At 38.2% G+C, this 72,089-nt stretch overlaps 3 protein-coding genes across 3 annotated transcripts; 2 read left to right on the top strand and 1 right to left on the bottom strand.

Annotated features, from left to right (window-relative positions):
- Nucleotides 1-34,907: 34,907 nt before the first annotated feature.
- Nucleotides 34,908-38,228, top strand: LOC104219592 (GDSL esterase/lipase At3g48460-like). Its single transcript, XM_009770288.2, has 3 exons — nt 34,908-35,491; nt 35,923-36,503; nt 37,459-38,228. The coding sequence occupies exons 1-3, from the start codon at nt 34,990-34,992 to the stop codon at nt 37,963-37,965; spliced, it is 1,590 nt and encodes a 529-aa protein (XP_009768590.2). The 5' UTR covers nt 34,908-34,989; the 3' UTR covers nt 37,966-38,228.
- Nucleotides 38,229-39,258: 1,030 nt separating this feature from the next.
- Nucleotides 39,259-41,525, bottom strand: LOC104219593 (E3 ubiquitin-protein ligase AIRP2-like). The gene is made up of 5 exons (XM_009770291.2): nt 41,298-41,525; nt 40,502-40,664; nt 40,107-40,173; nt 39,765-39,996; nt 39,259-39,649 (listed from the first exon to the last, which is right to left on the bottom strand). The coding sequence occupies exons 1-5, from the start codon at nt 41,384-41,386 to the stop codon at nt 39,439-39,441; spliced, it is 762 nt and encodes a 253-aa protein (XP_009768593.1). The 5' UTR covers nt 41,387-41,525; the 3' UTR covers nt 39,259-39,438.
- Nucleotides 41,526-45,393: 3,868 nt separating this feature from the next.
- Nucleotides 45,394-46,517, top strand: LOC138883203 (uncharacterized). Its single transcript, XM_070163871.1, has 3 exons — nt 45,394-45,450; nt 45,525-46,016; nt 46,131-46,517. The coding sequence occupies exons 1-3, from the start codon at nt 45,394-45,396 to the stop codon at nt 46,515-46,517; spliced, it is 936 nt and encodes a 311-aa protein (XP_070019972.1).
- Nucleotides 46,518-72,089: the final 25,572 nt, after the last annotated feature.

The following is a 72,089-nucleotide window of genomic DNA, read 5'->3' as shown; positions in this document are numbered from 1 at the left end:
GGATACGTAGGCAACCCACATAGGGTCCGGTCTTCCTACTAAGTCTTAGGTTCTTGGTTCGCGGGGTCTTAGCCAAATCTTGCTTTTAGTTGGGTCTTTTGTTTTTGTATTTCCTATTTTGTATTGGAAAAAGATGTGTTATAAATCAAAAATCCAAAATAAAAGGATATTTTGCATTTTTATATTTCCGTTAGAATTTTCTTTAGGAATACTACTCCTAAAAATTGAAAAAAAATCGTTTGATGTGGTTTTTCCTTTAAGCAATTAATATCTAGAACTTAAAATAAAAATTATTTTTATATTTTCTTTAGTGTATTAGGACTAAAAATTAAAAAAAAAAAAAGAAGAAATTTTCATTTAGTACCCATTTAAAAGTTTCCTTTAAGATATTAATTCCAAAAATCCAAAAAGATTTTCTTTTGAGGTTCTTCTTTGGGAAATTACTGAAAAATGGATTAAAAAAAATTCTTTTTATTTTTACTAGAACTTTGGGACATTGTACATAGAAGAAAAGAAAAAAATACTTTATCTTTTGTTTATCATTAAAATTTCTCCTTTAAGTAATTAAAAATTGAAATCCAAAAATAATTTTTATCTTTTTCATTTCTCGTTATGAAGTTTTTCTTCAGGGATATCAAATGAAAAAAAAAGAGTCAAAAAATATCTTTCTCGCTTCTAGGATTTTTCCTTAGAATAGGTTATAGAACATTAATTCTAGAAAATTCAAAAAGGTTTTGCTTCTTTTATTTCTTTTTTTTCATCGGATTAGTCATTAAGGTAAAAAAAGGGGAGAACGTTGGTTCGTTTACTTTATTTCTTATCCTCCAGAACTACGCAAAGATCTGATTTATGCGGCGTCACGATACGTAGGCAACCTACATAGGGTTCGATCGAATCATTTTTTATTATTAAAAGAAAAAAAGAAAAAAAAAAGAAGAAAAAAAGAGGTGAAATTGTGGGATGTGAGATATGAGAGAAAGAAAGAGTGATGATTAAAAAAAAATGAAGAAAAATGGGCAAGCCAGCAAGTGCTAGAAAAGCAAAGAAAAGAGAGGCTGAAATGAACAAATTGGGATGATGCCAACTGACCTTTGTACCCTCGAAGTCATTTCAGAACCGATAATTGTGGCTAGGTGCATTGCACATAAAGTGAGATTATCTTATGTTAAATGCCCTAACGCAAACGTGATGGCTTCATTTTGTTATATTCATAGCATAAAGGTGGTTGGTTTGTGGTTTTAAAGTGGTAACTCTTCTCTACAACATAAAGTCAAAAGGCAATAGCAGACAACAACAGAACTGATTTGGTTGATACCGGCGCTCGAAAGCAGTTGGTTGAACAGGACAATGGGTTGGTTGAAGAGATAAATATGTTAAAACAACACATGGCTGACATGCATCAGGCTTGGTGTCGACGCCCCCTTTTATAGTGCAGAAAATAAGTGAGAAAAGGTAAGGAAATAACATTGAAATCAATCTCCCTTTAGTTAAGGGATTCTGATTTAAACGGGTAAAAGCCAATTAAGGAAAGAAGTTTTGATTAAAACCTTTTCAAAGTAGCACAAAAGGGGTAAATACAGAGAAGTTATTAAAGGAAAAAATTCAATAGTACACGGCTTGGAAAAATAAGGAAAGGGAATCAATCAACAATCAGTAGAATCAGAAATTGAGTTTTGGTATGAATGAACCCAACCAGAAAAGGTGAAGAAAGGTTTAATCAAAGAAAATCAGTAACAATCAATCAAACCCCATTAGAGGATTTCAGAATCAATCAATTAGTAGTTGGAAAAACCCCTTTTGAAGAAAGAATTCCTCATATATAAAGCACACAAACATGTCAAACAAGAAAGAACTGTCATGCTAATTAGAAAGAATCTAGTATAGAAAAGTTCAGAGTTATAAACAAAGAGGCTCAAATTCAGTACATAGACTCAAACTTAGTTTGAGAGAATCCAGGGTTCCATAATAGAACCCTAGTCCGAGCACGAGATTAAATTTGCCAAAAACCCTAAATCCTAGGGTTTTCGACTCGAATCAGATGTAGAGACGAGAAGACAAATAACTGAAACAGGCTCAGAGGTCTTTTTCAGAGACTCATGAGAAAACAAACAGGTAAAATAGCAGGTTCGAAACAAACATAGTGAAAAAGCTGATTTGAAGCATAAAGAACATGTTTTAAGAAAAGCTTGGAACTTAAACAAGTTCAGAAGACAAAGAGGTAGTGTAAACTTAAGGAAACAGTAGATGAAACATGTTTAGAAAGAACAAAGTCCAAGAAGAAGGCAAATAAGAACTAAGAGCTTAGTAGAAAATACAGTAAAGGAACACAGGGGTAAATGAACACATAAGATAAACGTGTGAAAGCATGATATAGAAACCAGTAGAAGAAAGAACAGAGCACAATAGAAGAACATGCAAAATAAGGCAAACATAAAGATACGGGAGAAGAACATGCTAGGTAGAAAAGAGAACATACAAACATAACATAGACAGATTCACACAAAAAAAAGAGTCAGAAAACATTTTAATTTTTTCAGAAACCCTAAATCGAAGAGAAACAAATTTTGAAAGAAACGATTGGGAAAACGTTTCAAAACTCCAGTAGAACATAGATGTAGCATAGATATAAGAAAACAAACAGGGAAAGAACCTCGAATAGCTTAGGGTTTCGGAGAAACCCTAGAAATGAGAAAGGCTTGGAAGAAAGTCCGATCTAACTCAGATGAGGTCAGAAACAGGCTCAGAAGAACAAGAGCCACCGGAGCAAGGTCGGAGATGGCCGGAATCTTCGAATCGGTGAAGGTCTAAGTGAAGACCTTCGAGGTCTGGCCTCGATCCTTCGAGCATCAGGCATGCAAGAGCCGGAGGAGGTGAGTATAGGTCGTCCATGGCCTGAGAGGCCATGGATTCCGGTGAGTCGGAGGTTGAAGATGGGATGAGAGAGGCTAGAGTTTCAGGAACCTTCAAGAGAGTTTGAGAGATAGAGAGATGAGGAGTCTCGAAAGAATGAGACGGGGGAAGGGGGTAGGTGAGGGTTTAATTATGGAAAGGGGGATCTGGGTCGTTGATTTTATTTGATCAATGGCTCAGATTAATTCGGTACTAGGCCGGGTTAATTTAAGGATTGGGCTGGGGCGGATTTGGTTGGGTCTTGGGTTAATTGGGTTGGGGTTAAATTGAGGCTAAAATTGAAATCCGAATGGGCTATAATTGCAATGAAATGAGGATAAATGTTAAATAGCCAATTTTCCCTTTTTATTTTATATAAAATAGTTAAAACGATTTTAAAAGCAAATTAAAAGTACTGTCCCAATTAATAATATATCAATATCAATTTAAAAATATTGGAACCAATTTTACAATTATAAAATGCTATTAATCTTAAAGTAGGCTATAATTGCAATTATATGCAATTTAGCTTTTAAAATACCAAATAAATTTGTAAAAATATACAAAAACTATATTTTGGTATAAATATGGGAATAAAATAAATTATTCACCAAAACTGATGATTTTGGGAATAATTATGGATTTTGCACTACTAAAATAGACAATAAATTGATTTCAAAAATCTTAAAAATTAGGGAAAAAATACCAAAACTCTTGGGGAATGCTTATATGTGCATTTACATGTTATTTTGAAAGTATTTTGTATAAAAATACATAGGGAAAAATTGGGTATCAATAGCTGCCCTTCTTTACCCTGGAAGGATGAAATAGTTGTCGGGTAAGATAAGATGGCCAATTTTGACCGGAAGTGGCGATTTGAAAAGAGTTTTGACCGAGCTTAGGTTCCTGCACTGCCTACATATCCCTGGTCTCACAGGAATCAGGCCATATGTAGTTCAGGATCCATTGACGGAATATGCCGATGGAGATTTTCGAAAGGAACGGACGCGATGTTTATGTTGCGAAAGGTGGTTGAAATCTAATAGACTGTGGGAACCGGAGCGGGATCTCTCCTGCTGAGACGCTGTTGATAGTCGGTGCACCTGCAAGTGAGCAATACAAACATATATCGTGCATAAACTTAAACGTGATGCAAGTTCCCGTTGGACCATGAATGTTATCTTCGGACGGGTAGGATGATGTCCTCGGACCATGATGTCCTGGGCCATGAAGCGTATGATAAAGGATTCGCAGGCTATGAAATGACGTTCTCGGGCTATGAGAATGATGCCTCTGAACTATGATGTCTTTGAATAATGATATGCAAAAGATAAAATGGGGTCCTCAGGCCATGGCATGGCGTTCTCGAGCTATGCAAATGGTGCCTCCGAACAATGATGCCTTTGGACACTTTGGCAATCTTTCAGCCCATGAAATGCAGAAGGTGACGTTCTTTCAGCCCATGAAATGTAGGATTCGGTGATATTTCAGCCGATGCAAGACGTAAATAAAAGGTGGCGATATTTCGGCCATGCGAGAAAGATAAGGTGGCGATCTTTCAGCCGATGCAGGATGGAGACAGAGCTTAGTCTCGGAAGGCAGAAAGGTAGCCTTATGCAAAATGCAGAAAAATACAGGATGGAGACAATGCTTAGTCTCGGAAGGCAGAAAGGTAGCCTTATGCAAAATGCAAATGGAGACAGAGCTTAGTCTCGAAAGGAGGAAAGGTAGACTTATGCGATGCATATGGAGGTAGAGCTTAACCTCGGAAGGCAGAAAGGTAGCCTTATGCAATGCAGAGAAATGCAGATGGAGGTAGAGCTTAACCTCGGAAGGCAGAAAGGTAGCCTTATGCAATGCAGAGAAATGCAGGATGGAGACAATGCTTAGTCTCGGAAGGCAGAAAGGTAGCCTTATGCGATGCAGATGGAGGTAGAGCTTAACCTCGGAAGGCAGAAAGGTAGCCTTATGCGATGCAGATGGAGGTAGAGCTTAACCTCGGAAGGCAGAAAGGTAGCCTTATGCAATGCAGAGAAATGCAGATGGAGGTAGAGCTTAAGCTCGGAAGGCAGAAAGGTAGCCTTATGCAGTGCAAGAATGTAAAAGGACGATTAGTAGTAAGATCTCTTAGCTGATTACGACAATATGACTGCTGGGAAATTGTATACGGATAGCAATTGCGGATAAATGATGATTCTGAGAAGTTGTATTCTTGAGAGTGCATAAATATACCTAATGATATTGCGAATTGAGTGTCTGCATCCAAAGAAAAATCGTGAGTTCTGTAAGGGGAAAGGTTAGTTCGTCTTCCCCGGGCTCTTGATGTTGTGTGTTATTGGGGTAGTGTCGCTAAACAACAGCAATTCGGATAATAGTTATGCATGCTTTAGTAAATATAGCGTAAGTATATGATCGAAAATAGCTTTCTTTAGATGAACCAACGACTGCGACGTGGTTCAAGACATTGCAACCTCTTTTTCTCCGGAATTTTGAGGGTCCTCCTCAAAATTCTGCCCCAGTTTGCTGAGCGGACATTTCTGACGGCTGTGCTGAATGACTAAAAAAACATCTTTGGAGTTTTGAGGGTCCTCCTCAAAATTCTGCCCGAGTTTACTGGGCTGGCGATGCATGAACTAAAATTAACTTCGGAATTTTGAGGGTCCTCCTCAAAATTCTGCCCCAGTTCCAATAGCGGGGAGAAATGGAATTTTTATTAAATTATGACCGAACCCATAGGGCTGCCTACGTATCCCCTCTTAAACGGGAATCAGGTCAGGCGTAGTTCAAATTACATCATTAAGGGAATCATAAGTGGTTACACATAATATCGTTTCACTACATCTGAATTGATTGGCTTCGGCCAGACTTCTCCATCCATCTCTGCAAGAATAAGGGCTCATCCAGTTAGAACCCGGTGAACCATGTACGGACCCTGCCAATTGGGAGAGAACTTCCCCTTGGCTTCATCTTAATGTGAGAATATTTTCTTCAACACCAGCTGCCCCGGTGTAAACTTCCTTGGCTTAACCCTTTTGTTGAAGGCTCTGGACATTCTATTTTGATACAACTGACCGTGGCAAACCGCATTCATCCTTTTCCCATCTATAAGGGCTAACTGCTCGTAGCGACCTTTTACCCATTCTGCATCATCCAACTCTACTTCTTGTATGATCCTTAAGGAGGGAATTTCTATCTCGGCGGGGATGACCGCCTCTGTACCATAAACCAGCATGTAGGGAGTTGCTCCGGTCGATGTGCGGACTGTAGTGCGGTATCCCACTAAGGCGAATGATAACTTCTCATGCCATTGTTTGTGCCTTTCGACCATTTTCCTTAGTATCTTCTTGATATTCTTGTTGGCTGCTTCCACAGCTCCATTCATCTGAGGCTTGTAGGCTGTAGAGTTCTTGTGTTTGATCTTGAAAGTTTCACACATTGCTTTCATCAAGTCGCTATTGAGATTGGCACCATTATCGGTGATGATTGATTCCGGAACTCCGAATCGACAAACAATGTGGTCGCGGACGAAACCCGCCACAACCTTCTTAGTGACCGCCTTGTATGATGCTGCTTCAACCCATTTGGTAAAATAATTGATCGCCACTAAGATGAACCTGTGCCCATTTGATGCGGCAGGCTCGATAGGTCCGATAACATCCATTCCCCAAGCGGCGAATGGCCATGGTGAGCTTGTTGCAGTAAGCTCGTTTGGAGGTGCCTTTATCATATCTGCATGTATCTGATAGCGATGGCATTTGTGAACATACTGGATACAGTCTGTTTCCATAGTCATCCAAAATTACCCTGCTCAGAGTATCTCCTTTGCTAAGACAAAACCATTTATGTGCGGCCCGTAGGTCCATGCATGCACTTCGTCCAATAGCCTGGATGCTTCTTTTACTTCGACACACCTTAGTAAACCCAAATCGGGAGTCCTTCTATACAGGATTCCTCCACTGTGAAAAAAGTTGTTGGATAGCCTACGAAGTGTGCGCTTCTGAGTAGCGTTGGCAAGTCCTGGATATTCCCCTGTTGTCAAGTACTCCTTAATGTCATGGAACCATGGTTTTCCATCTGCTTCCTCCTCAACGTGGGCACAATAAACTGGTTGATCATGAATCTTTACTGGGATGTGATCAATGAAATTTGTATCTGGACGTTGGATCATGGACGACAAAGTAGCCAATGCATCAGCAAACTCGTTCTGGACTCTGGGGACGCGCTGAAATTCTGTCTTTGTGAACCTTTTCCTCAACTCCTGTGACGACCTCTTCTGGTATATCATCCACTTCTGAGTTCGTATCCGTTTGTTGCGTCGTCTCATTAAAAGTCACAATCGTTTGTTCATCGTCAAGGCAAGTAATAGTAATGATGTGTAAAATAAAGTGAATGATAGAAAAATAATAAGAGCGAGATATATAATAAACTGAAATGCTTCGATTAAATTCGTAATTGTTTTGAGTATCAGAGCTCTTTTCATAATTAAAGGCAATGCAGAAATAAAATCAGCTAGTAAAAAGTAAAGTGTGATGCATGGTGCTTTTGTTTAGCCTTGCTACCCCGAATCTTTCCGGGCCCTGGTGGTTCTGATTGACCAATTGCTGAGGCGCTCTCCTCAGTTCACAACTTGTATAGAAGGGCCTTCCTCCCCTTCCTCCTCAAAAATAACACAGCAGTCCATATCATCATCCTCCAGGAACAGATTCTTCATGGATGCCAATGCTTCATCTTCCCCCAACCCATATATAATATCTGCCGGCTAGAAAGTCTGCTCTAGGTGAGGTATCGGATGCTCCAGTGGGTAGTAGGGACCATGCCATGGTGGCGACCAGTGATTGAACTCCTCCCAAGTGTACTCATACCCCAAACCAAATGTAGTGCCATGTTTCTTCAGCTTGATGGGTTTGGCGATTCCCTGGAGGTTTTTGCCGAGTCCCTTTCCAAGTTTGTATCCACACCAATTCAGGATACTTTCAATCTTGTTATCCCACCATTTATCTTTGTCTACAGTGTTGACTCTTTCAATGTGGTGGTATGTTTCTCTGCCTATTCTCCTTCTGCCTCCAATCATCGGGATGGTCTGGTGACTATATATGGGGTTGCTACCATCGCCATGAATGATCACCTCTTGGTGATTCCATTCGAACTTCATTGTCTGACGTAGGGTTGATGCTACAGCTTCAGCGGCATGGATCCATGGTCGTCCCAACAACAAATTGTAGGATGATGGGACATCTATCACTTGAAAGTCAACGTCGAACCAGGTTGGCCCCATTTGCAAGCATAGGCTGATCTCTCCGATAGTAGACCTTTGGGACCCATCGAAGGCTTTGACATTGATGGCCCCATCTTTGATCTCGTGCAGGCTCTTTCCCAATGTTCTGAGAGTTACCAACGGACAGATGTTGAGGCTGGAGCCTCCATCGATCAAGACTCTACTGACGAAGTAATCCTCGCATTGCACGGTGATGTGTAGGGCCATGTTGTGACTCAGTCCTTCCGGCAGCAGTTCATCTTTGTGGAAGGTGATTTTGTGGCTTTCCAGTATTTGTCCTACCATATTTGCCATTTCTCCCCCCAGTTATGTTGTTGGGCACATAAGCTTCGCTCAATATCTTCATCAAGGCATTTTTGTGTGCGTCAGAGCTCTGTAGAAGAGCTAGGATGGAGATCTGTGTTGGTGTTTTGTTCAACTGCTCAACGACCAAATACTCCTTAGCTTGTATTTTCCTCCAAAGATCATCGAGACCAGTTTAAGTAGTCCTTCCCGAGACTTGCTTACTGGACTCAGCTAGGTGCCCTGGAGTGTAAACCCTGCCTGTTCTGGTCATACCCTGCGCAGCAATTGCTTCTCCCGTCTTGGTCTTTCCTTTCCTCCTTGCTTCAGCTGTGTAATCCCATGGTATGGCATTTGAGTGGAACGGTATTATGTCTGACATTGCTACAGGAATGGGTACCCTCGGTGGTAACACAACAACTTCAAAGAGTACAGGTGCCTTTGGAGCCCCAAACTCAACCTCAATTGACCCGGCCACCTTCGCAGAAGAAGGTGCTTCAATTCGAGAGGTATAGACATGTTGACTTCATTGCCCCTGGAGGGTTGGTTCTGTACAACAATTGGGTTAAGTGTAACTGCCGGTTTCTTTGGCTCATCATCCTTAGCAACCAATCCTATCGATCCCTTGGGGTCCCATTCATCTTCGATCTCGATCATGTGAATGTCCCCACCTCTGTGATCAGGCAGAGGGTTGTTGCAGACATTGGGAGTAGGCTCCTTTGCTACGATAACCTTATTGTCGATCAGAGTTTGAATCTTGTCCTTCAACGAGCGGCACTCTTCAATGGTATGTCCCTTCATGCCGGAGTGGTATGCACAGGTCTTATTAGGGTTGACCCAATGGGAAGGATTTTCTGGAGTTATGGCAGGGATAGGGGAGACGTAACCAGCAGCTTTAAGTTTCTCATACAGCTGGTCAATTGGCTCAGCGATGGCTGTATATTGTCATGGAGGTCTGCGGTCAAAATTTGGTCTGGGTCTAGGGAAATTTTGGCGAGTGGGAGGTGATTGGTAGTGAAGGGGTTGGGCATTATAAGCTTGGTAAACAGGTGCAGGTTGAGAGCATCTGGGTGAAGTGGGTTGATATGCGGGATGTGGAGATGATTGGTAAACGGGTGGTGGATTTTGGTAAGAGGGTGCGGGTGCTTGGTAATTCGGGATAGGCTGATATGTAAGTGGAGGTGACGAGTAATTGTGGTATTTTAGTGGTGATTTGGCTCCCTGTGCGACCATCACGGCATTGACATCCTTCTTGGACGTGCCACCAGACTGTAAAGCCTTGTTGGTGGCCTGTAATGCTTCAAGATTAGTAACCATACCATTCTTAATGCCTTCCTCAATTCTTTCTCCCAGCTTGATGATATCGGAGAATTTCTGGCCCTCGATCAACATCAACCTCTCATAATATTGTGCGTCCTGAGCCCGGACGAAGAATCTGTTCATTTGTTCCTTTTCTAGGGACGGCCCGACCTTAGCAGCCTCTGATCTCCAACGAGTAGCATACTCGCGGAATGTCTCGGTAGGCTTCGTCTTTAGATTCTGGATGTAGAATACTTTCGGTGCATTCTCTGTATTGAATCGGAACCTATCCATGAAATCTGATGCCATACCTACCCAGCTTGTCCATTTTTGGGGGTCCTGACTGATGTACCAAGATAAAGCATCCCCCTTGAGGCTTCTCATGAAGAGTTTCATACGGATTTTCTCATTCCTTCCGACTCCGACCAGCTTATCACAATATGTCCTCAAATGGACTCTGGGATCTCCCGTGCCATCGAACATTTCGAACTTGAGAGGTTTGTATCCCTCCAGAAGTTCAACATCTGGCTGAATGCAGAGGTCCTTATAATTCAGGCCCCCTATGCCTTTGTTTCCTTCCATTCCCTGGACTCGGCTGGTCAATTTCTTGAGTTCTGCTGCCAAGTTTCTGATAAGAGAGTCCTTGTCATCAGACTCAGGTGCACTTGAGATTGGTTGATTGTAGTGGGGTATGGTATCTACATAGATGGGAGTGTAGTGGGGTATGGTATCTACATAGATGGGAGTGTTGTGTGGGTGGTCGTTTGTGGTGTTCAGTGGTTCAGGAATGGGTAGTGGAGTGTGGCATGTGTTGCAATGTTGAGTATGAGTGGGTTGCATCTGTGGTTGTGGGGTGTTCTGTGGAGGTGCAGGATTTTGAGCATTTGAAAAGTTGACATCAGGAGCGGTGAGAGTGAATGATAAATTTGCCAAGTTTCGAACTTGATCCAGTTCTTCTTGGAACTTCAACAGTTTCTGCTCAAGTTGGGCAGCAGTTTCCTTAGCAACCGGGGTACCCTAAGGAATCTCAATTCTTTCAATTTCCTTTCTGGCGCTTGAATCTACCATTCTACCTTTGTTTTTGTTCCGGATAGGACTCGGAGGAGGAGGAGGGCCCTTGGATATCGTACTGTATGATGATGGTGCCAGAATGCACGAATTAACCTTTGGGGAGGGGAATAAAAATAAAGAAAAACAAAAAAGGTAACAAGTTAGTGCGGGTTATGAGAAGAAAATGTTGCAATATTTAAACACATTGTGCAAGAATATAAATCGCGTCCTAATTTGGGTGCCTCGTTGTGCCCGAGGTAGGCCTAGCGACAAATTATTTTGGGAACTTATAATGCTAAATGTCTCATTTTATTGATAAAAATAAGACGAGTTCACAACGATGCTAAATAACAGAAAATAAAATGTCACTAGTGGTCATTGGCCTTATTACATCATTAAAAGCAAAATAAAAAGACTCCTAACTACTTGGTCCCAGAAGGACCTTCCCCAGATTTGGCATCTTTATCCCCCTCGAACAGCTTCACCAGCTCGCGCAGTCCTAGCAGCAGATAAGCTTGGGCCAAATGTCCGCCTGCATTCCCTTCAGCGTTCCGACAATCTTCAATCCTCTTGAGGAACTTTCCTTCTAGCTCTACTATACCCCGCTCCAAATACCCTAGTCGTTTGTTGGCGCTGACAACCATATCCTTCCATTCCTCGATCAACTTTTGATGGGCTTCTTGTATTTCCCGATGCTCACTTTCACACTCTCGAATTCTCTTGCACAGTTGATTATACTTAACCCGTGCTTCAGCTTTCTCGTCGATGATTCTGTGTCCGTGAATGAACCCGGGCTGACCCATACCATTGTGATTATCTTCCAACCAACCCGAATAGTGCGGCACGCAACCAGCGTGATACCTGTCTGGCTCAATAGATTCTTTTCCCAAAACGAGCTTGCAATGCCACATGTGTTGAGCTTGGCATTTGTGAGGGCTATCATCGTCCTCGAAATCAGCCCTAAGTGACTCATTTTGTCGACCCTTGGTATGATTTGCTTCCTTCCAGCCTGTCTCATGGCTCGAAGGGGAACGTAGGGATAAGTTCCTCTTAGACCAATGAGTATGATAAATGGTGCATCTCGGGATCGAACAATGAATTCTTCCGTAAGGAACCATTCGACCATCCACTATACCTGGTCTTCTTTTAGATTCTCAAATAGCTCCACCCATCTTCCAACGTCTTCTGGCTGAGCGAACATGTTAGGCATATAATTCATACGCCTTGGCTGGTGGAAGGCAATGTGATCATCCCAGTCTCTGCGTAAGATCTCATGTCGGTATTCTCCTTTCTGGAGGTGCTCCATGAGCCAGAGCTGAAGTAATAAATTGCATCCCTCAAAATGACTGGCTTTTTGCTGACAGTTTTCCAGAGCCCGGTATATCTCAGCAACAATCATGGGCACTATATTGAAAGGCTGTCCGCCAATTCCTTCCATCAGAGTCTTGGTTACCATGGCTAGTCTAGTGTGGATCCTAGCCTTCTTCATAGGGAACACTATCATCCCCAGGAAACAAAACATGAATACGAAGACCCTTTTGTGAATATGCCCCAGTGAGGTGAGGGAAAATTCATCTGAGTAGGTGTGGTATGACTTGATATGGCCGTACCTCTCGTACAGATAGTCGAATGGGATGTAGGAGTCTTTCAAATAGGTCAAGTCTGGGTTCTTCTTCAGTCCTATCATCTTAAGGAAACCCCTACCCTTGTGATTCTCTGGCATAAGCAAACCCAGAGTCTCCCAAGGAATACCAACTAAGCCTCTTATTTCTTCAAGCAAAGGAGTCATTTCAAGGTCCCCGAAGCGGAACACGGACCTGTCACTATCCCAGAACAGAGTTGCAGCCTCTATGATTTTGATGTCAGGCTGGATTTTTAGAAGAGAAGGCAGATTCCCTAAGTATTTGCGGACGAGTGTCTGATTACTGGAGTGGAGATCTTCTCACCAATTCAGCAACCTTGGATGAATGTTGATTACCATGCCAAATCTGGGGACTTCATGCCTCATTTTCTACAAAACAAAGTGTTAGACCCCTACCCCGCCAGACTTGACTATTTAAATCGATAATTAGCATAAAAAGCATTTAGTTCTCCAAATAAATGCACAGAACATGTAGGTGTCCGTTTGGGTTTCAGGGAAACCCGATGGATTTTGGACAAGGCTATCTTAATGAGTAATTATGTGGACAACATAACTGACTCGACTAGGTTTGACCATGATGCATGCACAATTAGACAGAGTAAGGTTTCTATTGGGGTATTAAACAGGTACCTTTGAGCGGACAACTTAAGAGGGAAAGGCATGGAACCGTCGACTGCACCGCTGATCGACTGGTTTTACCACAAATACGCCTTTGTCGAATTTAAAGGGTGATAATATTGGAAGAGCCAACCACTCATTATAAGCGTTGCTATGGTATTTGTTTGGCACGCGTGGAATATGATGTTGAAGATGCAGTTTACAAGAATGAAACAAATTGACATGTATTTTCACGTTCATAAGATAAATGATTACAATAATTGCAGTAATTACAACAGTATTGAAATAAAGCAGTAAAGGAAAGCAGTTAAAGGAAAGAAAAGACATGAAGAGCCAAGTCAGTTTCGTAGTGAAAGAATAAAAGACAGTAAATAAAGCAATTAATGAGATAGTAAAGTCACAAGCAACATGCAGTGGTAAAAGCCTAAAGAAGATCCCCAGCAGAGTCGCCATATTGTCGACGCCCCCTTTTATAGTGCAGAAAATAAGTGAGAAAAGGTAAGGAAATAACATTGAAATCAATCTCCCTTTAGTTAAGGGATTCTGATTTAAACGGGTAAAAGCCAATTAAGGAAAGAAGTTTTGATTAAAACCTTTTCAAAGTAGCACAAAAGGGGTAAATACAGAGAAGTTATTAAAGGAAAAAATTCAATAGTACACGGCTTGGAAAAATAAGGAAAGGGAATCAATCAACAGTCAGTAGAATCAGAAATTGAGTTTTGGTATGAATGAACCCAACCAGAAAAGGTGAAGAAAGGTTTAATCAAAGAAAATCAGTAACAATCAATCAAACCCCATTAGAGGATTTCAGAATCAATCAATTAGTAGTTGGAAAAACCCCTTTTGAAGAAAGAATTCCTCATATATAAAGCACACAAACATGTCAAACAAGAAAGAACTGTCATGCTAATTAGAAAGAATCTAGTATAGAAAAGTTCAGAGTTATAAACAAAGAGGCTCAAATTCAGTACATAGACTCAAACTTAGTTTGAGAGAATCCAGGGTTCCATAATAGAACCCTAGTCCGAGCACGATATTAAATTTGCCAAAAACCCTAAATCCTAGGGTTTTCGACTCGAATCAGATGTAGAGACGAGAAGACAAATAACTGAAACAGGCTCAGAGGTCTTTTTCAGAGACTCATGAGAAAACAAACAGGTAAAATAGCAGGTTCGAAACAAACATAATGAAAAGCTGATTTGAAGCATAAAGAACATGTTTTAAGAAAAGCTTGGAACTTAAACAAGTTCAGAAGACAAAGAGGTAGTGTAAACTTAAGGAAACAGTAGATGAAACATGTTTAGAAAGAACAAAGTCCAGAAGAAGGCAAATAAGAACTAAGAGCTTAGTAGAAAATACAGTAAAGGAACACAGGGGTAAATGAACACATAAGATAAACGTGTGAAAGCATGATATAGAAACCAGTAGAAGAAAGAACAGAGCGCAATAGAAGAACATGCAAAATAAAGCAAACATAAAGATACGGGAGAAGAACATGCTAGGTAGAAAAGAGAACATACAAACATAACATAGACAGATTCACAAAAAAAAAGAGTCGGAAAATATTTTAAGATTTTTTCAGAAACCCTAAATCGAAGAGAAACAAATTTTGAAAGAAAAGATTGGGGAAAACGTTTCAAAACTCCAGTAGAACATAAATGTAGCATAGATATAAGAAAACAAACAGGAAAAGAACCTCGAATAGCTTAGGGTTTCGGAGAAACCCTAGAAATGAGAAAGGCTTGGAAGAAAGTCCGATCTAAGTCGGATGAGGTCAGAAACAGGCTCAGAAGAACAAGAGCCACCGGAGCAAGGTCGGAGATGGCCAGAATCTTCGAATCGGTGAAGGTCTGAGTGAAGACCTTCGAGGTATGGCCTCGATCCTTCGAGCATCAGGCATGCAAGAGCCGGAAGAGGTGAGTATAGGTCGTCCATGGCCTGAGAGGCCATGGATTCCAGTGAGTCGGAGGTTGAAGATGGGATGAGAGAGTCTAGAGTTTCAAGAACCTTTGAGAGAGTTTGAGAGATAGAGAGATGAGGAGTCTCGAAAGAATGAGACGGGGGGAAGGGGGTAGGTGAGGGTTTAATTATGGAAAGGGGGATCTGGGCCGTTTGATTTTATTTGATCAATGGCTCAGATTAATTCGGAACTGGGCCGGGTTAATTTAAGGATTGGGCTGGGTCGGATTTGGTTGGGTCTTGGGTTAATTGGGTTGGGGTTAAATTGAGGCTAAAATTGAAATTCGAATGGGCTATAATTGCAATGAAATGAGGCTAAATGTTAAATAGCCAGTTTTCTCTTTTTATTTTATATAAAATAGTTAAAACGATTTTAAAAGCAAATTAAAAGTACTGACCCAATTAATAATATATAAATATCAATTTAAAAATATTGGATCCAATTTTACAATTATAAAATGCTATTAATCTTAAAGTAGGCTATAATTGCAATTATATGCAATTTAGCTTCTAAAATACCAAATAAATTTGTAAAAATATACAAAAATTATCTTAACTATATTGTGGTAGAAATATGGGAATAAAATAAATTATTCACCAAAACTGATGATTTTGGGAATAATTATGGATTTTGCACTGCTAAAATAGACAATAAATTGATTTCAAAAATCTTCAAAATTAGGGAAAAAATACCAAAACTCTTGGGGCATGCTTATATGTGCATGTACATGATATTTTGAAAGTATTTTGTATAAAAATACATAGGGAAAAATTGGGATCAACTCTTGGATGACTGGGAAGGCGCCACCCCCGCCACCACCTAGCTTCCTAGATGCTGCCCTTACCCAAACTCCGGACACAATGCTAGATGATCCTCCATACTCTCCAGATCCACCCGCTTATCTCCAAGCTCATGATGCCCAATATTACCCCTCAGAGGTTGCCCACAGGGTCCCTACTCATACAAACAGGGCCCCAGGGATGAGCCTCATGTTGAAAATGAAAGGTTCACAGGAAGAAAAGGGAAAGATGGGGCACCTAGGAGGTTGAAAGGCATAGAACAGTCCTTAAAGAACAAGCAAGGAATGGGAGACCAAGGAAGCATGGCTTATAAAGAACTGTTTGTGTCCCCTAACGTTCGCCTGCCCGCGGGGTTTAAAGTGCCAAAATTTAATTTGTATGATGGGTGTGGGGATCTGGTAGCCCACATAAAGGTTTATTGCAGTGAAATGAGAGGTGTTGGAGAGAAAGATGACTTGATGATGGCGTATTTCAGTGAGAGCCTGACTGGGGCAGCTTTGGACTGGCATGCTCGTCAAGATGTTGGTAAGTGGCCTACATTGGGTGACATGGCTCAAGATTTTGTTCAAAACTTTCAATACAAATCAGGCGTTACCCCAGACCGCTCCTCCATATCTAGAATGGGAAAGAAGCCGGAGGAAAGCTTTAGAGAGTTTGGGCTCGGATGGAGGGAGCAGGCTGTTTGAGTCAATACCCCGGTTGGTGAAGAAGAAATGGTTGAGCTTTTCCTACAAGCCCAGGGGCCCACCTACTTCAGTCATTTGATCCCGGCCCTGGGGAAGCCTTTCAATGATGTGTTAAAAATTGGGGAGCTAGTAGAAGAGGGAATCAAGTCAGGCAAAATCATGAGTTATTCGAAAAACATTCACAACATCCCAATAAGCTTGGGTGGAAGAAAGATAAATAAAAAAGATGATTCAATGGGCTTTCCCGATCAACACTTCCAGCCTCGACATCGTCCCCGGGGATATCCTTATGCACCAGATGAGCCTCCCCAATGCCACTTCTCTCCACAGAACTCCCAAAGTCGTACATCACTCTCCCAGTACCCAGCTCTACAAAATGCCTATCTACCCCTACGAGTCTACCGAAACCCACTGGATCAGGTTTCCGGCCCAATCAAGCATTTAAGAACGAGAGGTTGCGGAAGAAGAAATTCTTCACTCCATTAGGAGAGTCATATGCAAGTCTGTTCCAGAGGCTACGGAAATTGGACATGTTGAAGTCGATCCAGATAAAAATGTCAAACCCTCTTCCAAAGAAGTTTGGTTTTTCTCAAAGGTGCGCATATTGCTCAAACGCCTCAGGGCATGACATAGAGAAGTGTTGGAATATGACGAATGTGATTCAGAAGCTTATTGATGCAGGCAACATTGTCGTGCAAAATCCAGACGCAGCAGACACTAGCCAAAGTCCGTCACCTGTGCATAATGAGACGCATATGGTGGGTATGATTTATTTTGAAAAGGAATGTGAGAATTTTTCTGGGATCCTAGGAAGTCCACGTGCTACGAAGCTTTCAGTGCTATCAGAGGTTGATCCTAAGAACGAGCAGGCAAAGGGAACCCAAAGTCAATCTATTAAGAACAATGTGATGGAGACTTGTGAAGGTCCTAGTATTGTTGATGCAGAAGTCAGTGGCTAAGATGTTGAGTTTGATGATTGGAAAGATGCTCTTTTCTTGGTTATCCAGGGAGGAGTTTTGGTGGTTTATTTTGTTGTCATTTCTGCTATCTAGGTTATTTCAGGGTTGTAATCCGGATATTGTCTTGTGACTCAAACCCTTCTATCCTTTTATTTTGCTTAGTTTGTTTGGTCATAATAGCTCGTTTAGTGTTGTCTAGCTTGTTCTAGGTTTGTAACCCCAGTTTAGTTTGTTTGTTTTGTTGTCCAAACCCTTTCACCATCTGTCTAATGCAATTTTCTGTTTTCTGTGATTTCTAGTCATTTTCGTTTAGTTCTCTTTTCTTTTTATAGTTCTTTTCCTGTTGACTCTAGTGACATGACATGCACGCGTAATTCTCAGCCTAGTTTTAAAAGTCAGTTTAATCACGAAGCAATGAAACAATGTTGAAGATTTAAGGACATTTGAGGGAAATAAGTAAAGGCATTTTGAGATTACTTCAAGCCCGAATTGTGTGAAAATAGGGCAGATAGAACATAAAGAAACACTATTGAAACGCATCCTGCCGGATCAGGTTGAAGCTAAAGGCAAGTTTGCCCCAAATTGGCAAGGGCCGTTCGGGGTAACAAGAGTGTTGTCCAATGGTGTTTTGTATTTAACATATGTAGAAGGCAAATGTGTGGATATGGTTATCAATTCTGATGCAGTTAAAAGATATTATGTATGATTTCTTTGGTTTGTTTAATTGTGTTGTTTATGTTTGGCATGCTTTGAAGATTGGAATGACGAAGACATTTTATTCTTCTATCTAAACACTTTATCCTTTGTTACCCCTTCGAGCCTTATTAATTTTCTTTCATATCCCTCTTTTGGAATCAGAAGTAGAGTTTAGAAATACAGATACAAAATTAAAAAAAAAAGAGAAAAGAGGAAAAGAGAAGAGAAAAAGAGAAAGAAAAATGGGAAAAGAGTAAAGAAAATAAAAAAAAAAGAAAAAAAAGAGAAAAAGAAAAAAGAGAGAGAAAAGTACAAAAACGAAGCAATTCCTATGTCATGAACTACGTTCGACCTGATTCCTTTTAAGGATACGTAGGCAACCTCACAGTTCGGTCCCATCAAAATAAAAATCCAAGAGTTCCCAAGCAAGAAACTGGGGCGGAAGTTGTGGTTGTTGTGAGAAATCTGATTCTGAAAGTTGTAATTTTGAACCCATGTGAATTGTTTTGAGCCTTTGATATCCTTTCTTTTTAACCCTATTCAAAAGCCCATGTTACGGTCCAAAGAAAGACCTTACGGTCAGTCTTCGAGAGATGTCAAGTCAAGCAAGGAGAGGTAATTTGTATCAGGGGCAACACTCTGGTCCAAGCGAAAAAATAATGAAAACGAGAGAGTCTTATTGGTGAAAACCCTCATGGGCACCGTAAGGCGATGAGAGTTGAGAGAAATAAAAAATGAGAGAGTCTTATTGGTTAAAACCCTAGCGGCCACCGTAAGGCGACGGTAAGTTGAGAGAAAGAACAAAATGAGAGAGGCTTGATGGTGAAAACCCTTCGGGCACTACAACTCGAATAAAGATTGTGAATCAGATTGGATAATTGGAGCATTGAAGCCCAGTTTCACGGTTTAGGGGTATAACAGGAGTTGAACATCAGACTTGCTCAACAGAATAGGCCACATGTACATGTCATGGTCATTAGAGTTGGTATCCGCATCTGATAGGTTTCTACTTTGTAGTTTTCTTATTAGGGATCATCTATTTCCTTTGTCCTTTACTCTGTTCCTTTTGTCTTGTTTACTTCCTCTTCTTGAGTCTGTTCGGTCAAAATAGGTGAGAAATGACTTCAAAATTTGCCACCAGCTTTCCAATTTCATAAAATGGGATCTGGCCAGCACATTAAAGTGGCATAAGTTAGGAAAGAACGACGTGCGCACTGAGTTGGTAACAATCAACATGCTTTGGGATTCATGTGAAATACAAAGGTTTGGTATATATCAATTCATGAACAATGCAACAGATAAAGGGTGTAGGGTGAACGGATCAAAGGTATTTTCTGTGATAAGATTGACAAAGAAAGTGGTTAACCAGGGACAAGCAAGGTCTTCCAAGCAAAAATTAAAGTTATCATGGCAAGTGAAGGAGCAATAGACCTCAAGGCCAAGGCCAGTGGTTTAAGTCAAGAAAGAACAGCATACGCACTAAGTGAGTGGCAATTGACGTGCTTTGGGATTCATGTGAGACACAAATGTTTGGTAAACGTCAGTTCATGAGCAATGCAACAGATAGAGGGTATTGGGTCTGAACGGGGAAGAGGTATTTTTTGTGATAAGGGTGACGGAGAAAGCGGTCAGTCAATAAACAAGCAAGGTCTTCAAGTGGAAATCAAAGCTATCATGGGAATTGAAGGAGAAATCGCTCTCAAAGTCAAGGCCACAAACCAACCACCATATTTTTAAACTGACAAGATTTTTCTTTGATTTGAAACAGGAGCAGAAAATTTTGATTGTTTCGGAGGAACCCTCTGTAAGGGGGAAAAGCAAGCAACAGACAGGTGACTTGTGATTTTCAGGACCCCCTGGATAATGGGATTTAATTTGAAATTCTCAGGACCCTCCTGGAAAATGGGACCTAGTTTAAAATTCAAAACAATCACGAGTAACAAAACCTAGCATAAATGTACCCCAAGGAATATAAGTTTGTTTCAAAGTTTGCATGTTTAAGATAGGATTCAATTAAGAGTTTTCAGGACCCTCATGAATAATGGGACCTAGCTTTAAAATTTCCATTGGATAACAAACTCAGCGTAAGTTCTGGTATAGGGTAATATAATTTAGCCGTAAAATAGTCACTCTTAAGATAAAACTGGATTTTGGATTTTCAGGACCCTCCTGGATGATGGGATGTAGCTTTAATACTTTCTTAGATAAACAAGATGTAGCGAAAGTAACACCTTCAGAAAGATATAACTTAGATTTAAAATTGTCGTTTAACTAAGAGTTGTCAGGACCCTCCTAGATAATGGGGTGTAGTTTTAAAATCGGCTTAGACAACAAGATGTAGCGAAAGTAATACCTTTAGGAGATATAATTTAGATTTAATACTGTCGTTTAACTAGGAGCTGTCAGGACCCTCCTGGATAATAGGACCTAGCTTTCAAATTCTTAGTAATATTTTATAATATGATTCAGTTTAACACTCACATATGTGCCCAGCTACCAAACTGGGGCAGAAGTTTTCTTTATTTTTGTCTATTTTGTTGAAATCAGGCGCCCACCTGGAGAGCAAGGGAATACATTTCAAGTTCAGCAATCAGGCGCCCACCTGGAGAATAAGGGAATACATTTCAAGTTCAGCAATCAGGCGTCCACCTGGAGAACAAGGGAATACATTTCAAGCTCAGCAATCAGGCGCCCACTTGGAGAACAAGGGAATATATTTCAAATTCAGCAATCAGGCGCCCACCCGGAGAACAAAGGAATACATTTCAAGTTCAGCAATCAGGCGCCCACCTGGAGAACAAGGGAATACATTTTAAAGTTCAGCAACTAGGCGCCCACCTGGAGAACAAGGGAATACATTTCAAGTTCAGCAATCAGGCGCACCTGGAAAACAAGGGAGTATAGTTCAAGTTTCAGCTTTCAAGTTCTTACTGATATTTGGTAACACGTCAAACCGAGGCAGAAAATTTTCTTTGTTTTGTCTACTTTATTGAAATCAGGGGCCCACCTGGAGAACAAGGGAATACATTTCAAGTTCAGCAATCAGGCGCCCAACTGGAGAACAAGGGAATACAATTCAAGTTCAGCAATCAGGAGCCCGCCTGGAGAACAAGGGAATACATTTCAAGTCAGCAGTCAGGAGCCCGCATGAAGAACAAGGGAATACATTTCAAGTCAGCAGTCAGGAGCCCGCCTGGAGAGTAGGGAATACATTTCAAGTTAGCAGTCAAGAGCCCGCCTGGAGAACAAGGGAATACATTTCAAGTCAGCAGTCAGGAGCCCACCTGGAGAGTAGGGAATACATTTCAAGTTAGCAGTCAGGAGCCCGCCTGGAGAACAAGGGAATACATTTCAAGTCAGGAGCCCGCCTGGAGAGCAAGGAATACATTTCAAGTTAGTAGTCAGGAGCCCGCCTGGAGAGCATGGGAATACATTTCAAGTTCAGCAGTCAGGAGCCCGCCTGGAGAGCAGGGAATACATTTCAAGTTAGCAGTCAGGAGCCCGCCTAGAGAGCATGGGAATACATTTCAAGTTCAGCAATCAGGATCCCACCTGGAGAGCAGGAAATATATTTCAAGTTAGCAGTCAGGAGCCCGCCTGGAGAGCATGGGAATACATTTCAAGTTCAGCAATCAGGAGCCCGCCTGGAGAGCAGGGAATACATTCAAGTTCAGTAGTCAGGCATCCACCTGGAGAAATAAAAAACATCTCAAAGTGTAGTTGGCAGTCAGGCATCCACATGGAGAAAGGAAAAACATCTCAGATTACAATTCAAGTCGGCAACAAGGGGATTCCACCGGGAGAATACAAGTCAACAAGGCAACAAGAACCACAAAAACAAGTTTGAAGATATAGATAGAATTTTGTAATGCATAGACCATAGTCTAGCTTTTTTTTTATCCGGGTGTAGTGAGGGATTCAGTAAGCAGTAGCAGCAGCAGTAGCAACAGTAAAATCACAGCTTCATGGTAGTCCTAGCTACCAAACTTTTCGAACTACACTGACCTGATTCTTTTATAGCCAAGGATATGTAGGCAACCTCGGAAGCAGGGTGCGGTCAAATCTTTTCAAAAAATGCTTCCCAACGGAGTGCTCAAACGGGCAAAAATCGCTCGTATCCGCTCACTTTATCTTTGCACGAAAACTCTTCGTGTTTCCGAGCAAAGAGGGGCAACTGTGAGCACGTAATTTTTGCCCTATATGAATTACTCCCACAAATTTAAAACAAAATAATTTTCCATTATTTGCAATTTTGTGGATTTTTGTGGCATTTTCTGTCAATTGTTTGCATTTTGTCTCTGCATTTTTACTTAATTAAATAAAAAATACCAAAATATCATGCATTGCATTTAGGATCTGTTTTTACATTTTTATAATTAACCAGTAATTATTTTTCTTATAGAAATTCAAAAATCACAAAAATAGCTCATTTTTACATTTTTTGTCTTTTAATTTTTAGCTTATTGATTTTTCTCTTTTAATTTAGAATTAAGTATTGTTTATAATTTTTATAATTAGTTAATTTCACACTTTTGGATAATTTAGGATTTTTAATTTGTAGGATTTTAATTAAAAGAAAAGGAAAAATTAGAAAATAAAAGAAAGAATTGAAAAAAAAGGGTTTGTCTTGTAAAATTGGGCCAATTCCTAAAGGCCCAAATTAATTTTAAACCCCAACCCAATTCCAATACCACTACTCAAATACTCATTCCCATTTACCCTACCCCTACATATAAAACATAATTAGAAAGCCTAAAGGGGGAGGAAGAAAAATCGATCAGACCCTAGGACCTCTTGAACAAAAAACGGCGCTCTCTCTCTTATTCTTTCAAGGATAACGCCTGAAGACTTTCTCCCAAAAAATGGAGTAATGGCTGGCTTTTTCATCTCCTCTCTCTTCTAAAGAGCCAGAAATAAACCCGCCCCTCTTGAACAAGAACCCAGCACACAAGATGAAATTTTCTTGAAACTTTAGGTTTAAGACTATACAAAGGCATCAATTGAAACCAACTTCATCTTCAGATCACTGTTTCATCTATTTTCTTTCAAAAAATTAAATTTGATTTCCGATTTGTTGTTGATTGCTGAAGTTTTGGCTGAGTTTCGTTCAAATTTGCTCATGGGCTTAGGAAATTGCTGTTTTAGCTGCTGTTGAGTATCCCGTTGAACATTTCGGGCTTTAGCTTTCTATTTCAACTTCATTTGGATAATTTTGAGCTGTATTTTTACTGTCGAGGTATGATTTTCAGTCTAAAACAATATAACTATTTCTAGCATTAACGTTGTGAAATCTGTATCCATGTGTTTACTTCAACACTTGTTGAGTGATTTTATGTGTTATTAGCTTGGGAATCTGTATCCATTTCAGCTTGGGATAGCAAGGCATCTCAGTTGCATTTTTACCACAGGGCTTTCTGTACTTTCCCGATGTAACTGGTTTTCACAGTAGTTTTTTTTTGTAAAACATGGCATAACTGATTACTAATACTATTCATTAATTCGTTGGTTTGGTTTCTTAAAAATGTGAATTTGATACTTTACTCTGGCAAGTGAAATAACCGTTGGTGTATTGGGACAAATCATTTTTAATACCCTTAAATTGAGTTGGTGGATGCATCAAAAGTAGACCATGACTGCAAGTTTTTTACTTCTCACTGCTGAAAGTTAGATGTCATTGCAAATTGCATTAAAATTCTACTGATTAAATGAGTAAGAGGTGAATACTAGTCAGAATCAAGGATTCATTTCTGTACAAGTAAGCCAAAAAAAGCCAACAGTATAGTCCTCCTCTTAACTTAGATGGACTATGAATTCTAGTAAAGTTTCTGCCTCATTTGTATATTCCTTTTACACCAAAAGTGAAGTAACATGAGATAAAATCTAACTTGATCCTGTGCACTGATTTTTGTTTCTCTTCAACGCATCTTGAAATAGTTAAACGGTTGACTTAACTTCTTGTTTTGTTGACCTTAAGGTTCTCCTGTAATTAGTAGTTAACTTAATCTCTTTCTCTTGTGCTTCTGGAGATATTTTCATGCATCTTTGCTGCTAAGTTTTGGACATGAAACACTACTTGTGCAATTTGTATTAGAACTTGTGCTGACATATCCCCATCACGTAATAAAGTTTAATGGTCATCAAAGCACTATAAATCTCTAATCAAATGTGCTTACTGTAAAAGAAATTTTTATTCGTTCTACTTTTCATCCATTGAAATATTTCACAGTTTCGTGTAAACTTCTTAGTATTGATTTAAAGTATTTTAATCCTTCATGTTAAATACAAAATTATGTTGTACTCGTAGGATCAATGGCCCTCACTTAATTAATTTTAATCCTTTAGAAATCGAGGTGTGCCATTTAGTTGAATTTCCATGGCCCTCGCAAAGTTGAAAGTGCGCAGTTGCTTTAAGCACGCCATTTTAAAATTACTTTCCTAAACTCAGGTGTGCATTTATGTGACCCAAATTCAAATCTCAACAACGTTAGATAAAATGTGTCGTGGATTGTGGGTGCATTTATGTGACATGGTTCAAGACATGTTTTAAATAATGTTGAATCTTCCTAAAAATATGTAAATAAAAGCGGTTATAAAGTTAAAATTGCACCATAGGCTAAAACATGTTTTAAAATCAGATAAATAGGCCAATTATAACAGTTGAGCGACTGTGCTAGAACCACGGAATCCAGGAATGTCTAACACCTTCTCCCGGATTAACAGAATCCTTACCCGAATTTCTGTGTTCGCGGACTGTAAAACAGAGTCAATCTTTTCCTCGACTCAGGATTTTAAACCGGTGACTTGGGACACCATAAATTATCCCAAGTGGCGACTCTGAATTCAATAATTAATCCCGTTTCGATTGTCACTTAAATTGGAAAAAACTCCATTATATACTACCCTTCCCCGAGGGTGTAGGTAAATAGGAGGTGTGACAGCTCTGGCGACTCTGCTAGGTAAACCGAGCTTGTTACATATGTAGTTAATATGAGGACCAGTGAGGGACTTGGTGAAAATATCTGCAAGCTGATCATTCGACTTCACAAACTTTGTAGCAATATCTCCCGAGAGTATCTTTTCTCTGACAAAGTGACAGTCAATCTCAATGTGTTTAGTTCTCTCATAGAATACTGGATTTGATGCAATATAAAGAGCAGCTTGATTATCACACACAAGTCCTATCTGACTAATCTCACCAAATTTCAACTCCTTGAGAAACTGTTTGATCCAAATTAGCTCACATGTCTCCATAGTTATTGCTCGATATTCTGCTTCGGCACTAGACTAAGAAACCATATTCTGTTTCTTGATCTTCCAAGACACAAAATTTCCTCCTACTAAGACACAATATCCAGATGTAGAACGTCTATCAAAAGGTGATCCTACCCAATCAGCATCTGAGTATCCAACGATCTGCTCATGGCCTCGATCCTCAAACAATAAACCTTTTCTTGGAGCTGATTTTATATACCGAAGAATGCAAACAACTGCATCTCAATGACTAACACATGGAGAATCCATAAACTAACTCACAACACTCGCAGGAAAGGAAATGTCAGGTCTTGTCATTGTAAGGTAATTTAATTTACCAACCAACTGCCTATATCTTGCAGGATCGCTAAGAGGCTCCCCCTGTCCTAGCAGAAGTTTAGAATTCGGATCCATCGGAGTGTCAACATGTCTACAACCTGTCATTGTCTCCTCAAGAATATCTAAGGCGTACTTCCGTTGTGAGATCACAATACCTGAGCTAGACTGAGCGACCTCGATACCCAGAAAATACTTTAGTTTGCCCAGGTCCTTAGTCTGAAAGTGTTGAGAGAGATGTTGCTTCAATTTAGTAATACCATCCTGATCATTGCCGGTAATAACAATATCATCAACACAGACCACCAAATAAATACAGAGACTCGAAGTAGAGTGCCGATAAAACATAGAGTGATCAGCTTCACTCCGAGTCATGCCAAACTCCTGGATAACTGTGCTGAACTTACCAAACAAGCTCGAGGAAACTGCTTTAGACCATAAAGTGATCGGCGCAAGCAACATACAAGGCCACGAGACTCCCCCTTAGCAACAAACCCAGGTGGTTACTCCATATAAACTTCATCTTCAAGGTCACCATGTAAAAAGGCATTCTTAATGTCCATCTGATAGAGATGCCAATGGAGAACATCAGCCATGGATAGAAAAAGGCGGACTGATGCTACCTTAGCCATGGGAGAGAAGGTATCGCTGTAATCAAGCCCAAATATCTGAGTATATCCCTTGGCAACAAGACGGGCCTTAAGGCGATCAATCTTGCCATCCGAACCAACCTTGACTGCATATATCCAATGACAACCAACAGTAGATTTACCTAAAGGAAGAGAAACGAGCTCCCAAGTACCACTCGTATGTAAAGCTGACATCTCGTCAGTCATAGCCTGTCGCTATCCTGGATGAGACAATGCTTCCCCTGTAGACTTAGGGGTGAAAACAGAGGACAAAGAAGATATAAAAGCATAATAGAGTGATGATAAACGATGATAACTTAAACCGACATAATAGGGATTAGGATTAAGGGTGGTCTGTATACCTTTTCGAAGTGCAATCGGTGTGCTAGGAAGAGACAAGTACGCAGTAGGAGCAGAGTTAGGTGCAGGACATGAGTCAGCTGGACCTGATGTTGGGTGCGGACGACGATGATATGTTAAGAGTGGTGTTCCTGTGGTGGGGAGTCTAGGAGGAGCCACACTAGACTCCCCAACGGTTGGAATAGGTAAGACTTCTGTGGCAGAAGGTGAATGGGGAGCTATAGTAAACTCCTTAAAGGTCGGTATAGGTAAGACCTCAGATATATCAAGATGGTAAGAATGTTCAGAAGAGGTAAAGAAAGGTTTAGACTAAAAAAATGTGACGTCAGATGACATAAAGTGCCTACGAAGATCAGGTGAGTAACAACGATATCCCTTCTGAACACGAGAATAACAAAGGAAGACACACTTGAGAGCACGGGGAGCTAACTTATTTTTCCCAGGGGCTAAGTTATGAACGAAACAAGTGCTCCCAAAAACACGAGGGGGAACAGAGTATAAGGGTGACTGGAGAAACAATACTGCATATGGAATATGATTCTGGATGGGAGATGAAGGCATCCGATTAACCAAATAACAAGTTGTGAGAACTGCATCGCCCCAAAAATGAGATTCAATGAGAAGTGTGCGAGCAGTCTTAATGATGTGCCTATTATTTCTCTCTACAACCCTATTTTGCTGAGAGGTATAAGGACAAGAGGTTTGATGAATAATTCTTTGGAAAGTCATAAACTGCTGAAATTGAGAGGATAAATATTCTAAGGCATTATCACTGCGAAACGTGCGAATAAAAACACCAAATTGATTTTTAATTTTAGCACAAAAATTCTGGAATATAAAAAACAACTCAGAACGATTTTTCATTAAGAAAATCCAAGTACATCTTGAATGATCATCAATGAAACTAACAAAATAACGAAATCCCAAGGTTGAACTGACTCTACTAGGACCCCATATATCAGAATGAACTAAAAAAATAGACTCTGCATGACTCTCAATACTACGAGGAAAGGAGGCTCAGGTATGTTTCCTGAGCTGACATGACTCACACTCTAATGTAGATAAACTAGACAAACTAGGCACCATCTTCTGAAGCTTGGATAAGCTTGGATGTCCTAAATGTCTGTGAATTAAGTCCGGAGGATCTGTAACTAGACATGCCTTGGAAGAATTGAGTGAGTTAAGGTAGTAAAGGCCTTCTGATTCAAGTCTTGTTCCAATTGTCTGTCCCGTAATGCGATCCTACATAATAAAAGAATCATCAATAAAATATATACCACAATGGAGGGCACGAGTCAAACGACTAACATATGCAAGATTAAAAGGACAGTCAGGGACATAAAGAACAGAATCTAGAGTGATAGAGGGTAGGGGATTCGCTTGTCTAACTCCTTTTACTTTACTTTGAGACCCATCGGCTAAAGTAATAGTGGGAAGTAAGGGTGCCTAACGGGTGGGACGGGACGGGCTGGGTAGGAAAAATTTTGAACCGTACGGGTTTGGAACCGGGCCGGTTATGGGTTAGGGGTTACCGGGCTTAACGGGTTCGGGTTCATCCGGGTAAAAAATAAATCGTAAGGGTTACGGGTCCAAGGGGCCGGGCCGGGTCGGGTTAGTATTTTTTTATTTTTTTGTGTGTTTTGTATAACTATTGTAATCATATTAATATAAAGTAAAATATAAAGAATACAATGAAGATGTAAAAAAATTGCACTTGTAAATTGCAAGTGCTACATTTATTTCAAAATTCAAACTTACAAATTGAAATATTTACATTTAATAACAAGTAAATTAACGAAAAAAGTAAATTCACAGGTTTTGCATTGCCTTAGACTCTAAAACCTTAAAAAATAATTGAAATCTAGCCTTTAAACCGATCTGGTCCGGGCTGGGCCAGGCTGGGCCAGGCCGGTTAACCGATTCTACAGGAATTTTGGTTGACCAGGTTTGACCAGTCCGGTTAACCGGTAGGATTTAAGTAAACGGACCAACCCCCCTACCCCTTTAACCCAGCCCCACCCGGCCCCCTTGTACCGGTCCGGGCCGGTTCCAGTTTTAACCGGTCTGGGCCGGTCCGGAAACAGGCTGACCCGGCCCATTAGACACCCATAGTGGGAAGAGACTGTGAATACACAATATTTGACAAAAGTGATTTATTACTAGAGATATGATCAGAAGCACAAGAGTACTAGACTGGGAAACATAAGCAAAAGAATTACCAGCAACAGAAGTATCAGTTTGAGCAATAGAGGCTACTTGTGGAGTTGTCTGCTTATTTGCTCGATACTGAAGGAACTCATTATACTCCCCTTCAGATAAAGAAAAAACCTGGTTACCTGTAGTCTCGGTCTGAGCAACATAATCATTTTTTAGTGTGTCCAAGTTTATGACAATAAGAGCACTTGGGTCTAGATCTTCCAAAACGACCTCTTCCTCGTCTATTCTCCATAGTTTGAGATGCCCGATTGTCCACTAACTGGGATACGAGAACAGATGAGTCAAGTGTCTATGATGAGCTCACTGGGTGACTTGGTGCTGCAGCAAGGCGAAGTAATCGAGAGAATAATTCATCAACTGTGGGGAAAGTCGAACTAGCTAAAATCTGGTCACGTACTGAATCAAGGTCATTAGGGAGTCCAGCGAGTGTAAGAACTAGAAACATCTTCTGTCGTTGCTCTTGTTGCTTTTCAATACTAGCAGAAACTGGCATCAACGTTTCAAATTCTTCCATGACTGCCTGTACTTGTCCCAAGTAAGTAGACATATCCAATTCCTGTTTCTTCAAGCTTGTCATTCGCGATATTACATCATAGAAACGAGATATGTCATTAGTGTATAAATTACGAGCCTTTTCCCAAACTAAATAATATGTCTGGAATGGACGAAACAAGGGCATCAACTTGGAATCAATAGATCGTCACAGGATACTACATAACTGAGCATCGACCTTCTCCCAAAGTGTTTTGGCCTTTTCATCACCTTCGCTAGTCTTTTTTGTTAAATGATCTTGAACTCATTGACCTTTACACCACAACTTGATAGATGAAGCCCAAGCTAAGTAGTTTGAACTTTCCATTAAAGGTTCTAATGTAATCATAACATCGGAACTGCCAGAACCCGAGTTTTTAGACCCGAAAGCATCGACTCCCAAAGACATCGTTGGATTGAAGTGAGGTCTATAAAATTGTCACCAAATAACAGAAAGAATCAATTGAAAATTCGCTGAAATAGATGAAGGAGACACTGTTTTTGCCAGAAAATTACTGTAGCTGTTGGAAAAAATTAGTGTAGTCGCCGGAAAACTCAAAGTGGTCAGAATCAAACGAAAACAGTATGGGTGGGGTCGGAATTGGTACACGAACCAACTGTTCTGAAGAAATTTTTTCAAAAAATGACCGGAGGATGCTGCACACGCCGGCGCGTGAGCTTCTAGTGGCGTGTAGGGGCGCGTTGGGAGGCTGTTGCCGGAGATTTTTATGGGTTTCGGTCACCGGACAGTGGTGACTCTTGTGGTAGTATTGAATTTTACACAACACTAAAAGAGACAACGCAGACGCAAACAATCTTGAAAAGTCACCAGAAAAAAAGCTTCCGGTGACTGATCTCTCTTCCCGGAATTGCTGGAATTTATGCACAGCGATAAATCTCTCACAGTTGTTCTGATACCATGTGAGAAAGCACGGGAGAAAATATTATTGATATTATTCTCATATGTTAAACATGATACAATGAACCCTATATATATAACATGTCTTACTCCTAATATATATAGGATTAGGGTTATTTACTAGTATTTACATAACTATTCTAACAGCTATGAAGTGCTATGAAGTCCAATTCCTACGTGTATTGTGATAAAGTGTCCAATAACAACTCTAAGACTATTTTGAATTCTAAGTGAAATACGTTTTACTGAATAGCCTTCTCCAACCTCTACAAATTATGCCTTCCTTGAAAGTGGCATATCGATTGGCATTGAAGTATTTTCTTACTATTACTTTAAGTCTAGTCTTCAAAAGTTTAAAGACGCTGACAAGTCTTAAAGTATAGGGCATTTGTAAGTATATAAATTTTATTAAAATTAAATTCATAATAATTTGAATTATCTTTTAAATTCAAGATATATTAGTCCAAATAAATACTATGGGCTAATACAACTGAATTAATTATATAAGTCTAATATATATATATAGATTAAATAAATAAGTCTTAATCCATTGGGTTAGCCCATTTAATTGGGCTAAGGTGATGAGCCCACTTCATTAAGCCCAAGATGTCATCTTCCTAGAGGCCTAGTTTAGTGTCACGTGTCAAATGACGTTGCATGCCAAGTCAAACAGAAGAGATAGTGAAATTATGTCATGTGTCAAAATGACAAGGCATGTCAAATCAAATTAAAAGACCAATGAAATCACGCCACATGTGCAAGTGACATGTTCTGGCCATCAAATGCGGCGATGTCACACTTCAATTTGATTGGTCGGAAAGAGTTTGTTCTTATCACAACTCCTCCCTTCCACAACTATAAATAGGGGTCTTCATAACTCAGAGAAGACACAAGAAGTTATAATAAGAAGCAAGAAAGAGCTCGTGAATCAAACACTGCAAATTTCTCCACAAGTTTCAAGCTTCAAGCAATCAAGTTCAAGTTCAAGCTCAAGTACGAAGAACAAATCACGCTCAAGCTCAAGAACGAAGAACAAATCAACATTCAAGGAGTAAGAGTTCAAATCAAAGTTCGTGCTAGTTGAATTCAAGATCATCGTTCGTGACGACAAATATAGATTAAAGATCAAGCTCAAAGGCCCTTGAATTTATTTAATATTGGAAGGAAGAATCAGAGGATTCATATAGATTGTACACTCAAATATTCGAAATAAAATACTACGATTATTGTAATATTTTGGGAAATTACCAGCTATGTCCATTTATAAGTAGCTCATTACAAAAATTGGTCAATTGATAAAATATTACTAATATTAGCCAAATTAGCCAATTAGCTATTTGTAGCAAAAAAATATCAAATTTTTGCTTTGTTTTGAGTGGGTGTTATTAGAATAGATTGGGCACAACTTAAGGAGCTTGAATCTCAGTTTTGGGATGATTTGGTGAAGTTTTGAGGTTGTTTGAATTGAAAATTCAAAGTAAAAGCTGAACATGAAAAAAAAATGATGTGTATCACACTGTGTATCACATATGTATCATATTTGTATCAATTGTGTATCACATGTATATCCATGTATACCTGTGTGTGAGATACATGCGTGACACATGTTTGATACATGTGTCGCAGAACTTTTTTGAACTCGATTTAATTAAGAATTTTGATACAAAACCAATCCAAATCACCTCCAATCTTCCTCAAATTTTGCATATTGACGTATCTATATATTTTCAATGAATTTCAACTATACCCATTGAAAAAGTTCCTTTTTTTGTTTAGATTTTTGGAATATTGTATAGATTTTTGTATTTCATCACCTTATTTGCTACCTCGTCCATGAAATTTCATTTCCGTCTTGTATCTAATGTTGTTAATCACGCTTAAAAATATAGAAAATGATTTTTACATGTGATTCTTTGATAGAAAGAACCCTATTATTTGGTTTTCAATTTTTGTTGGCTAGTTTTGATAAGTCTATGACTAATGGCTAGAGATTGGTAAGTTGAGATTTATTTGGGACATTTGTGTAAGTTTCCCTAATATTTTTTGGTCTTGATTTTATTTTCTTGACGCAATTTATTGTCCAAAAAGTCGAAGAGAAAGAAAAGCAAAGAAGGAACCTACAATTACTAGCGATGACTCATAGAAAATCACGAAGGATGATGCATTTTTATTTTGTAGCTTGCAAATTAATTATTTTTTCCTTTACCAGGTAGAATACAAAGAGCAAGAATAAAAATTCGGGCTAAGAATAAAATCTTCTGATCTTTAAGTTGTTTAACTTTTAGAATGTAATAAATATAGTGAGACCTCTCTATAACAATCTCCTTATATAACAATACTTCTTTGTAAAAGCCAAATTTTTCAGGAACCAAATCTCATATTGTATTATAATATATGTTTTCTATAATAACAATTCGCTATAACATCCAAAATTATCCGGAACAAATGAGGTTGTTATAGAGAGGTTTGCCTGTAGTATATATTTTTTTTGGTATTATATTAAGGACTTGTTTAGCAATTCTAATTTTAATTTGGAAAGATTTTCTAGGCTTACCCAAAATAGAAACTTGGCCAATGCCTCCCAGAACAAAGAGCTTACGCCTCCCGATACTTTCACCCTCTGATTGCCCCAATGCATTTTTACTATGTTTCACCTCGGGGCAATCCCTAAAAGCGCGTTTTAAAATACTTATTGAATTATTCACACAAGACGAGAACTGATGCAACTGTTATTATTTTCTGTCCTTGGTGCCTAAAATGCTTTCTTATGATAATAAGAAAACTTTAAACAACTTATATTTGTAATTAGCCAACAATAAAGTGGAAAACTGAATCATTTTAATATCAATATGAAAGTAAACCAAAATCTTCACATTTGCCGAGAACATCTAATTTGCAAACACATTTATGACCTAAAATATTCATCCTTATTCAGTTTTTTTTTTTGCTCAAAATTTTGCTTGCTTTTGACATCAGCATAACTTATTTACGTCAGTCACAGCTTATTAGACAATCATTATTTGTGCTAGACTAACCTAGAAATTTCTTCAAGTATGTGCTGATGGCATGGCCTACATTCTTTTAATGAGCTGAATAGACTTGCTTCTGTGATCGATCGGGCTATGCAATTTTACTCTTTCTAGATTTGAGATTGAAAGTTTTCAAAGAAAAACAAGCCCTTCTTATACTTTGTCTATGTCAAAGAAATATCGGGATATATGTATTTGTAAAAATCTAAAAGGTTAAGCTTGAATAAATGAGAACAAAAAGATAAAATATCAAAATTGCAAAGATTAGATTTGGAAATGTGATATACGTATTGGAATTATAAGAAGTTAAGCTTCTAGAAAATGTGAAATCTATATGTACAATCTAAATTATTGGAAGTTTCAACTCAAGTTTGTATTTTATTTTAAGTTCAAAAAAAAACTAATGGTGTAAAAATCCACAAGTGCCTCATGAATGTCGGAGGGTAGTATATATATAATGCTCTTTCAAAGATATATAGTGGTTCTACCTCAAATTGCAGATTAGTATAAATGCGATCATCCATGTTCCAATTGTTTAGTGCAAATTCTATCGTCATGAAACTTTTTTCAATGTTGATCTGCCTTTGTAGTGAATTTAAGTTAAAGAAACATCAGAAGCCAGCAACCTGCTCCTCAAATATGAATTGCATCCAACATTTTTAAACAAAAAGAAAGTTTGTTTGATATACTGGGATTGATCAGTGTTGAAGAGTAATTTAAAGTTGCAGTGGAAAACTATAATGGTTTGGAATTCGATATTTGCTAGTTTATTTAACTCATGTCTAGTTGGAATTTGTAGTCAAAATTATATAGGAATATTTCTAACACATGTCTAGCTGAATTCCATGTCATTGAAAGAGTACAATAATAATAGTAGTACAATCAAACATCTCTATAACAGCCTCGTTTGTTCTGAATATTTTTGGATGTTATAGCAAAGTGTTATGTTATGTCTAGAACATATATTATAACATAACATAAAAATTAGTTCTGCAAAAGTTTAACTTTTATAGTGAGGTGTTATTATATAGAAATACTATTATAGGGAAATTTCACTGTAATAGGTAATGGAAGAGACTACACGTCCATTAAAACATGTCCCACGTCGTCTTTCTTTGCATATTTACATCTTTGTACAAATATGTTAATTGATTTGGAGGGTAACAAAGCCATTTAGCTTTTGAAGGATATATTAATAATTTAATTTTTCACTTAAGTCTTATGTATATATACTGAGAGAGTATGAATTATGATATGAGAGATAGAAGGGGAGAGAGAGAGAGAGAGAGAGAGAGAGATCCTAGTTTAACTCGTATTCATAGCTCCATGACATTTTGTTGTGGTCTGTTGGTAGGTAGTGCCTAAAAGAATGACTACCTGTGATTCTCTATAACAAAGGAGGCCCTCTACAAAATTAGCCTCTTATTTCAAACTGATTTAAACTGGCTATTATAAATAGCTTTCTTGCTAGTTAGCAGACCTCACTTAAATAACACAAACTTATTACCCAAAAAATAAAAATAAAACAAACTTAGTACCCAAAAAAAAAAAAGGACCAATTATGTTGTACCCACATCTTCCTCTTACCCTATTCTTCTGTTTCTGCCTGTTTTTCTCGTTTTCATATGCTCATTACAAGCCCCATTGTGATTGTTCCTCTGCTCATAACAATAGCCATGAAAACATTCCCACTAACCCTGGTGGTAATTCTTCTCCTGCTCATAACAATACCCATGAAAATATTCCAACCAAGCCTGGAAATTCTTTCCCTCCTCAAAACAACAGCCATGAAAATATTCCAACCAAGCCTGGAAATTCTTTCCCTCCTCAAAACAACAGCCATGAAAATATTCCAACCAAGCCTGGAAATTCTTTCCCTGGTCATAACAATACCCATGAAAATATTCCAACCAAGCCTGGAAATTCTTCCCCTGTTCAAAACAACAGCCATGAAATTCCCAGTAACTCTTCCCCTCCTCAAAATAACAGCCATGAAATTCCAACCAAGCCTGGTAATTCATTCCCAGCTCATAATAACAGCCATGAATTTCCCACCAACCCTGGTAATTCTTCCCTTGCTCATGTTATATATCACTGGGCTTGTCGCCCGGCGCAACGCAATAATAAGTCTGAATTCTTAATTTCCTATCAATCTTTGAGACACTATCCAGTTTGCAAATGTTATTACCAATCTTAAATAAATGTTTTCTCTTCGGAAAGTATTTTCCACTCTCCAACCAAATACCAGAAAGTATTTTTCCACAAAAAAAGGGTCAATTACCCGATAATATTTTCTAGAAAATGACTTATGTCATAGAAAACACACCCTAAAGACTACGTATTTTTAGTTTCTTAAAATTTAGTTTTAATTTAAATTTAAATTCAGGGCAATGTCTGTATTTTCACAAACAATATAAGGGCAATGTCTCTTTAAGAAAGTTGTTTCATGACTTGAAGTTTTTATCTGACATACAATTATTTTATTTTATAACAGGTAACTCTTCCCCTGCTCAAGATACTTCCACTAAGCATAATAACTATATAGGATGCTTCCACAAGGTCTATGCTTTTGGAGATTCCTACACTGATACCGGAAATGCTAAATTAGTGGGTGGTCTCAAGGTAAATTTCACTCAAAGCACGAGCATTTCAGCAAAATCGAAGAATGGCTTATGTGATGGGCATTTGGTGGTAGATTTTCTATGTGATGCTCTTAATCTACCACATTTGCCACCCTTCCAAAGTACCTCTATAAATTTCACATCTGGGGTCAATTTTGCAATAGCTGGATCAACAATTCTTCCCAAAGAGAAATTCTCGATGCAAAATATTACTAACCTATTTTGGAAAGGAATACCCTTGAACTTTCAAACTCAGATCGATTGGTTCAATAAGTTGAAGCAGCAGATGGGATGTACAGATAAAAGTGGAAAAAGTTGCAAGCCTGAATTGGAGAATGCTCTCTTCTGGATAGGCTCTGTTGGTGTTAGTGACTATGCTCGTATACAAGGGTCCTCTTTACCTACACGTTGGCTCACACAACAGTCTGTCGATCAAGTTAGCAAACTAATCGAGGTATGCACATGAAAAGTGTTTCACTTAAAGCTTTGACATAGTACTACTTATGCATTCGTATTAAAGTCTGTTTGGTCAAACTTTCAAATCTGCTCATTTTGAAAGGTGCTTTTTGTCAAATGCTGTTTTAGAAAAAGTAGTAGTTTGTGTTTGGCCAAATCATTTGAAATGCGCTTTATAAGAACAATTTGTTTTGGCCAATCTTTACAAAAGTGATTTTGAGTGTGAAATTACAAAGTGATAAAGCTAAGATTCACTTTACAATTACTATTAATATAATAGATGAATGATTTAAAATGTTTATTATGAGAGACTTTAATTAAAAAAATTATTTCATTTAATTAAAATGTAAAAATTAAAATCACATAGAGAAGGAACAAGTTCATGAGATTTTGGTCATATATGTATTGTTGGAAACGTATGAGGTTAGATTTTGTTTGTATTATGGAGATAGTAAATATAAATTTATGGTAAAGGTTTTTTTTTTTTTTTTGACTAAACAGACTTTCTATTAATCAGAAAATATCTTTACAAAGCCAGGTAAATGCAGACCATTTACCTCCAAAATTCAGCTACACTAGGAGTCTAAGCTAAGTATACAATATAACTACTCCTATCATCAGGTCACTACAATTCCAAACATCAAAGTATATAAGTAATACAGTAGCTAAGCTAAGGATAGCAAGTATATTGTCCTCGACATGAGACGTATGGTAAAGGTATTTTTGTCCTTAAGAAAAATTAAAAAATCAACTTATGTTTTTAATGTTCAAGACAAAACTACTTGTTTCTTCCCCGCAGCAGAAAACAATTTCTGGTACTACTCAAAAGCATTTTTTCTCATAAGCTTGACCAAACACCTTAACTTTCCAAAATAAGCATTTTTTAAAGAATAATAGCAGCACAGATATCTGACATCACAGCAATGCTAAGTAGACAGTGTTAATATGTATAGGCATTGCTGGGAAGCGGAGCAAAGTACATCGTAGTTCAAGGCTTACCACCAATAGGATGCCTCCCACTACATATCTCATTATGTCCACTGAAAGCTGCACTTGATCATATGGGATGTGCAGCAGCTGTCAACACAGCAGTAATGGTCCACAACCAGATCCTGCAAAGGAGATTGGAAAGATTCCGTAGATTAAATCCTAATTGTCATATCTTATATGCTGATTACTGGAATGCATATCTAACAATTATGATGAACTTAAAGAAGTACCAATTTGAGGAAGCCTTCAAACCTTGCTGTGGAGCTACAGGAGGACCACTCAACTTCAACTTGCATTCGTTGTGTGGCTCACCTGGTACTGTCAGCTGCAACAATCCTAGCAAATTTATCAGCTGGGATGGTATCCATCTTACAGAAGCAATGAATCAGAAAGTCACTGATCTTTTCCTCAATCAAGGCTTCTGTCAACCATCTTTTAGCGAGCTGGTCAAAAGTAGGAGCGGGATGTAGATGGACTCAATGTAAGTTAGCAAATAATACCGCTCCGGACCAATCCAGAGAGCGAGATAATAATAGGAGTTATTCTCAGAGATGTTTCTTCCATTGCAAGAACGAGAAACTTTACAATAGGCAGATTACCTCTTTTATCATTAGCAGATAGACAACATTTGTGGAGTACAATAAATGTTTTCAACCAAGCTGACATTGTAAATGCACATGTAATGTCATGTACCAGTTGATATATGTGGTAATTTAATGAAGGATTGAAAATATACTCTTCCTTTGCTGAGCGTTTCAATAGCTTTTTGTGGCTTCACCTGTTAATAGGCTAGACACCCCAGAAAACTGCTCCTACACCAAAAATGCAAGTTTTGTAAAGATTTTTACTTTACAAAAGAAGAATGCTACTTTATCCCATCAAAACATCTTCTATTCCTCTCAAGAGAAATGGTCCACATGATGCATAAGGGGATGGACCTCCAAACTTGCTTTAGTCTTTTATCAATTCTTTGTCCTTGCCAATCTGATAGTAAGCATTTGATATTCTGTGGCATCACCCAGTCAACACCAAAGATGTTTAAATGGCTGATAGATTCTTTGTCCGTTTTCACACAAGTAACATCTGCTGCAAATAGAGAATCCTCTTCTCTGCAAATTGTCTTGGCAAAGACATGCTCCCTCGACAGCATTCCACTCAAAGCAGGGCATTTTGGTGTATTGTTTTGTCCTCCATGTCATCTTCCAATGCCAATTGTTGTTCCAGTTACTATCGAGCTTTTGGAGAAGATTGTAGAAACGTTTAATAGAGAAGAAGCCACTGCTGCTAGCAAGCCAAGTTTGAGATTTCATTCATCATGTTGTCATCAAGAGCAATTGGCTGCAAAAGAGTCAAAAGGTGACTGATATCTTGAATCACTAAGGTTTCTTCTAAACTATAGATGCCATTCAGAGATGACAAAACAGTCACCAAACATAACATTTTTGTTCAGGGCTAAACTGACGAGAGTAGGGAATTCATCCTTCAATTTCCCTGTCTCAGTCCAACTATCTGTCCAAAATTTTATCTTCCTTCCAATCCCCACCTTCAACATGATATTGCTCTATATGTTGTTTTACCTGCACTGCTAAAACATAGAATTGTAGGAAGCATGTATTTTTTACATTGTTCCAAAGATTTAGCAAAAGGTGTACATAAAAGAAGGTATAATTTGCCATCAATCAGAAGTAAAGGTCATGCACTAACCATCCATGGATGGTGATATAACAGATTGTAATTGATGCAAAATTCTAAATAAGGAGCCCTGGGACATAATTTTGGAGAATTTTTATTGATCATGAAGCTGGCTTAAACGCCAAGACAAAGACAATAATGGAGGTGGTTATTTCTCTATGAAATTTAGGAGAATTACTCCCACCAGAATTTATGTACATTTGAAGGTTTTCTTTCTCTATCTGTACACTACTTATCTCAAACGCTTAATGTCATATTAGGTATTCATAATACATCAAGAACAGTGCATCAGGAGAATCCTTAGGCAGGCTGTTAACATATAGATAGAAACGCACTAAATCCTCTTTGGAAACAGTCTCTGGATCAACAACTTCTTCATTGCAGGTGAGGACCCACAAGTCTCTAGACTTAACTCTCTTCAAATTACCACGGCAAAAGGGGCAGGACTCTGATCTTGTATTCCTGCAAGGTAGAGAAAGCAAGATCGTTCTCAGCCAAGCTCCCAAAATAGTGAAAGAGATGAATAGAGAGAATGTAGGTATGATTCTTTCTTCTCAAGAAAATGTAGGTACATTACCAATCACGATAGCAATTAATGCACATCGAATGGCAGCAATTCGGTAGGACCATTTTGTTACAAGGCTCTAAGCATATTCCGCATTCATCTTCTCTCTCAGCTTCGATGTTGGCAAATTTAGAGTCTCCTTTCACTTTCTTCTGAGAACTTCCTATGCCATGATTTACAACTTTACTACTGTCCAGCTCCACCAAGTTAGAATGTAGCTGCTGTAGTGATGGAAGTATAACACCTGCAATATTGTCATTATTAAGGGCAAAGGTTAAAGAACAATTAAGGTAAGGAACCTGTTCCTAAAATGAGTGAGAAACTAAGTGGATAATAAGAGAATGAGCAACGAACCATAAAAGTCACTAATAGTTGCTCTCCTTCCGTGTCTGGATATCTTTGGTCTCCCATCTGTATGTACCTGCCAAAGGAGAGGGAATGTCAGAAAAATGATAAAAGCAGGTAAAAAGTTACATACAACTGCTTCCACTACATGATAATATTATGTACTACTATTGTTGTTGTCACTAATAAAGTGCGGAAAAGAAAAATATTGAATATTCTGCAAATTCAGAAGCAAATTGGAGTTTCATGATTCCTCTTTGGCATGTGACCTTTTACTTATACATAGGGTACACATCTATTGACTCTTCTAACGCATAACCCGTACATGAATGGAATTACAATTAGTTGCAAAAAGAAGGAAAGAGAAACGAACTCAGAATGAACAAGAGAAACAGGGGCCAAACCTTGTAAATGAGGACATGAAAGAGATTTAGATAACCGGGAAGCAAGCATGTGCACGAACTATCTATCCAACGGAGCAAAAACAGAAACACAGGAGCCAATCCACTGTATGCCAGTTTCATTTGAAGACGCGCTCCTCCCTTCTCTCTTGGAATTGCAGCAGCCCTGTAAACCAGCAAATCAGTTCAAGACCAAATGAATTCTGAGTAGACAGAAACAAGAATTAAAATCTATCAGCCGCAAAATCATCATCATGTCCAACGTCCCCCCCCCCACCCCCACCCCCCACCCCACACAGGAAAGAAACAATGCACAAAAATTTGATACTAAAGGGTGCTTCAAATGCCAAAAGGTGCAAGCATCAATATGCTGGAGAAAAAGCCTTTAAATCCCAATTTCCATCAGGGGTTACAACCTTAAAGTATGCCCCCAAAAAGCAAAGTGAAAACAAACACTAATAATCATTAAATCTTATCTTTTCAACAAAACCATATAAATAAGAAATTAGGCTTACCTTTTTCCAAGGAAATAACAAAAAACTAAAACATTTCTGAAGCTAAAAACAGGCTCTCACACCTCCAACACCAAAGCTTGCCAGTGGTAGAGCCACATTAAAGCATCAATATCCCAAAAGATTAACAAACCCCTAACTAATTAAGTAACTGTTATCTCCCTCCAATTACACAATAGCAGAACCATGGCGTTTATTATGAAAGCAACTATCCAAAATTGAAAGCATATCAATATATTGATACCCAGAAAGCAAAAAAATCAAGTCTTTAAGAAAGCAAAGCTTACAGAGTATTGGCATGCTGAATATCAGCCTCAAGAACTTTTAAAGAATCTTGATAAGAACTCATTCCAAGCTGATAATTAATCATCTCCATCCCCCCTCTTCTTTGGGTTTATGTATTTTCAGAAAGTATTTTTATCAAGAAAACTGCTTTATAAATGACAAGAGGAAATATATGTCGTTTTTTCTATCCAAAAACTGATCAACTGCAAAACCCACGATGTCCAATCTTGTTTTTCAAGAAGTCACAATAGAAAAAGAAACCCCTTTTTGATCCCTTCCACCCTTTTTCAAGCCTCTAACACTATCTTTATCAACAAAAAAAAAATATATCGTTTAATCGGCTTTGAATGTGACAGCTTTCTGGTTTTAGTTGGTCATAATAAAGATGAAAAGAATTGCATATTTACTTGTTGGAAGAAAAAGAAAAGTGAGTTGGGGTTTTTGGTTTTGGTATGATTGATTCTTTTGCTATCATCACAAGTGATTGCTTTTCAACCAAGAACCCTTAAATAAGAAATAGAGACTGATAAAACAAGGACAATTAATAAAAATATTATCCCTTTAAGAACTAGTAATAAAAGTTTTCCTATTATTATATTTTATTATTAAAAAGTGCTGAACTAGGTAAAGTAAATTAATTATGAATTGATTTATTCACATTATAGTTTGCTCATTCAAGAAGTCAAAAAAGGAGAGCAGTTGATAAACTAGAAAGAATTGAAGGGAAAAGAAAGTGGGTAGAGATATTATTTTTCTATTTTAAGCACAATCATTGATTAATGTTAGGTGTCATTATCCAGCCAAATTTTGTATGGTATCAAAATTCTGTTTCACTTTATGTCAACCTATTTCCTTTTTGGTCCGTTCTACAAAGAATGAACTCTTTCTAAATTTGGTAACAATTTAGCTTAAAGTTACAACTCTACCCTTAATGAGAACGTTTATAACCACACAAATACTCTGGGCCCCATTTGGACTTGTTTAGGACCACAAATTCCAAAAATCTTAATTTTTTTCTTAAACTCTGTGCCCAGTCAAACAGATTCACATAAATTGAAACGGAGGGAATACTATTTAATTCGGTGGCTATTAAATGTACAACTTGTTCACATATATTACGTTACATGTCGCATTATTCTTTAGACTTCTCTGACTTATGGATATATAGTGTATATGATTCATTCGTTAGTACTCTAGACTATATTAAATTATTTTTATATATTTAATAATTTCAATAATTTAAATATTTTTTATTATTAAATTATTTTTATATATTTAATAATTTCAATAATTTAAATATTTTTTATTATTTAATTTTTTTTAAACTTACATATGTCCTGTTGTTTAACCAAAAATCTGAGTCTTTGGTCAAAGCTTAGAAATATAAAGAAATTCGGGTTACTGATAATCTGGAGACGAAAATAATAAAAGACTTTTGAGAATAACAAAGTAATAAGTAATTTTGTATTTCAGTGTAATCTCAATAATATTTCTTGTCCTTACAGATGTTGAGTCTTTCTCCTTTTATAGTTGATTCTATGAGAAGATGTAATGTCTTTGTCTTAATGAGGCAATTATGAGCAATAAATGACATTAAAAGAAACGTTACACAATCATTTTTATTTAATTCAAATTCCCTAACGTATTTGATATTTAATACTATATTTAGCCTCTTTTACGTCATCAAATTCGTATCTTCAACTTCTTCCGATCTTCGGTCTTTAAATGACTCGAATAGGTACGAGACTCGTACCTATTTGAGTAACGGTCCACACCTATGTTGTTTTCTTCTCCTCATATCTGTTGTCTCCCGTGCCTCTTGGCTATTTATTGCGTTTTGACCTTTTGGCCAGTCCATGTGTCATGACACGTCATCTTCAATATTTAGATTCAGTTTTTTTCCAATACAGATAGTCCCCCCACTTTCCATTTATTTATCAATTAAATATTTGGGAAGTGGATCTTCACGAAAAAGGAATTTTCGCCGTAATCAATGCTATGTCAGTACTGACGCTTCAGTTGTCTTTTCTATTTAGTACTCTGCACACGTGTCACCTTCTGATATGTATGTAATTCTACAGCCTTTTTCCAAGACTTCTTCATCCCCTCTATTTACGAAGAGATAGTTGCATTTATTATAGGTTTTCCATCATTACGCTTCTTTGTTTGATGGTTGCTATTATACACATATTTAACCTTTTTTCCTTTGTCTTCTTCTTCATAAACCCTTAACAGATACTTTACTCTTTACTTTTGTTCCTTTCTCCTTTAGTTCATCCTTTCTCTGCAATGGCATCTCCGAATCCTAACCCTAAGAGAATCCCAATTCTTGATAGCTTCCCCAACGCCCCTGTAAGACATAGAAGGGGTAGAGGTGGCAGGCTTCGTAGCCTAGGATCCGTTCGTGGTGGTTCATCTGGTTCCATCACTCCTTCTTCTAGTTTTAGCACTATTTCTAGAGGTTCTATCACTAAGTAATCTTCTTCTAAAGGTAAAAAACTTTCTAAGCCTCTTCAAGAGCCTTTAGTTGAGGAAATAGTACCCAATGACTTGTCCTTTGAGAACGATAGGAAATCTCTTCGTGATCAAGTTGCTAATTTAGAGAAAGCTGACACTTTTCCTTCTCTAATCACTGAACCTTTGATTTCTATTGTTCGAAAAGATTGCAACTGGATAAGTGATCTTCGTATAGTGATCCCTAATCCAAACCAAAGAATATCTTCCTTTAGGATTGGATTTTCTTTTGTTTATACTTATCCCTTCACTTTGGGATTTATTCCTGCTATTGACCCAGTTATACTTGATTTCTGTCGCTTTTTCAAAATTTGTTTGGGACAAATTGGCCCCTTGTATGGAGAGCAGTGGCTTGTTTGAGATATTTGTCTGTAAAAGCTAATGTTAGTTTTACCTTTCCCCACCTTATTCATCTTTACCACCCCAAATTATTTCGCCATGGGGTTTTTACTTTAACTGCAAGAAGTAAAAGGGTCTTGGTAAGCCCTGAAGATGACAAGGATCGTGGGTGGTACACTCGTTATGTTGCTGTTCGCACAGTTGATTTGGTGGATGAAACAAATATCCCCTTCCCTGAGAAGTGGAACTTTGCACGTAAGTTTTTTTTTCTTACCGTACCTATCTTTAAGAATTTCAATTTCTTTTCTGATTTCGTCTCTTTTTGCTTTTCTATAGCAACTATGGGAGATGTGGAACACGTTCTTAATTTTCGTGGTTGGGTAGATTCAATCTTGAAAGTCGTGCCTATGGAGGCAAGAACTTGGAAATCCATTTCCAATTTACATGGTTGGAAAGTGAAAACTCACGGTATGCATCTCTTTCTGCTTTTTTGTATGTTAAGTCCCTTCTTGTTTCTAACTTTTTTCATCCTTCTTTTTGTCAAGATTTGTTATTCGAGGAATGACAGCTGAAGTAGTTATTGCCCTTCGAGCCTCTTCTGGTACTTTACTCTCTTTGGAGAGAACTCAAGCTACGCTATCAAAGAGGAAAGTTGTAGAAGAGGATTCTGAGAATGATGAAGATGAAGACACCTCTTTAATAGCTAGACCAAGAGTTAGGAGACGCATCGTTTTCGAGGATGAAGCTGAAGTTACTCTTGTCCGTGCCTCTCTTATCGAACCTGTTCGCATTCCTTCTGATGATGAAACCACTCCGAGGGACACCAACGAGTCTATTCAACGCCTCTTTGTTGGTGGTTTTGAAAGTAGAGAACTAGGTCCAGTTTTAGATGAAGTTCCTTTTTCTTTCTCTGTTCCCATTCCTTCTATTCCTCCGTTGGTTTCAAGTGCTTCCTTGCCCATTCTATCTGTTTCTGCTCCCTTATCTATTTCTGCTCCCTTGCCTGTCTCTGCTTCCTTACCTGCTTCGAGTCCTTTGACTCCTGTTATTTTCACTTCTTCTACCGCTCCTCCTTTTATAGCTCCCCCTCCCTCTGTTCAACATGCAGAGGAGGGTTCCAGTAGCAGAAGCTTGGCTATGAGGAGCGTTACACTTGAAGTTCCTGCTAATAACAGTCTTTTAAGGAAGTCTGGTGGAGCAGATGCCTAGCTTAGGTCTTTGATTGGAGATATTGAGAAGAAGAAGATGAGCAGTCACAGTTGCTTAACTCTGATGAATGACATAGTTCATTCTACTTTGAAGGTATTTTTTTTCTCTACTTACTAACAAGCTTTTTTTTATCTCTAAATTCTTATTTCTATGAGTTGTCACTGTAGGCTAACCTCATTGGTACAGAATTGATGGGAAGAATTTCCCTTCTGGAAAAGAAAACTCGTGAGTCTGAAAAGTCTATCCACGAGGCTGAGGAAATAGCTAAGAGAGCCCAGCTAGAAGCAGATAATTGGAAAGATCAGTTTGAGAATGCTCAGGGAACCATAGAAGAATTGCAAGAGGGTAGAAATCACCTGGAGCAGCAAAAGCGAAGTCTGACTTCTGAGCTAGCAGTTGCCAAAGCTTCTTCAAGTCAATTTGAAAAAGACAAGGAGCACCTTGAATGTTGCTTTTCAGAACAATTATCAAAGTCAAGTGAAGAATTCAGAGAACTTAAGGCACTCTTGTACAAGAAAGAAGAATATGCAGGAGAATTAGTGCAGAACTTGACTCAAGTTCAAGCTAATTTAAAGATCTCCTCTGACAAAGTACATGCCTTAGAAAGTTCTCATGCCTCCCTTGAAGCTTCCCTTGATTCTCATTTAGCTGAACATCAAGTGTTAAAGAATGATCTTGCTATGTGGGAAAGGGAGTATGGACTTCTTGAGGAGAAGTTTGATTTAGAGGTGAGTTGGGCTTTCTTAAACTCTCGTCGTGATGCTTTAATGGAGGCCAGTCAAGAAAACTTTGACTTAGACTCAGAGTTGGCCAAAGTTTTAGAGACCATTGAAAGAACCCAACAATCATTTGACTTTCCTTCTCCAGCAATTGAAGCTCCCGTGGCTAAGGAACCTGTAAATGACGAAGCCGTTGTTGTGGCAGTTGAAGTTGAAGATGTTGCAATTCCAGCTTCCGAGGGTGAAATTTCGACGACTCAGTCTATGGAAGCTGAAACTTCCGTGACTCTTGCTCCCCTCGTTGAACCTAACACTTCAAGCCCAGCTGAAACCGCTCTTGTTGCTGCTTCTTCAGAAGTTGTCACCGTGCCTGTGGTTGTTTCTGAAAATGAAATTAATATTGCAACTTCTGATGTGCCAACCCCTTTAGTGACTAGTTAAATTTCCAGACTTTGTTTTTACTTTCTTTGTTGGATGATGGTTTTATCCCTTAGTTATTTTTTTAAGGAATTTTTTGGTAAAAGTCCCCAGTTATCATAATGGGGCACTTGTATAAACTTTTTGTTGACTAAGTTCTTAATTAGTCTTTTTAATTATATCAAGAAGTTTGTTAGTACTTCAATGTGCTCTATTCTTGCCTTTTCCTTATCTACTTAGGACTTATAGAATAGTTTAGCATTTTTATCCTTTAAAAATGCTTTATGATTTTCCTCATGACTTATTAACATGAGGTTTATAAAAGAGGGCCCTTTTATATATCGTCACTTAATGAAGAAGACGTCTCAACTTCATAATGGTGTCATAATACGATGAAAGAAATAAGAACACACATGTTTTGTTTGAAACAACTTTGACAAGTTTTTATTCATGAACTTGGACAAGCTTTTGAATATTACATGTATTGAGATACATCTATAACTTTCTCGTAACTGTTTTTCTTGCAACAGATTTTTATAAAGTAAATACTATTCAACAAGGTTTTTCCTTATAACCTGTTTCAATACATAGTCATGACCCTATCTTAATGTATTAGGAAAGGTTTGAGAGGTAATTTCGTTGTTCTCATGGGAAAAAACACTACGATGAATGTTTTGCATCTTCCTTTGTTTTGATAGGAAAGAACACAATGATGAATGCTGAGGTTCCGTAACTTCTACTCGATACTTGTTTCAATTTACGTCTTCGTCTTACCGCACGTATTTGTGTACAATATGCAGTCCCCCAAGTGTTTGAGCGCTGAAGTATGAAGCCTCGAGCACTTGTTTGTTTCTCACAATTTGGTCTTTTTTCCTGAAAACAGAAAAACATACGGGACTCGGAGGTGCGATTTAAGATGAAGACTGCCTAACTCGTGTGTATTTCCATCAGATTAATTTGTAACCCTGGGCTGGGAATTTTAGAATATTCCATTTTGTCGTGCAGGTCGTGACTCATCATTTGGCACGAGTTAGGGTTTTTGCCTAGCATCTAAAATCGTTAGTAAAATTTTAACAATTCAAAGAAAAATTCTAATACAGCGATACCTGATCGTAGGTACTTTCTCAGAAATAATATCGCTTTAGGTGGACAGCATTCCAATGCGAGGGTTGAACCTTGCCATCCATTGTCTCCAACTCGTATGCTCCTTTTCCCGCAATGTCACGAACTCTGTAGGGTCCTTCCCATGTTGGACTTAGCTTTCCTGAATTAGCAGCTTTTGTAGATTGGAACACCTTTTTAAGCACGAAGTCCCCAATTTTAAAGAATCTGAGGAGTGCTTTCCTGTTATAATACCGTTCAATTACTTGCTTTTGTGCTTCCATCCTTATTAATGCAGCTTCTCTTCTTCCTTCGAGCAAATCAAGATTCACCCGCATCTCTTCACCATTTGATTCCTCCGTTGCTTGAATGTACTGTGTGCTCGGTTCTCCTATTTCAACTAGAATTAAAGCCTCCGCACCATAAACCATTGAAAAGGGTGTTTCTCCTGTGCTTGTTTTTGTCGTTGTACGATAAGCCCATAATACTCCAGGTAATACCTCAAGCCAATTACCTTTTGAATCCTGTAACCTTTTCTTCAAGTTATTGATAATGACCTTGTTTGTGGATTCCGTTTGTCCATTACCCACTGGATGGTATGGTGTAGATGTTATCCTTTTAATTTGGCAACTTTGAAAAAATTCAGTGATTTGAGCTCCTATGAATTGCGGACCGTTTCACACACGATTTCCTTTGGTGCTCCAAAACGGCATATTATATTTCTCCAAATGAAGTCTTTAACTTCCTTCTCTCGCACATGTTTAAATGCTCCTACTTCTACCCATTTAGTAAAATAATCTGTAAGTACAAGTAGAAATTTCACCTGACCTTTTGCTTGTGGCAATGGACCTACGATATACATTCCCCATTTCATAAAGGGTCACGGGGCTATAACATGGTGCAATAGCTTAGCTGGTCTATGCATATTATTGCCGTATCTTTGACATTTATCACACTTGGACACGAAGCCGTTTGCTTCTTCTTCCATTTTAGGCCAATAATACCTTTCTCGAATCAGCGTTTTTACCAGCGACCTTCCTCCTGCGTGATTTCCACAATGTCCTTCATGTACTTCTCTCATCACATATTCTGTTTGGGAAGGTCCGAGACACCTTGCTAATGGCCCACCGAACATCTTTCGATAAAGATTTTCTTGATGTAAACAGTAACGAGCAGCTTTTTTGCGAAGTGCATAAGCTTTTCTTTTGTCAGCAGGCACGGTTCCGTGCTGTAAAAAAACAATAATTTCGTTTCTCCAATCCCATGTTAAATGATTAAAATTTACCTCGTTCTTATCAGGTTCGAGAATGGAATGAAATAAATGTACGACTGAAGCATTTGCGTCGTTTGCTACGTCTGCTGCAGATGTGAGATTAGCTAAAGCATCTGCCTCCACATTCTCATCTCTTGGGATCTGCATTACTTTCCAAGTTTGGAATTGTTTTATTAGTTTCCGTACCTTTTCGAGATATTCTTGCATTCGTGTCTCCCTGGCTGTATAAGTCCCCAGCATTTGATTGACCACGAGTTGAGAATCACTCTTGATTATAATTTATATTATGCCGAGTTCTTGTGCCAATTCTAGACCTGCAATTACAGCCTCATACTCTGCTTCATTGTTAGTTATAGAATGACATTTTATAGTATGTCTAATAGTCTCACCCGTAGGTGGTATGAGAACTATCCCTAGGCCTGCTCCTTTTACATTAGACGATCCATCAGTGAATAAAATCCAAGTCCCCGGGTTTGCACCATTAAAAACTTGTAATTCTTTTTCTGCTTCTAAATGCATCTCTTGGCTAAAATCAGCTACGAAATGGGCTAATACTTGAGATTTTATAGCAGTCCTAGGTTGATAAATGATTTCGTATTCACTTATTCTATAGCCCATTTTGCTAACCTCCATGACAATTCATGTTTATGCAAAATGTTTCGTAATGGAAAAGCAGTAACTACAACAATGGGATGACATTGAAAATAAGGTCTTAATTTTCTAGACGCCATGATCAAAGCTAATGCTAATTTTTCTAGTTGTGGATATCGTGTTTCAGCATCTAATAAAGACTTGCTTACATAATAGATAGGAGATGTTTACCTTGGTCCTCACGGACTAAAACAGCACTTACCGCAACTTCTAACACGGTCAAATAGATGAGTAGATTTTCTCCTTCTTTTGGTTTTGCCAATAGTGGTGGATTTGACAAGTAAACTTTTAAATTTCTAAGGGCTTGTTGGCAATCTTCGTTCCATTCAAAATGATCTTGCTTTTTGAGTGCGGAGAAAAATTTAAAGCATTTTTCTGAAGATTTGGGAATAAATCTCCCCAAGGCTGCAATTCTTCCGTTAGCCTTTGGACTTCTTTTTTACTCGTAAGGATATCAGGGATCTCCTCTATTGCTTTGATCTGAGAAGGATTTACCTCAATACCACAGTTAGAAACGAGAAAGCCCAAAAATTTGCCTGAGGCAACCCCAAATGCACATTTTTCTGGATTGAGTTTCATATTAAATTTTCGTAAAATTTCAAATGTAATAGATAAATGAGAAATATGATCATGAGAATGTTGGGTTTTGACGAGCATATCGTCTATATACACCTCCATGGTTTTTCCTAAATATTCTTGGAATATTTTGGTGACCAACCTTTGATAGGTTGCTCCAGCATTTTTGAGACCAAAGGGCATTACTTTATAACAGTAAGTCCCCCTGTCTGTGATGAAAGAAGTTTTTTCTTCGTCACTGGGGTCCATTTTAATTTGGTTGTACCCCGAATATGCATCTAAAAAACTCAAAAGTTCATGTCCTGCAGTTGCATCAATTAACTGATCTATATGCGGTAAAGGGAAAGAATCTTTTATGCAGGGTTTGTTAAGATCTGTATAATCCACGCAAACCCGCCACTTACCGTTTTTCTTAGGTACAACAACTGTGTTTGCTAACCAATTAGGATACTTTACCTCGCGTATTGACCCAATTTTTAATAGCTTTTGGACCTCATCTTGAATCACCTGATTTTTGAAAGCTCCTTGCTTTCTTTTCTTTTGCTTTACTGGTGTGAAGGATGGGTCTTCATTTAGTTTGTGAGTCATCACATCCGGTGGTATCCCTGTCATATCAGCATGGGACCAAGCAAAACAGTCCATGTTAGCTTTTAAAAATTCAATCAACATACCTCGCATGTCTGAGCTTAAATTGGCTCCAACATAAACCTTCCGTTCAGGTCATTGCTCAAATAATATCACAGCCTCGAGCTCTTCAATTGTTGTTTTGATATCTTCATTCTCTTCAGGTTCCTGAATTGTATCAGGTCTCGAGTCTAAATCTGTCTTTTCTTGTTCGGTTGAGGTTTGATCTTTGATACCTTCAACTGTTTCCTGTAATTACTATTTTTCTTTATTTATGGTGCTCGTATCTATTACAGCGTTGATACTTTTGGCTGTCTGCTGATCCCCACGAATTTGGCAAATTCCCCACGGTGATGGGAATTTAATAACTTGATGTAGAGTTAATGGGACAACATCCATATCATGGATCCAAGGTCTCCCCATGATCATATTGTAAGCCATTTCCATATCTACTACCTGAAATTTAGTTTCTTTAACAACACCTGCAACAAAGGTTGTTAGAATTACCTCTCCTTTTGTTACCACGCTTGAATTGTCGAACCCGGATAGGGTATGCGCCTTAGGTATCATTTTGTCTTCAGCTTGCATTTCACGTAATACCCTTAATAGTATAATATTCACGGAACTTCCTGGATCAATCAAAACTCGTTTTACATTAGTATCATATACAAGTAAAGATATTACCAGTGCGTCGTTATGTGGGGTTATTACTCCTTCGGTATCCGCATCATCAAAAGAAATACTTTCGTTTTCTAAAACCTGTCGTACCCGTTTCCCGTGTGTTATCGTTACTTTAGAAACTTTGTTGGAAGCCGTATATGTTATACCGTGAATATCTTCACCCCCACTTATAAAATTCACAGTTCTCTTGGGTGAATGGGGCTTTGGTGGCTCCTGCCTAATTTTCATATAGGCTTGCTTACCTTTCTCACTAAATAACTCAGTGAGATACCCTTATTTCAATAGATTATCCACTTCACTTTGTAAGAATCTACATTCTGAAGTTTTGTGCCTATGATCATTGTGGAATTCGCACCAATGGTCTGGATTGCATCTATTTGGATTTGACCGCATCTCTTTTGGCCATCGTACCTTATCTCCCATGCTCCTCAAAACAGCTACGAGCTCAGAGGTAGTGACAGTAAAGTTATATCCGCCGAACCTTGCCTTTAAACTACTATCATTATCTCGTGACTCTTGTCGGTTTCGGTCATTTCTGAACCTTGATGAAGAACCAGATTCCCTGTTCCTCGATTTTTGATCATATCGTTGACTATCCTGCTTTGACTGTGAGTCTTTCCCTGTAGGTCCCATATATGGATCGTACCTATTTTTACCTCATATTTTTTCGGTTTCTGATCTCCTGGAATTGCTCCTCTCTTCATGACGAAACTGAGGTACGGTATCTTCCTCAATTCGCAACTTCGTACTATACCTGTTATAAACGTCATTCCACGTGGTTGCAGGAAACTCTCGAAGGCTTTCTTTAAGTCTTCTCGTGGCTTCTGAGCTTTTGTCATTTAAGTTGCTTGCAAAAGCTATTGCAGCCCAGTTATCAGGTACACGAGGTAAAGTCATTCTTTCACGTTGGAATCTATCAACAAAATCCCTGAGCAACTCGGAGTCGCCTTGCTTGATTTTGAAAATATCCTCCATTCTTTTCTCAACCTTTTGAGCTCCCGAGTGTGCTTTAATAAAAGAATCTGCAAGCTCAGCAAAAGAATTAATAGAATTTTTGGATAAAAGAGAATACCAGGTTAATGCGCCCTTGGTGAGTGTTTCTCCAAATTTCTTGACCAGTACTAATTCAATTTCTTGTTTGGTCAAGTCATTGTCTTTCACGCCTGTTGTAAATGCAGTTACGTGATCACGTGGGTCTGTTGTGCCATCATATTTCGAGATGTCAGATATTTTGAACTTTTTAGGGATTGGAAGGGGAGTAGCGCTTGGTTTCCAAGGTTGTTGTGAGTATTTATCCACATCCACTCCTTTAATTACAGGGGGAACCCCAGGGATTTGCTCGATGCGCTCATTTTGTTCCTTAAGCTGTTTCTGCAAAGTTAATACTAAATTTTGCAAATGAGAATTATTTGAATTACCTGGTTCTCCTTCCTGTGGTTCACTGGGGGTTCCTCCATTTTCAGAATTAACAAGGCCAGAACGAGGATTCTCTAATGTATTATTATTAGGTGTAGGTGTGGGTGGTGCAACAGGTAATCGACTAACTAGAGCCTGAAGAGCTTTGTTAACCCGTGCATCAATTACTTTTTGTAAAGATTCATCTACCCCTTCAAAATGTTCAGATTGCTCTTGTTGATCAGCACGAGATTCAGGAGCAGGAGTGCCTTCACGAGATTGACGTGGTGAATTTTGAGGGGAGGGAACCACGTCAATGTTCTGTAAATCTCCTTGATTTTGATGGATTTGATTTTCATGGTTTCCAAAGGTGTTTTCACTGTTATTGTTGTTTGACATGATGATAACAACGGCTGGAATGTAGCTTAAAAGAGAAGATTATCAGATTTCCGGTAACAGAACCAATTTGTTTAACCAAAAATCTGAGTCTTTGGTCAAAGCTTAGAAATATAAAGAAATTCGTGTTACTGATAATCTGGAGACGAAAATAATAAAAGACTTTTGAGAATAACAAAGTAATAAGTAATTTTGTATTTCAGTGTAATCTCAATAATATTTCTTGTCCTTGCAGATGTTGAGTCCTTCTCCTTTTATAGTTGATTCTAGGAGAAGATGTAATGTCTTTGTCTTAATGAGGCAATTATGAGCAATAAATGACATTAAAAGAAACGTTACACAATCATTTTTATTTAATTCAAATTCTCTAACGTATTTGATATTTAATACTGTATTTAGCCTCTTTTACGTCATCAGATTCGTATCTTCAACTTCTTCCGATCTTCGGTCTTTAAATGACTCGAATAGGTACGAGACTCGTACCTATTTGAGTAACGGTCCACACCTATGTTGTTTTCTTCTCCTCATATCTGTTGTCTCTCGTGCCTCTTGGCTATTTATTGCGTTTTGACCTTTTGACCAGTCCATGTGTCATGACACGTCATCTTCAATATTTAGATTCAGTTTTTTTCCAATACACCTGTCATACTAATTTTTAGCTATCATTGTAATTATTTGTTCGATTATTATTTAATATGAAATCAAATAATATTATACGATTGTAAATATTGGCCTTTTAAAGACCCAATATATTCAGAAGAAGCATGTCATAATACTTTAAAACTGTAAAATGAATTTGTAGGCCATGCAAGACTCGTTAATTAGCACAAATTGAAGATAAAATCAGGGAAGTTTTTCTAAATTACTTGGCCATGGGCTGACTGATGCGACTATATGATGATTAATAATTTTTAAGTTAAAAAGTACGAGATAGATTTAAACTTACATGTAATAAAGTTATATAAAAAGAAAAAAGTAAATCTTCAAAAATCGATGTATACTTAACTCATAACAGAATAGAATTGAATGCAATAATTTATATAGGTGTATGAACTAGATGGGATTAATAAATATCCATGTAAGGATGAGTTTTATATTTAGAGAACTCTTAAATTATGTAGTATTATAATCAAACATTTCTATAACAGTCTCGTTTGTTTCGAATATTTTTGGATATTATACCGAAGTGCTGTCATATAGAACATATATTATAACATAACATGAAGTTCCGAAAAAATTTGACTTTTATAGTGAAGTATTGTTATATAGGAATGTTGTTACAGAGAAATCTGACTATATAATGAAAGTAATCTATATAACGTGGAATATGTGGAAATGATTTAGATGTATTCGATTAACTATTTTGAAATCTAGACGTAATTGATTAACTAATCAAATCATATAAATCACACAAAGGTTAAGTAAAATTAGATGGAGAAAACCGTAGCTGTGTTGACTATCTGTTCCGATGTGATGATATAATGTTGCTGGTGGACTAAGTATACACGTGGAAAGCAAGAATCTGTTTTTAAAGAAATAAAACACTTGGAATTATCCATATGTTAGATTTCAAAATAAGTCATCATTTTCTGTTTGTCCTAAGCATAATTAGGATTGAAGTTTATGGGGTCGGAATTGTAGTCTGTTTTAAATTATTAGGTTTAAAATTAATAGTTTACATATACTTTGATGGATTTTTTAAGATAAAAACAAGGGTTGAAGTAAAATTACTGAATTCGGCCAAATTCATATTCAGTGTGCTAGCTCTACCCCTGGTCCTAAGGTATGAAGTTGTATTATGAGGCGTGATTTTAGTTTTTTTAAATTATTGAGTTATAAATTTTAGAAAATAGAAATGTGACCCAGTTCACCTATTGGCAAGAATCGCCTAACTCCAAGTTATTGACCCAGTTTGACATTTTTAATTAAATTAATTTTAGCAAATTATAGCCGCGTTCCGTAAACTCATGTTTTTCCATCTATTCTCTCTTTTCCTCTCGACTTCTCTCTACCGTCTCCTTCCTCAGTTCCTCTGTTTCTTCCTTATCAAATCTTTCTTCTATCTCTCCCTCATTTTTCGTTCTCACCTTCTATTAGTGTTACGCGCATTTTAATATTAGAATTATAATACTAAAATATATTAATTTTTATGATATTAGTAGCTATAAATTTCCAACAAAGTAGTCATTATCTTTAGCGTAACTCATGTAATCATTAATACAACAATCCACCACTAATTAGCTACTAAACCTTAAATTTTGTATGGCATATTCTATTGTAGTGAATAATGTGAGATGATCCTTACAAAATGAGGAGAAAACCTCAATATAGTATATTCCTAGTTGAAGTAAGAATTCTATTGGTACATGTGTATAACAACCTAGTACGGATCTGTATCATTTCGTACAAATCTTATCCTTTAATTTATGTCATGATTCACGTGTCCTTGAGAAATTCCCGCTCTTTCTTGAGTACTCTCGAGAATGTACTGCCCTCGATGTAGGTCGTGCCAGGCCTTCGATCTGCTTTCTCGAGGTGTGTATCCTTCAGTCGGGTCTGACCCCCACTTCGAGTCGCCCGGACTCGGACTCATAGCCCAATTTTAGACTTCAAAATCGAGCTCCTTGGTTTTGACCGTACACAGATAGTCCCCGCATTTCTTAGAATAAGATAATAAGAAACGATTTGAACCTCGATTCTAAGGCTATATTGTGGTCCGAGTTCGGACCCGGGTCAAACGGGTCGGGCCTAACGGTCCCGAGCTTTGGCGGGCCGGGATTTGGCGGTCCCAGGCCTAACGGTCCCAATGGGTGGAACCGGCCCACTGTGGTCCTAAGCCCACATGGTCTCGGGCTAAATGGGTCGGGCCCACGGGCCTAAACGGGCTTTTTCGTTCCGGGCTATTTTTTTTTAAATTTTTTTTATCTAAGGCAATTTCTTGTAAATTATATATGTATATACTAATATAAATTGCTTATATATAGCTATATAAATATATATAGTATATATAGTATGTATATATAATTATATATTGTCTTATATAATATATAGCTTATATATATTATATATATATATATATATGTGTGTGTGTGTGTGTGTGTGTGTGTGTGTGTGTGTGTGTGTGTGTGTGTGTGTGTGTGTATTAGATATATAATATATACTATATCAAATTTAAACACAAAATAAATTGCAAAGAAATATTCAAGGGAATGTCTTATTATTTTTATTATTATGACATTAACAAAAAATGACAATATCTTTCTTAGTCTTCCTCCCCCAATGGAATGAGCACAACAAGGTACTAATACCACCATTAAAAGGAAAAAAACTAAGGAAGATGTGCCAAAATACAAGTTACATATTAGTCTATGTATTATCCCTAACAAATCTCATAAATCCTTCAAGGTCCGGAGGAATTTTCGTTGGTGGTGGTGGAAAAGAAGCTTGTTCATCACCACTTCCGGGCGAAGCAGCATCCTGCGCAAGTTCCGCTAGCATTTTATCATAAGCTTCGTCTATCTCCGGTTGTGATTCTGCAAGTCCAAAATTTGTTCTTTCCGAACGGATCCAATCTCTGAAGAGTACTGATTTTTTCAAGCTCTCCCTCATAGACGCTCTATGATCACCGATTTGAAGTCTCGCTTGACTGAAAGCGTTCTCCGATGCAACTGTTGAAGCTTGAATACTTAAAATATCTCAAGCCATCCTTGAAAGAATCGGATAGTGTTTTTGTTTGTCCTTCCACCATTCCAAAACATCAAAGGAACCGTCGGTATTCTCTGATTCAAGTCCCTGCGACAAATAAACTTGAAGCTCATTTAATTGTGAATTATCACCAATATTATCACCTTGAGAACCCCTAAACTCCGTCCAAAAACTAAGGGCTTTTAGGCATGCAGTTCTTTTAGATGATTGCGAACTAGACGAAGTAGGAGTTGGAACATTTGGTCTAGCATGATCTAAGGCAAGTTGATAAGCATTACAAATTGTTTGAGCATTTATTTTAATTGAGGCTTTTGCATCTCCAAGTGTAGCATATTCCTCAGCTGAAAGTGATAAAGCGTTATAAATTTTTGAATACCAAAAGTGAGGACCTCCTAATTTCATTGTAGGATTTAACACTGCAGCAACACCAAAAATAGGGGGTATAGGAAAAAAATATTTTTTAAACTTAGCTTTTATAGATTCAATAGCAAGTTGATTAATCACCCCACCCTCTGAAAATTGAGTAAACAAATCTGCAAGTGCTGCAATATAAACTAAACAGTTAGAAATAGTAGGATAATATTGCCCAGATAATTCATTTGTAGCAACATGAAATTGTTCTAAAAAGTCTACAAGCATTTTAACATTAGTCCAATCTTGATTTGTAAGGTGCTCATCATGATCATCATCACCTACACGAGCATTATACATTGCGCTTATTGGGTTCCTATATTCATATGCAACAACTAAACTTTCATACATGTAATTCCATCTAGTCGGATAAGGTTTAGGAACCTTTCTTTCTCTAAGGTCAAATTCATCACATTTTTTAAAATAGTCTCTAAGTCTACTTCTACGGTTTGAATAAAAAAAGCCAATTAAGAGCCATTTTAACCTTTTCAATTTCTACATTTAAAACTTTCATGCCATCACCGACGATTAAATGGTAAATATGACAAATAAATCTAACATAAAAAAAATTACTAAATGCAGGATTTAGTGTAGTTGTAAGCAAGCCTTAGCGTTAGTGTTACTAGAAGCATTATCCATTGAAACCGACATAATTTTATCTCTAATGCAAAAATATCTACAAATATCTGCAACTGTATTAGCAATAAACTTACCTGTGTGGCTTGAATTAATTATTCTATAAGCAATAATGCGCTTTTGCATTATCCAGTCCTCATCTATCCAATGACTTGTAACAGTTAAATAATCACAGTCATTACCACTTCTACCAATATCAGTAGTAATAGCAATGCGACAATCTATATGAGTAAATAAATAGCTTAAATATTGTTCATATTCATGTTTATATTTATAAATATCGCTCTTTACGGTTGCACGAGGCCATCCTTTATAAGTAGGATTAAAAACTCTTCTAATATAATGCACAAAATGAGGGTTAGAAGGAAAACTATAGGATAAGCACATAACAGTAACCATTTTTGCCAATTCTTCACGATCTTTATTTGGATCATAATATAAAATCCCCCTCGGTAACAGTGTTAATTCCCGGTTGAACTAGATTTGACCCTGTACTAGGGTTAACCATACTATCTACACTTGTCCCCTCTTGCGCAGCTTTCATTTGTAAATATCTAGCTTTATCTCTAGGGCGTGTCTTTATGTGTCTAGTCAAATTACCTGTACCGCTACGGTCTCCAGTATATTTATGAGCCATCAAATACCCACAAGTTTTACACTTAGCCTTATTTTGTTCTCTTAGTTGAGTAAAAAAGTGCCAAACAAGAGATGTTTCGGGCCGTTTAAAAGGTTGTCTATTAAAAGTAGGGGTTACTACAGGAGGGTCAGGCGGGGCATCAGTTGGGTTATTAACAGGACTAGTAGGTGTATCATCTAAATCCGGTTGTGTTTCATCTAAATCATCATTTTCCTCTACATTTCAAAGATAGTTTGATTAGGATAAAGAGCATTCATAGCTTCTTCATTTAATTGTTGACCTGGTGCAACATCATGGCAAAATTGACTATCGAAAAATTGAAAACAAGGGTTATCACTATCAAGAATAACAGGTGGAGGATGACGGATAACAGGTCTGGGTCGGGGAGCCGGAAAAAGAGTAGTAGCTTGGCGACTAGATTAACCAATTTTAGATTTTTCCTTACCCTTACCCCCAAATATTTTTTTCAAAGAAAAGTTCATATTAATTATAATTATACTAAATAAAACACACAAAACTATAATATTAAAACTTAAGAGTTGGAACGAGTTTACCGAATTGACGAACAACTTCTTGAAAATTGAATATCGTTGAAGACTTGAATACTTCAATTCACCAACTTCACAATTTTTCACGAAATTGCAATAATAAAGTAAGCAATTATAGAAGAAAATTAGAGAGAGATTGATGAATTTGTGAGTAAAAATGAAAGAATGAGGGGGTATTTATAGTTGAGAATAGGGAAAAAGTGTAATTATAAAAAGTTTGGGGTGAAAACAAAGTTTGAGGGCCAAATGACTATTTTTTAAAGTGCCAAACGGGTAAAAATGCAGTCCAACGGCCACATTTTAAATATTTGACCGTTGTCCCTTTTAGTTTGGCCTGGTTGAACCAGCCCAGGCCCGCCTGGCAGTCCCGGGCTAAACGGTCCTGGGCTCGCGGGTTTTTTGGTAAGGACCGGCCCGCTATGGGCTTTTGCACCACTAGAGACCGACCCGTTTGGCATGTTTGGCCCGCGGTCCCGGGCTGGGCCCGACCCACAATACACCCTTACTCGATTCTCGCGAGCCTCTCGCAATGACGTCATGCTCGTAACGTAGGCTCTTGAAGTGATCGAAACGTCCCGCCGGTTCATATCCCCAAAAGCATTGAACGTCCCGCCGGTCCATTTCCCCAAAAGCATTGAATGTATGCCAGCATTGGTCGGCCACTAGTGCCGCTGAACCGTCACTGGCTTTCTATAAATAGGGGGCTACTTGGCTGAACAAAAACTACACTCATTCCTTCTTCATCAACTTTTAGCCCTTTCCCTTCTCTATCTCTCTCTAATCACCTATTTTTATGGTTCAAATCTGTGACCACAAGCTCACATGGCAGCAACTTTGCCAGTTACGCCAAAGCTCCCTTTTTAAAGCTTTACCCCACTAAGTGGGATTATACTGGATTGTTGTTGTTGTTGGCTCGAAACAACGAGAGAAGGGCGTCGAATTCTTCCTGTATCAGAAGATATGTGAATAAGTCATTCATTTTCTTTTTGTCCTGAGCACAACTGAGATTGAAGTTTATGGGGTTAGAATTGTAGACAGTTTTAAATTATTAGGTTTAAAATTAATAATTTATACATATTTAATGGATTTCTTAAGATAAAAACAAGGGTTGAAGTAAAATTACTGAATTCGACCGAACCCGTATCTCGTATGCTAGTTTTGCCGCTGGTCCTAAGGTATGAAGTTGTACTAGAAGACGAGATTTTAGTCTTTTTAAATTATTGAGTTTTAAATTATAAAAATTATAAAATAGAAATATAACCCAGCACATCTATTGGCAAGAATCGCCCAACTCCAAATTATTGACCCAGTTTGACATTTTTAATTAAATCTTTTTTTAGCAAATTATAGCCGCATTCCTTAGAGGCTTAGACCCATGTTTCTCCATCTATTCTCTCTTCATATATCCTCCTCTCGACTTTTGCTCTACCGGCTCCTTCCTCTATTTCTCCTTAAATCTTTCTTCTATCTCTCCCTCATTTTTCGTTCTCACCTTCTATTGGTGTTACGCGCATTTTAATATTAGAATTATAATATTAAAATGTATTATTTGTTGTGATATTAGTAACTATAAATTAGCAAGAAAGTAGTCATTATCTTTAGTGTAACTCATGTAATCATTAATGTCATAATCTACCACTAATTAGCTACTAAATCTTAAATTTTGTAACCAACAACTCAATGTTTTATAATTTTATTATCCAACTAACTTGTTATGAAAGAAATTTTACACAATATAAATAGTGATATTTATTTTGTGTGTGTTCAGTATGAAAAAATATTATAATGTCCATGAAAAAGTTATGATTAGTATAGTGAAAAAGAGAGGGGTTAGAGAATGAAAAATGGTTAGAGAATGAAAAATCTAACTCTCCTACTAATTCCCAACAAAAGAGAATGTTGATGTTGAAGGAAGGTATTTATTTTGGTGGAATTTGGATTCAATAACTTATTCAGAGTTAATTCGAGTCACACGATGTTGTCGTATTTTTTATTCTGGAGCGAACAAGTCAAGAGTATTTGTAATGATCCGACCGATTATTTTGCTTTCTAGAACTCCATTCCCTTAAATAAGACTCATTGTATGTGCTTTAACTGATTTATGACTTGTGGGGATGGTTAATTCAGGATTGGAAGGGTTCGAGTTGAAATCGGAATACTTAGTTCCTTAGTATTAGCTTAAAAGAGGTAAGTTTGACTTGGGTCAATATTTGTTAAAAACGACCTTGGAACCGGAATGTGACGGTCCTAATAGGTTCGTATGATGATTTTGGACTTGGGCGTATGTTCGGATTGGGTTTGAATGAACTGAGAGCGTTTCAGAGCTTAATATTGAAGGTTGGCACATTGAAGGTTCTTCAAGTTAAATTTGGTTTGGAGTAAGTTTTGGTGTTATCGAGGTCCATTTGGGATTCTGAGCCCGAGAATAGTTTCGTATGGTGATTTAAGATTTGGACGCAAAATTTGGTGTCATTCCGAGTCGTTTAAGTATGATTCGCCGCGTTCGGAGTAAGTCGGAAGGACTTGAAGTTCATAAATTGATTCTATTTGGTTTTGGGTAGTGATTATTAGTTTTGATATTGTTTTCTGCATTCTGAGGGTGCAAGCGAGCCCGGTTTATGTTTACAAACTAGTTGGTATGTTTGGGCGAGACTCCGGGGGCCTCGGGTGCTATTCGGATGATGTGCGGATCAAGTTTGAACTTGAAAGAACTGTTGGTGCAACAATTCTGGTGCGCCGGTACCTGCGAGATTTTGGCTGCAGGTGTGAGCTTTTGGCCACAAAAGCGGATTTGGACAATGGTCAATGGCCTGCAGAAGCGAAGGGATTCCCGCAGAAGTGGCCTCACTTCTGTGATGAAAGGACTGCAGCTGCGAGAAGGGGCTGGCCAGGCCTGGAGCGCAGGTGCGACGCAGCTTCTGCAGAAGCGAGAGCCCGTCTGCAGAAGCGAAGGCATGTGGCCTGGGCTAGGACCGCACCTGCGATGGAATTTCCGCATGTGCGGCGCCGTAGATGTGCCCCAGGATCCGCAGAAGCAAAAATCGCTAGGGCAGTGAGATTTATTTAATGTCGGTACTTAGGCAATTTTAGGTCATTTCTTTTATCCATTGGGCGATTTTGGAGCTCTTTGAAGAGGGGTTTTCACCTAGCACTTTGAGGTAAGTAATTTCTATATGAGATGAGTTTAATACATGTATTTTGGGTAGATTCTTAGCATATAAAGTGTAGTAATTGTGGGTTTAGTTAAAAAAAACCTAGGTTTTAATATAAAAAATAGGATTTAACCATGAAAATGATTGTGGAATTGGGTAAAAAAATATATATTTAAGTTCGTGAGGTTATGAATAACAGTTATCTTAAAAAAAATTCGGAATCCGGACACATGGGCCCGAAGGTGAATTTTAGGAATCTTCCAATTTGGGTTAGGTAATTACTCTTATAGCTAAATTATTAACTTTTGAGTGTATATTGATTAATTTATATAACATTTGGCTAGCTTCGGATTGTTCAGCACTAAGTTGAGGCTTTGGAGTGAATTTGTGGGCCGGAAAGTGAGCTTTGAGACGAGGTAAGTCTCTTGCCTAACCTTATAAGAGAACAATTACCCCATAGGTGATTTAATTACTATTTGCTTCTAATTGTGGGGGATACACACGCACGAAGTTGTCACACCTCCTTTTTACTACCCCGGAAGGGTATATAAGGGAGGTTTTTCCAATTAAAGTGACAGTCGAAACATGATTATTTTTTTAATATTCAGAGTCGCCACTTGGGATAATTTATGGTGTCCCAAATCACCAGTTTAAAATCTAGAATCGAGGAAAGATTGGCTCTGTTTTATAGTCCGTGAACACAGAAATCCGGGTAAGAAATCTGTTAACCTGGGAGAAGGTGTTAGGCATTCCCAAGTTCCATGGTTCTAGTACGGTCGCTCAACTATTATTATTGGCTCAATATTCTGATTTAACTACACATTTAAAACCTACGTGCCCTTTTTAACCTTTTAGCCGCTTTTAATATTTCAGAAAAATTCAAGGTTATTTAAAACACATCGTAATCCACGCTACATGAAATGCACCTGTGGTTCACGATACGTTCTATTTAACCTTGTTGGAAATTAGAACCGGATCACATGAAATGTACACCCGGATTTAGAACGTGTTTATTCCATTATTATTATCAACATTATGGTAGGGTCACATGAAATGCACACCCGAGCCCTTTTAATCTAGTTGGCGTAGTGGATAGCAACCCAATTTCTATATTGTGACAAATTCACGTTCATCTATAACCAATTCGAGTAAACATATGGGCAGATAGCTAAGTGAGCAAATTCAAAACTGCAGAGAACAATTACAGAATCAACGGGATCATATCACTAAACCAATAATTAGCATCAAGCTTGCATAAAACGAATAGAGGATTCCAAACATCTAAGGTTCAATTCCTTTTCCGATTTTTAACTGATCACCATGGTCAAATCCTTTTCCATTTCGATTCCTTTCAAAATGAATACCGAATTGACTGTGAGTCCAAAAGGCATACATCAACAATAAGTATTTGTGCAAATTGTCACATGAACATTTCAATAATTTTCCATTGAATCATGTAATCCAATATCATTTTAAAATCAGATTTTTAATTCAAGATATCACAAATAGGCATGGAATTCACACAAGTCTACCACCTAAACATCATACAAGATAAAATCATCAAGCAAAGAGTACGATGGTGATGGACCTCAAATTGATTAGTTTTCCTTTGAATTTAGATCATTGAACCAACCCCCAACAGAAATGTATATCGGATCGTGACGGAAAATAGGCAACAAAACCAATGAACGGAAACTCGACAAACTCTGATTCGACCGAAACAAACCTCGAACCGGCGACCAAAATCAGCAAACTTCCAGAACTCAAACAAACACCATGATTCTGAATCCAAAACCGAAATCAAATGAAGAAAACAGAAGCTCTTTTTATATATGTATATATATTTTTTCGGTTTTTGCGTTTTATTTGTTTTGTTTCGTTCTTCGTTGTTTTCTGTTACTTCTGCTCTGTCTTGCTCTATTTCGTCTGTGTGTGCCTCTTTCTGGGTTGAGGTGTAGCTAGAGCGTGGGTCTGGAGGCGGCTGTGATGGTTTTAGGTTTCTAGGTGTAAAGGAGATGAAGTTTAGGGGTGATCATTGGGTGGTTGGCGTGAGGTCTGGCGCGAGGTCTGGTGATTTCCGACGAGGGGTCACTGGAGTTGGGGGTCGCTGTTTTGGTTTATGCTGCTGAAGAAAATGAATAACGAGGGGGGGAGGGGTTCGTTTGGAGAAGACGAAGTCAGGGGGTGGGGTTTCTCTGTGTCAGCGGCTGTCCCAGCTTTTTAGGTCCCTAGGTCTATTATTTTGTGCATTTCAGCTGATTTGTATATTAGGGGTCTAGGTTTTTGTAGGGTTAGGATTATTGGGTCTTGGGCCGGGTCGACCCGATTTGGGCTGGGTAAGGAGATGGGCTAGTTTAAGTGAAGAAGGGGTATTGAAAGATTTGGGCTCACTCATTACATGGCCCAATTTCGAATTTAAGACCAAGTTTTTCAATTTCCTTTTCTTTTTGTTTTCTTTTTTTTCTTTAATTAATTAAAAACCTAAATTAAATTCCTAAATTAATTCAAATTGTAAAATTAAGCTAATTATCTAACCATAATATTTATAAAAATTAGTTGATCCTAAATTAAAAGAGAAAACTTAATAACCCAAAATTTAAAGCTAAGAATGTAAAAATGAACCATTTTTGTGATTTTTATTTTTAATAAAGCAACTAATTAATTAATTAATCTTAAAATGTGAACAAAAATCTAAATGCAATGCAGGGTATTTTTGGTATTTTTGGATTTTTAATGGAAATTAAATATGCACAATAATGCAAATAATTAATAAAATTCTACGGAAAATCCTATAAAATTGCTAAAATTAGAAAAAATTATTTTCTTATATTTTATGGGAGTAATGCATATAGGGCAAAAATCACGTGCTCATAGCTGGCCCTCTTTGCTCGAAAACACGAAGAGTTTTTCGTGCAAAGATAAAGCGAGCGGATACGAGCAATTTTTGCCCGTTTGGATACTCCGTGGGAAGCATTTTTTTGAAAAATTTGACCGAACCTTGCTTTCGAGGTTGCCTACATATCCTTGGCTATAAAGGAATCAGGTCAGTGTAGTTTAGGAAAGTGAGGAAGAGATGAGTTCGACAGTCGAGTGAGGTGCCGTTCCGTCGAGGTTTCGGTCTGCGGTCCTGTTATTACATCAAAATCAAAAAAGTGAAAAAGACTAACTAAGCCTGTCAACTATGAGTTACAAGAAGATTCCTATCTATAAGTCTTCTGAAGCTTGATCTTGAGTGGTTCTTCATGCAGACTCTAGATTTGAACCTTGACGCTTGTTAACTGCAGGTGCTAGCTCGCTCTTCTTCAGCTTTCCGGATCAAGATCGGACATGTGGTGCTTGTGACTTCAACCACGTCTTAAGAAGTTCACATATTTCTCTGCTTCTATATTTTGGATTCACTTCTCTTTTTTTCTTTTTCCCCTCTTTTTATTCTGGATTTAGACTACTTTTGTTGGTCATCTCGGACTGTTGACCCGCATTCTTGCTGCGAGCTTCTTTTGTTGCTGACTTGAATTGCATTCTGAAGTGAATTTCCTTATTCTCCAGGTAGGTGCCTGATTGCCGATACTCAAACTGTCTTCCTTCGTTCTCCAGATGGGCGCCTGATTACCAAAACTTGAATTGTATACCCTTTGTTACCTTAAACTGTTTTCCCTTGAAACCTGTGTTGTCTTCCTTTGAAACTTGAGCTGCTTTCCTTGTTCTCCAGGTGGGTACCTCATTGCCAGAAACTTGAACTATATTCCCTTGCTCTCCAGGTGGGTGCCTGATTGCCAAAACTTTAATTGTATTCCCTTACTCTCCAGGTGGGCGCCTGATTGCTAAAACATCAACTGTATTCCCTTGCTCTCCAGGTGGGCGGCTGATTGCCAAAACTTGAACTGTATTCCCTTGCTCTCCAGGTGGGCGCCTGACTGCTGAACTGAACCGTCTTCCCTTGAACATTGTTTCATTCCCTTTGTTCTCCAGGTGGGCGCCTGATTACCAACATTTGAATTGCTTTCCCTTTGTTCTCCAGGTGGGTGCCTGATTTCCAACACTTGAACTATTTTTCCTTGAAACTTGATTCATTTTCCCTTTGTTCTCCAGGTGGGCTCTTGATTACCAACACTTGAATTGCTTTCCCTTTGTTCTCTAGGTGGGTTCCTGATTACCAACACTTGCATTGCTTTCCCTTTGTTCTCCAGGTGGGCTCCTGATTACCAACACTTGAATTGCTTTCCCTTTGTTCTCCAGGTGGGCTCCTGATTACCAATACTTGTATTGCTTTCCCTTTGTTCTCCAGGTGGGCTCCTGATTACTAATATTTGCACTGTTTTTCCTCGAGACTTGAACTGCTTCCCTTTGTTCTCCAGGTGGGCTCCTGATTACCAACATTTGCATTATTTTTCCTCGAAACTTGAACTGCTTCCCTTTGTTCTCCAGGTGGGATCCTGATTACCAACACTTGAATTGTTTTCTCTTTGTTCTCCAGGTGGGCTCCTGATTACCAACACTTGAATTGTTTTCCCTTTGTTCTCCACGTGGGCTCCTGACTACCAATATTTGCACTGTTTTTTCCTCGAAACTTGAACTGCTTCTCTTTGTTCTCCAGGTGGGCTCTTAATTACCAACACTTGAATTGCTTTCCCTTTGTTCTCCAGGTGGGCTCCTGATTACCAACACTTGAATTGCTTTCCCCTTCTCAAACCGCCTTTGTGCTAACAAAATTTGGGCACAACACTTGAAAACATTCAAACTTCCCAGCTTTGATTTGGACACAATTTTCGTCCCTGTTTCAATCAAAGACAACTTGTGAGTTTATAAATATGGTGGTTGATTTGTGGCCTTGACTTTGAGGGCGATTGATCCTTCACTTCCCATGATAACTTCGATTTCAACTCGAAAAAACTTGCATGTTTATTAACTGACCACTTTCTCTATCACCCTTATCACAGAAAATACCTCTGATCCGTTCAAACCCAATACCATTCATCTGTTGCATTGTGCTCATGCATTGACATATACTGAACCTTTATGTTTCACATGAATCCCAAAGCACGTCAATTGCTAACCACTCAGTGCGCATACTATTCTTTCCTGACTGAAACCACTAGCTTTGGCCTTGAGGTCTATTGCTCCTTCACTTGCCATGAAAACTTTGATTTCCGCTTGGAAGACCTTGCTTGCCATTAGTTAACCACTTTCTCTGTCAAACTTATCAGAGAAAATACCTTTGACCCGTTCACCCATCATCCTCTATCTGTTGCATTGTTCATGAATTGACATATACCAAACCTTTGTATTTCACATGAATCCCAAAGTACGTTGATCATTACCAACTCAGTGTGCATGCTGTTCTTTCCTGACTTATGCCACTTTGATGTGCTAGCCAGATCCCATTTTGTGCAATTGAAAAGCTAGTAGCAAATTTTGAAGTCATTTCTCACTTGTTCTGACCAAACAGACTCAGGAGGAGGAAGTAAACAAGACAAAGGAACAGAGTAAAGGACAATGGAAAGAGATGATTCTTAACAAGAAAACTACGAAGTAAAAACTTATCAGATATGGATACCAACTATAATGACCATGACATGCACCTCTGGATTAATTGGCCTAATCTGTCAAGCAAGTCTAATGTTCAACTCTTGTTGTACCTCTTCGCCGTAAAATTGGGATTCAATGCTCCGATTATCCTATCTGATTCACAATCTTTATTCGACTTGTAGTGCCCGAAGGGTTTTCACCATCAAGACTCTCTTATTTTGTTCTTTATCTCAACTTACTGTCGCCTTATGGTGCCTATGAAGGTTTTCACTGATAAGACTCTCTCATTTCTTCTTTTCTTCTTTCCTCCGATTCTGTAGATGACAAGGCATTGACCATAGTAAAAACATCATGTGCTCCTGGTATGTCTAAACTCAGCACTCTCAAAGATTATCTGGGAGGTCTTTTTTGGATTGTAATGTGGCTTTTGGACAGGGTTAGAAGGAAAGGATATCATAAAGGCTCAAAGTAACTATGACAACGGAGTTAATTTATTTACAACTTTTGGAATCCATTTTAAAAACTTTGCCCCAATTTCTAAAACAAGGGAATTTGGCTCTCTTTTTTCTTTTTCTTTTTACTAAGAAAGAATGCCTCACTCTCAACTTCGTGGGATTATGAAATATTTTATTTGGTATGACCGAACCGTAAGGCTGCCTGCGTATCTTGTGGTGATAAGAATCAGGTCAAACGTAGTTCACAAGACTACTTTTTGTTACTATTTTCCTTTTTTTTTCTTTTTCTCTTTTTTCTTATTTTTTCTTTTTTCTTTCTTTTCTTTTTTTTTCTTTTCCTTTTTTTTATCTCTATTTTTCTCTTCTTTTTGTTTTGAATTTTCCTTCTGGAATGAACCTTTTAAAATAAACCTATGGGGGCATAAATCTTTTTTCTTTTTTCGTTGACTCTAACTTGATTCCAAAAGAGGGAAAGTCAAAGAATTAGTACAGGCTCAAAAGGGTATCAAATGGTATAAGTATTTGGGTAGCTGAAAGAGGGTCTCTCAATCCTTGATAATCCCAAGTACAACACATGCAACTTGAAATGAAAGTTGAAGATCATGCACAAAATTTCTTTTGCGGCTTCGTCATTGATATTACTGATATGTCTTCCACTTTTCTTTAGCACCTTGTCAAGTACAGAACCCTCGTTGGGTGATTCCGTTTTCACAATGGATATTCTCCGTCAATTTGGAGAAAACTTTCTTGACTTTATCTTGTAACTTGAGATGCACTTGAACTCAAAGTTGTTTGCTTCAAATTGTTCGGGATACACTTTCCTTTAATGATGTCTTTTCACCCTATTAACTTTCCAAATTATTTGTTCCAGTTTCACATGGTTCAGGCTTCAAATGATCTCAAAATATCCAAATCTGTACTTATTTTCCTCAAGTGCCCCTATCATCTCAAAATTATTTCATTGCTTCATGATTAAACTAACTTTTAAGACCAGGCCTAGAATTATGCGTACGTGCCATGTCACTAGAGTCAGCAGGAAAAGAACTATAAAAGAAAAAGATAACTAAACAAAAATGACTAGAAATAACAGAAAACAAAAATTGCATTAGACAGACAGTGAAAGGGTTTGAACAACAAGACAAAGAAAACACACTGGGGTTGCAACCCTGGAAAAACCTAAATAACACTAAAAGAGTTACTATGACTAAACAAACTAGGCAAAATAAAATGATAGAATATTTTGAGGCACAAGACAATATCCGGATTGCAACCCTGAAATAACCCGGATAATAAAAATGATAGTAAAATGAACCACCAAGACTCCTCCCTGGCTGGCCAAGAAAGGAGCATCTTTCTAATCACCAAGCTCAACATCCTAGCCACTGGGTTTCGCATCAACATTACTAGAACCTTCACAAGTCTTCATCGCATTGTCCTTAGCAAATTGCTTTTGGGTCCCTTTGGCCGGCTCGCTCTTAGGATCAACTGCCGGAACCAAGAGTGATAACGCTGAAAGCTTTGCAGCAAGTGGCCCTCCGAGGATCTCAGAAGAGTTCTCATATTCCAATTCCTCACAAATCATGTCCACCATATGCGTCTCATTATGAACAGGCAATGGACTTTGGCTAGTATCTGCTGCATTTGGATTTTGCACGGTAATATCACCTGCATCAATAAGCTTCTGGACTGCTCCTTTCAGATGCCAACACTTTTCTATGTCATGCCCCGTGGCATTAGAGTAATATGTACACCTTTGAGAAAAATCAAAATTCTTTGGAAGATGGTTTGGAATTTTTATCTGAATCGGCTTCAACATGTCCAATTGCCTCAGCCTTTGGAATAGACTAGCATATGATTCTCCAATAGGAGTGAAAGACTTTTTTCTTTGCTGCAGCCTTCTCATTTTGTACTCTAGCCTCGGTTGAAATATTTTGCGGGTAGGTGGTTGATATGCTTGAGGAGGCGGGTAAAATGTTTGCGGAAATGGTGCAGGCCATCGCATGTCTCGTGGGTGTGGAGCATATGGCGGTGCATTGTAGATAGGGTACTAGGAAGGTGAGGTATGACTTTGGGAATTTTGTGGAGAAAAGTAGCATTGGGGAGAAATATTTGGAGCACGAGGATAGCCATGGGGTCGATATTGAGGCTGAAAACGTTGAGCAGGAATGCCCACTGGATCCTGTCGTTGGCGGGGCTCAGCAACATCTTTTCTATCAATGGGAGAACTATGCCGAACAACTTGTTCGTTCCATCTGAACCAAGACTCCCTAAAACCTTCCTCCGGTTTCTTTTCCATATTAGATAGGGAGGAGCGGTCTGGGGTAATGCCTATATTGTACTGAAAGTGTCGAACAAAATCTTGATCCATGTCATGCCATGTAGGTCACTTACTAACATCTTGACGTGTACGCTATTCCAAAGCTGCCCCAGTCAGGCTTTCACTGAAATACACCATCAGCAACTCGTCTTTCCCGCTAACACTTCTCATTTTACTGCAATAACCCCTCAGATGGGCTACCGTATCTCCACGCCCCTCATACAAATTAAACTTTGGCACTTTAAACCCCGCGGGCAGATGAAAATCAGGGAACATATTAATCTGATTTCCATCCCTTGCATGCTCCTTAAGGACTGTTCTATACCTTTCAACGTCCTGGATATCTCATCTCGCCCTTCTTTTCCCGTAAACTTTCATTTTCAACATGAGGCTCATCCTGAGGGCTCTACTTGTATGAGTCAGGAACCTTATGGGCAACCTCTGAGAGGTAATATTGGGCATCATGAGCTTTGAGTGAGTGTTCATTGTTGGATCTATGAAGGGAAGATTGTTGAGAAGTTGTCCATGAGGATAGTGGATATGACAGGAGGGCAATTTTGGGGAGAGGTAATTGGAGGATGAGTGATGGAGCTACTAGGGTGGTTGGGAAAGCTGTAATAAGCGGGTGGATCTGGAGAGTATGGGGGATCCACTACAACAAAAAGGGTGTTTAGCGGCAATACAAAACGGCTTTAGCAGCAATAATAATAGATGATATATCTTTTATCGGCCATTAGCGTTTAACCGCTGATGTTGTGGTCGGCAAAGCCTTTAGCAGCCTTTATGACAAAAGCTGGTAAAATATATGATCTATTGCCGCTAAAAACAAGCAACTTTAATGGCAATTGATTTTAGTGCTAAAATTCACAAGCTGTAACTGAAATAATTTAGGCACCATTAATAATAGTTACTACATTCATCCAGAATATGTTCCAAACAACAAAATTTATTAATACTAATTCAAAAATATGATATATCTTACTAAATCTTAACAAACAAAAGGAAGTACTAATAAAAAAATCAATGTCACATTAACTTAAAAATAAACTTATATTGTTCTAATTGAATAGCTAATGCTATTATATAACTAATCCTGACGAATGATAATCTTCAAATAATTTCCGCAACTTTTCATCATATTAAAATCTTCCACCCGCTAAATTATTGAACATCAGAGTGTGACCTGAAATTTTAAAAAAATTGTGTCAAAAGATAAAATATAATGTGAAAAAATATATTGAAGAGTCTATCATTGTCAGTCTGTCATATTCTTTTTCAGCCAACTCCCTCACCTAACATTTATTAGCAAAAACAACCAGATGGATTAATAGGCGAGCAAAATGTATGTGCATATAATGCAAATAATACCAGGTCATATGGTGTGTCCAGACAAGTTTAAACCAACATGGACGATTCTTGATTAACCAGCGAGTTCCATTGGTAGGACACTGATTCTGTAGCCATGTCATTTATAGATTGTAGATCCAAATCAAATCTGCACAATAGAAGTTG

Source organism: Nicotiana sylvestris, chromosome 12, assembly GCF_000393655.2.
Source record: "Nicotiana sylvestris chromosome 12, ASM39365v2, whole genome shotgun sequence".
NCBI lineage: Eukaryota > Viridiplantae > Streptophyta > Magnoliopsida > Solanales > Solanaceae > Nicotiana > Nicotiana sylvestris.
This window is presented reverse-complemented; position numbering and strand designations above follow the sequence as displayed.

What these genes read in the sequence shown, in the direction of transcription:
- LOC104219592 (XM_009770288.2), top strand. Translation starts at nt 34,990, where the DNA reads ATGTTGTACCCACATCTTCCTCTTACCCTATTCTTCTGTTTCTGCCTG. An exon ending in TGAATTTCCCACCAACCCTG is followed by an intron (nt 35,492 to 35,922) that starts GTAATTCTTCCC and finishes ATTTTATAACAG; the next exon opens with GTAACTCTTCCCCTGCTCAA. An exon ending in AAGTTAGCAAACTAATCGAG is followed by an intron (nt 36,504 to 37,458) that starts GTATGCACATGA and finishes TAATATGTATAG; the next exon opens with GCATTGCTGGGAAGCGGAGC.
- LOC104219593 (XM_009770291.2), bottom strand. Translation starts at nt 41,386, where the DNA reads ATGGAGATGATTAATTATCAGCTTGGAATGAGTTCTTATCAAGATTCT. An exon ending in ATTCAGCATGCCAATACTCT is followed by an intron (nt 40,665 to 41,297) that starts GTAAGCTTTGCT and finishes GCTGGTTTACAG; the next exon opens with GGCTGCTGCAATTCCAAGAG. An exon ending in AACTATTAGTGACTTTTATG is followed by an intron (nt 39,997 to 40,106) that starts GTTCGTTGCTCA and finishes ACAATATTGCAG; the next exon opens with GTGTTATACTTCCATCACTA.
- LOC138883203 (XM_070163871.1), top strand. Translation starts at nt 45,394, where the DNA reads ATGAGCAGTCACAGTTGCTTAACTCTGATGAATGACATAGTTCATTCT. An exon ending in TAGTTCATTCTACTTTGAAG is followed by an intron (nt 45,451 to 45,524) that starts GTATTTTTTTTC and finishes TTGTCACTGTAG; the next exon opens with GCTAACCTCATTGGTACAGA. An exon ending in CTCATTTAGCTGAACATCAA is followed by an intron (nt 46,017 to 46,130) that starts GTGTTAAAGAAT and finishes GCTTTAATGGAG; the next exon opens with GCCAGTCAAGAAAACTTTGA.